Below are 71,775 nucleotides of genomic sequence, written 5' to 3' on the forward strand. Positions count from 1 at the left end.
ACGCACCCCTGCTCCCCCCCCCCCCCCCCCCCCCCTCCGCCCCACCCCATACCAACCCTGCACCCCGTGTGTTAACCCCACCTTACCAAACGCCTCAATAAGGTTTGCCATCGAGCTGAAGAATGGCGATGTTCGCTCATTGGAGGGAGGAGCTCAGCTTTAATGGCTTCAAGGCCGAGAACAAAACTGACCCTCGTTCAGGTTGACAAAATGAATAAAAAGGGGGAGAATTCTGTCCTGGCCGACCGAGGTTGAAATTGGAAATAGAAAGACAATGCCCAGAGTGGTAGATGGAAGAAATCTCTCCCGGAACGTTTTGAGTATTCAAAAACAAAGCAGGGAAAAATAATGCAATGCATATTTAAATAACTGACAACGAGATTGTCAAACATCAGCCTAACCCTCACCCAGGTAATCCCTGGCATCAACTGTTTTTTTATTGTCGTGTTTATTCTAACACCATGTGGGTTGATTTCATTTTAAGAGTCTCACGGAGAGAGATTCAACTGGATCCGAATTGTTGCTCCAGAAGATCTTTGGTGCATCCCGAGTAAGAAATAATTCGGCAGCTTTTATTGTTTGGACCAGTTTGTATCCCGCCCGCCCACCCATCTCCCACCACCACTTTATGCCTTTCGAGGCCGCTTGCTTCCTGTGTTTTCCTGTGTTTTCACTGTGGTTTCAGCCACTTTCTTAATCCAAGAGACAAATTTGGAGACTTTCGAGTAAACGCCGGGAGAGTCCTTTCTTCCACATCCGTAGCCCCATGAGGTGATCCCTAAAATGACCCAGCGCCCTCCGGTGCGTTGGCACATTAGAGGCCCTCCGCTGTCGCCCTGGCAACTATCTACCCGCTTGTGCTCCGACAGATTGCCCGCGCAAATCATGCGGGCAGTAAACTTGCCCACGTAACGGTTTTCACAGATCCTCCGTGGCAGTAAAGGTACAGCGCCTTGCAGTAGAGTTCTTGAGTAGGATTTTCCTGAAAAAGTGGGTCACAACAACAATTGGTCATTGCATTGCACTAGAGTGGCCGGTGTTGGCCATTTTGTTTCAATGTTTTAAGATGGAGCTTGCTACTGGCAAAGTTGACAACATTGTTTTGTTTTTAAAATTCAACCCATCGAGTCTGCACGTATCTTCAGAATGATGGTTCTATCTAGGCCCACCCACCCTCTCTATCTCCGAAAACCCCCTAACCTGCACACTGAGGGGCAATTTAGCATGGTCAATCCACCTAACCTGCACATTTTTGGACCGCGGGAGGAAACTGGAGCACCCGGAGGAAACCCACGCAGACAAGGGCAGAACGTGCAGACTCCACACAGTCACCCAATTCCGGAATTGAACCTGGGTCCCTGGTGCTGTGAGGCAGCGGTGCTAACCACTGTGCCGCCGTGCCACACAGAGGGAAACAAAGGGCAGCACGGTAGCGCAGTGGTTAGCACTGCTGCCTACGGCGCTGAGGACCCGGGTTCAAATCCCGGCCCTGGGTCACTGTCCGTGTGGCGTTTGCACATTCTCCCCATGTCTGCGTGGGTTTCACCCCCACAACCTAAAGATTTGCGGGGTAGGTGGATTGGCCACGCTACATTTCCCCTTAATTGGAAAAAAAAATTGGGTACTCTAAATGTATTTTTTAAAAAACAAAGGGAAACAAATAAATTATCGCATCCCAATTCCCTGCTCAATTGTTTGCGGGAGATTTTGCTACGTATGACTCTCAAATGAGTTTGAGCGAAACTTGAACCTCAACGTTGGAAAAACAGGACAGATTTTGTTTCCTGATTGTCCCCAAAGTGGAAGCTCTGGACCAAGATCCTCACTAATAAACGGAACAAAGAATTAAGAAGCCTAGTCTCTCAGCGAATGATTTGAATTTGGAACTAGTCACCAGAGGCCATTGTCCAGGTGAAACACCTGCAGGGAAGCGAGATAAAGACTTGATGGAGAAATGAACAGAATGATATCTTGATGGAGTTCAATGAAAGGAGGCTTGTATGGGGCACACGCTTCAGCATTGACCAGTTTTTGCCATGGATCCAGTGTATTGCTACAAATTGCAGGGGTTGAAAAAATAAGAAAATAAATGAAGAACAGGAGCAGAAGTAGGCCATTCAGCCCCTCGGGCCTGCTTCACCATTTAGTACTATTGATTATGGCCATAACTCCACTTCCCTCCCTCTCACCCTGTGACCCTGGACTCCCTTGCAGATCAAAGGTCAGTCAATCGGCTTACCTGTATCTCCCCAACCAGTGATATAGCAGGTTTGCCTGTTTATTCTGAGCTTCTCCTTCTTGCCTGGTAAACAGACTGGAGTGGTATATTGATTAAACGTCACGCAATGTCCTTCTTTGCCCTTCATTCTGACCAGCGCTATGTCATTATCATTGCTGTCCAACTTGTAGTTCTTGTGCGTGACGATCTTTTCAACGGGAATCTCTCGCTCGTACTCATCCTCCACAGCGGTGTGGTAGTCTCCGACCCGAATAAAGTAATGTCGAGTGTCGTTACCAAACCTGAAAAGTTCAACAGCTCGGTAAACACACAGACCTGTTTTTTTTTTCAATTGAAGGTTTTTAAATGGGTGGTTTCTCCTGCTTTCCATTTCATGTGCTCCATTTCCAAGGAGTCCTGGGCTACCCTGAGTGGCTTAGTAAGTGGTGACCTTATCTGCGTGTCAGGCCACTGCAGATTAAAGGCCTACGCAGAGGAAGTGAGCGTAACAATTTGAGCGAATGTTCCAGTGCCGTGCTGAGGCAGCTCTGCACTATTGCAACTGATGCCTTTGAGATGAAATGTTAGCCTGACGTCAACAACCCCCCCCCCCCCCCCCCCCGCCCTTTTATAAAGACAAGGAGAGGTCTCCTGCTATCCTAACCAATATTTATCATTCAACAAACACGATAAGCTGGTCATTATCACATTGCCGTCAGTGGTAGGGTTGCCAAATCTGGTTGGAGGTATTTCTGGAAATTCTAACACAGGGTCTGTCTCCTCCAATTCTCTCCCCAGGGTCTTGCCATTGGCTACCTAATGCATCTAACTGTGTGCCATCACACTTCCCCGCCCCAATGACCAAGCGATCAGACTCTTCAATATTCAAATCAATTATATGTGATGAGCGAACATGCCTTCTATTTACATAACCCAGAAATGAAAGCTTTAAAACAAAAGGAAAATATTACTTCCTTTAATGCGCCTATCATTTTTTCCACCTAAATGTTGCTTGCAGCAGTGTCCTGGAATTAATCTTGAATTCCTGGACACTCCCGGGCAATCCTGGAGAGTTGGCAACTGTAGTCCGTTGGTGCTTGCTGTGCAGAAGTAGACTGTCGCACTTCTTTATTGTGACAGCACTTAAAAAGTACTTTATTGCTTTGGGCCACCCTGGGGGTAATCTTAGGTTCTATATAAATGCAAGTCTTTCTTTCTACGAGTAGCTGTTCTTCCATTTTGTTCCCACTTCCGTTCCCCGGTGCGGAGAGTTTGATAAAGGCTGCTGTCCGTCAGCACAGGAAGGTGGGCAAAAGGAGGGATCAGTCTGCAATCAGGCACAGGAAACAACATTAGGAAATAAGAGCTGATTTTATTGTAAACTCCCAGCTTCCATGGCAGACCGCCTGGTGCTCACAGGATTGTGCAGTGCGTGTATTCCACCCAAGGGTATCAAGGAGGGTAACATGGCAGGACGTGGTGACCATCAATTCACTAGAGACACGATTGGAAGTAAACTGTGGTTTTAATAGTCTTACAACTGAGCCTGCCTGCGACCAGAGGAACTAAGAGCAGGCTCACGGCTGCAGCACTTTATACTTCCGGTAGTGGGAAGGGCCATGGGCGGAGCCAAGGGTGGAGCCCTGTACAAGCGCCTCATCTCCCCCTATGGGCAGAGCCGCGCAATGGCTCACAGACAGAGCCCACAAGGACATAATACAATGCAATGCAGTACAGTGTGAATTACAATACAGTATGAATTCACCACAGTAGCACAGTGATATTTTCACTGGACTAGTAATCCAGAGACCCAGGTGATCTGGGTTCAATCCCCACCAAGGCAGGTGGTGAGATTTGAATTCAATACAAATCTGGAATTAAGAGATGCAAATTGTTGTAAAAACCCATCTGGTTCACTAATGAAATGAAAATTGCTTATTGTCACAAGTAGGCTTCAAATGAAATTACTGTGAAAAGCCCCTAGTCGCCACATTCCGGTGCCTGTTCGGGGAGGCTGGTATGGGAATGTCCTTTAGGGAAGGAAATCTAATAATAATAATCTTTTCTTAGTGTCACAAGTAGGTTTACATGAACACTGCAATGAAGTTACTGTGAAAAGCCCCTAGTCGCCACACTCCAGCTCCTGTTCGGGTGCACAGAGGGAGAATTCAGAATGTCCAATTCACCTAACAAGCACGTCTTTCGGGACTTGTGGGAGGAAACCGGAGCACCTGGGAGCAGACACAGGAGACCATGCAGACTCGCACAGACAGTGAACTGCTGTCCTTACCTGGTCAGGCCTACATGTGACTCCAGACCCTAAGCAATGTGGTTGACTCTTAAATGCCCCTCTGAAATGGCCCAGCAGGGAAAACAGGACTGGGCAATAAATTTCCGTCTCGGCAGTGATGCCCACATCCCATGAATTTTTTAAAAAGAACAATTGTAACAACTTCTATTGACTCCAAAATATCATCTGACAGAACTATTTGAAGAATTTTCTCCCGTTACTGCAATGTCTTAGTATTAAAAATAATTCTCATTCTTGTTTTGAAATCGCTCCCTGGCCTCAACCCTTCCCTGTCTCCGTAAACCCCACCATCCCCGACAGCCCTCCAATTGTCTTTGCTCTGCCATCGAGGACCTAGGTGTTAGGCCCCGGAATTCACTTCCCGGCGTTCACTGTCTCGCCATCTTTTTTTTTCTCATAAATTTAGTGTGCCGAAATCCCGGCGAAATGATAACGCCGGCGTCAAAACCGTCGCGAGCAACACTGGCATCAACGGGCCTGCAGGCCCAGCCATTCACCCCTCCATAGGGGGCTAGAACGGCGCTGGAGTGCTGTCCGCTGCTCCGGCAGCAAAAGCCAGTGTGGAGGAACATAGCCCCCCCCCCCCGGCGCGGGTCAGTGCATGTGCGCCACGGCCGGCGTGGGACCACGCAGGTGCACCACGGCCATCCCCGCGCCGGCCCACGGGCAACATAGCGGAGCGCTACAGGGGCCCGGCCCGGTGGAACATAGGCCCCCCCAGGAATGAGCCCGCCCGCCGATCGGTTGCCCACCGATCATGGGCCTGGCCACCGTGGAGGCCCCCCCACCAGGACGCCCCCCCCCCCCCCCCCCCCCCCCCCCCCACCAGGACGCCCCCCCCCCCCCCCCCACCAGGACAGCCAGAACAGCAAGGTCCCGCCGGGTAGGACCATACGTAAACGAAGCCGGCGGGATTTGGTGGGCATTCGGTCCTTTGAGCGCGGAGAATCGCCGGGGGGGTGGGGGGGGATCGGAGAATCCTGGCCTGTGTCTTTTGGGACTTGTGAGAGGAAACTGGAGGAATCCCACGTAGAGAGTGACCCAAGCCGGGAATCAAACCTGAGACCCTGGAGCTGTGAAGCAACGGTGCTAACCATTGTGCTACCGTGCTGCTTCTCCCGGCATCCGGGAGTCATGGCCGTGTCTGAGAGTCCTTGCCAGGGCGCTGTTTAGTATTGGTTCACACAAACGTGGATCAGGCGTGATGGCACATCTGGGGGTCCCACCGGCCTTTAGAGACCCCAAGACGTCAGGGATGGGAGGGTGGTACACTGGCACTCCCGGGCACCTTGGCACTGCCAGGGTGCACAGGTGGCAGTGACAGGGTGCCTGGATGTCAGGTTGACAGTACCAGGGGTCGGGGCGGCGGCGTCTTGCCCACTGGAGGAGGGTGAAGAGGGGTTCCAGGGGTGGGCAGGGGGGTAGTCGATAAAGCAGGGGAGGGCCTGAAAGAGAGGGGGGGGGGGGCAGATCGGGGCTGCTGGTCAAAATAGGGCCCTAATCTGCGAGGCCGTTCCTACTGACGTGCTCAGCTCGCCGGCAGGGAAGCAACTCCCCCAGGCCAAAAAAAGGCAAAGCGCCGTTGAATGGCGGGGTGAATGACGGAGATGCAACCACCGGGAATCACCCCACCAAACGCACCCAAAAGTGGTCTTTAACATTCGTCCGCTGACCCACACCCAAGGAATTGATTTATATAAACCTTTCATGACCTGCAGATGCTCCAAACGGCTTTCTGTCCAATGAGGTATTTATTTGTGTCGGTGCTGTAACGTGGAGAATGCCACAGCCAATTGCAAGTTTCCACAAGAGTAATGTGGTCATGACCAGCTAATCTGTTCTTTGTGACGCTGATTGAGGGGAAAACATCAGCTTGAACAGCAGCGAAAACTCTTATTCCCCATCTCCGGCACGGCGCCCCTCGTTCACCCAGGGCGGCAGGGGAATGAAACTATCTCATCCGAGAGGCAGCAGCTCCGGCACTGGGGTAGCATATTCAGGTCACCGCCACAGCCTTTGGACTCGGTGGCATGACTGTGATCCAACGAGCCACGGCTGAGACTTAGGGGAGACCAGCCTTCGGGCAGACAAGTTACGTTCCTCACGGTTGCTTCCCAACTTTAAGGCTGGGGAATACCACTCAGGTGCAAAAACAAATATTAAACCTTGCCCACGCTAGCAAATCTAAATGAGATGAGGAAACAGGACCAAAGGTACTTTCTGAATGAGGACAAAGGGTTATTCTTTCTCCTTCACCAACCTCTTGAAGCAGTGAGCTGCAGTCAGAACCCAGCAGTTATTGATCAACGTGGCACCGCAAAGCAGCCGGCTCTCTCGGGAGAAGGTCTTCAGCCTCAGTGAGACTTGCCATGGCCACCCACCTCTGGAAACACAGGTCAGAAATCTCTTTACTGCAAAAACACCGACATGACAAGGGTTGACCAAAACAGAGAAAAGGGCAACCTACACATTTTGTTTGGTCGATGAGGGGAGCTGCTTAGGAGGAGCCCAGGTGCCGGAGAGGCGGTGGCGTAGTGGTATTCTCGCTGGATTAGTAATCCAGGGACCCCAGGGTATCGTGCTGGGGACCCAGGTTCCAATCCCGCCGCGGCGGAGGGTGAAATTTAAATTCAATAAAAACCTGGAATTAAATGATGACCGCGAAGCCATGGCCGTAAAAACCCGTCTGGCTTACGAATGGGGAAGGAAATCTGCCGTCCTTACCTGGTCTGGCCTACATGTGACTCCAGACCCACAGAAATTTGGTTGACTCTTAACTGCCCAATGAGTTCAAGGGACATCAGGGATCGGCAACAAGTGATGCCCACATCCCGGGAATGAATAGTAACTAAAATGTCATGTATGTTTTTCCCCATTATTTTTTATTTTTTTTCTAAAATTTAGAGTACCCAATTATTTTTTCCAATTAAGGGGCGATTTAGCGTGGCCAATCCACCTACTCTGCACATCTTTGGGTTGTGGGGGTGAAACCCACGCAAACACGGGGAGGATGTGTAAACTCCACACGGACAGTGACCCAGAGCCGGGATCGAACCTGGGACCTCAGCGCCGTGAGTCAGCAGTGCTAACCCACTGCGCCACCGTGCTGCCCTGTTTTTCCCCATTATAAAGGGATCCTTGGTTTCATAAATGGAAGCATAGGGTGGGATTTTCCAGCCCAGTTGCCAATCCGGCACGTGTTTTCCAGTGGCAGAGGTGGCTCACCATCGGCCCCAGGCAGGATCTTTTGACAGTGTCTAAAGCGTTTTGCGTGGCCCACCCCTGGCTTGCCACCTGTGGATCTATCACAGGAGAGAGGGGGGAGGTTACCTCCAGCGGGACTGAAAAATCCCACCGGCGGTAAGGGCTGGAAAATCCCGCCCATGGAGCACAAAATAACGGAAGCTAGGCTAAACCTTCATGAAGCGCTGGTTAGGCCTCAGCTGTCCAGATCTGAGCGCCTCACTTTCAGAAGTGTGTCACGGCTATGGACGGAGTGGGGAGATTCACTAGAACGGGAGCAGGGGTGAACGATTTCAGTATTTGGAGAGGCTGGGACTGTCGTTCACCTCTGGGAAGAGAAGGTGAAGGAGAGATTTAATGAGGAACTGGGGGAGGAGATCGATGAGGACACGTGGGCCTTGGGAAGAGTAAATTCTTCCTCCTCTTGTGCCAGGCTTAGCCTGATACAATTTAAGGTACTGTACGGGGCGCATATGACCGGGGCAAGGCTGAGCCGGTTCTTTGGGAGTGAGGATAGGTGTGTGAGATGTTCGGGGGGGGGTCCTGCAAACCATACCCACATGTTCTGGGCATGCCCAGCGTTAGAGGAGTTCTGGAGGGGTGTAGCAAGGACGGTGTCAAGGGTGGTGAACTCCAGGGTTAAGCCAAGCTGGGGGCTCGCAATATTTGGGGTGTCAGATGAGCCGGGAGTGCAGGAGGCGAAAGAGGCCGGTATTCTGGCCTTTGCTTCCCTGGTAGCCCGGCGAAGGATTCTGCTTCAGTGGAATGATGCGAGACCCCCAAGCGTGGAATCCTGGATTAATGACATGGCGGGGTTTATTAAATTGGAGAGGATGAAATTTGCCTTAAGGGGATCTGTGCAGGGGTTCTTCAGGCGGTGGCCAATTAAGGGGCAATTTGACGTGACCAATCCACCTACCCTGCACATCTTTGGGTTGTGGGGGCGAAACCCACGCAGACACGGGGAGAATGTGCAAACTCCACACGGACAGTGACCCGGAGCCGGGATCGAACCCAGGTCCTCAGCGCCATAGGCATTAGTGCTAACCACTGAGCCACACTGCCGCCCAGGCAATGAGATCTAAAAAGCACGTCACAAATAGTAGTTCTATCCATTTAAACCAGTTCCAATATCCATTTTTACAGGGTAAATTTAAGTATGCCCTGAATGTGGTTTTCTGTTATTTCATATAAACCATTTTCCAGGGCAAACATGTTCTTTACATGTTCTGTAGTTGAAAACTCATGTCTTTTCACACTCATCTTCCACAGATACAGTTGTGAACATGCAAAGACACATGACACAGTGGATAGCCTCCTGTATCCATGAGATACAAATGAGCCCTCCGGATAACACTGAATGTGTTCACATCTGAATTTCATCAATCTTGAGTGACTACCATTCAGGAGGCTCCAATGTGTGCATCAAACCTCTTCCTAATTAAACTTGGAAACTACAAATGCATACAGATGGGGAACACTCTCTAAGCCTCCCTCCCACCTCATTATTGAAAGAAATTTCTTTACTGTCACAAGTAGGCTTACATTAACACTGCAATGAAGTTACTGTGACAAACCCCGAGTCGCCACATTCCGGCACCTGTTCGGATACACAGAGGGAGAATTCAGAATGTCCAAATTACCTAACAGCATGTCTTTCGGGACTTGTGGGAGGAAATCGGAGCACCCGGAGGAAACCCACGCAGACACGGGGAGAACGTGCAGACTCCGCACAGACAGTGAGCCAAGCTGGGAATCGAATCTGGGACCCTGGAGTTGTGAAGCAACAGTGCTACCCATTGTGCTACCGTGCTGCCCATCTATTGAACATGATGCGGGTAGGTAGTGAAGAGTAATGGTTGTGGTTTATGAAACAGAGGCCAGCCAATATACCGGTATCTTCCTGTTCTTTCAGTTTGCCAGCTCACACTCCAGATTTTTTGTGAGGAAAGGTCTATGCTCTATCTCTTATCTCCTCTCACTAACCGATTGAAATTAGGAACTTTAGTCAATTGGGAATTGGAACTGGGATGCTCTGTGGCTCTTGATGCTCAAGAGCAAAACAGCTTTTGGGAGGGTGAATATTTGGATGGGCAGGAATATGTGAAGGTGATCCCAAGGAAATGGGATCAATCGTTCGAATACCTTGATGGAAATAACAGAAGAAAGCTTGGAATGCCAAAAGGTAATTAGATCCATCAAGACAGCACCTTACAGTCCATCAACAGTTATTAGCATTATGTGTTCCTCGAAGCCCAAAGAACCCTATAATCTCTTCCTAACTCTCATGTGAATCAACCTCATCTATTAATTATTCTATTAACCCAAACCCCTTTCTCCACATAAGGCTGATCCTCATTCATTTCCAAACACATCAACAGACCCAGAATTAACAACTTTCTTCGAGTGATCTAGCGGGTAAATCTTTGCAATTATTAATTTGCCCAGAGTAAAGTCAGACTTAGGCATACATGTGCTTTTAGACTCAGCTGACTATCAGATGACCATTGCCCGTTTCCTGATGGACAGAAAAATGTTGATTAAAATACCGTTTTCAGTTCCTACCTGATTGATTTATTCCCACCAATAATTCGCTTTCTACGACGATTCATTAAACGCTGGCCACACACTGAAGGTAACAAACCTAAACATCCAAACAAAACTGATCAACGTTTAAACGAAGATTCATCAGCGTCAAATCTCCACCTAAGTCAATCGTGTGACGACTGAAATATCGTTACCAGGAAATGCCGAAGGACACATCTTAAATAAGGGTTCACAGTGGGATCGGAATCTTCCCTGCGTCAAACAACGTTTTTGAAGGGATAGGTCTAATTCAGAGTCATGTAGCTTATCATGCTTTGTCTATAATTATGGGATAACATTTCACCAATCAATTAACGTGTAGTTTGAAACAAAATATCACTGGAAACAAGGGGCACAAATTGGTCACCCAGGCCACCAAACGCTCTCCTTTGATATAATGTGTCATCCCTATCACCTCCAGGTCCCTTCATAAGGAGATACTCATCCAGTTCCTTTCCAAAATGTGTTAATTAAAATGCTATGAACTTCTCCTTCAAGTTACTTCCTTGGTTCTCTCCTGTGTCTGGTGGCACATGAAGCATTTGCCTGTTTCCCCGGCGATTTATTCCTGGAGCAGGAATAAAAACAGGACATGCTGGGAAAACTCAGCAGGTCAGGCAGCGTCTGCGGAGCGAGAAACAGAGTAAATGGTTCGAGTCCGTACGACTCTTCCTCAGGGCCTCGAAACGCTAACCCTGTTTCTCTCTCCACAGACGCTGTCCGACCCGCTGGGCTTTTCCAGCATTTTTTGTTATTATTTCTGATTTCCAGCATCCGCAGTGATTCGTTTTTATTCCTGGGACTGGTCGCTTGCTTGTCACCAGAGTCGACAGTTCGAGGGGCGCCGCTCTGCACTGGTATAGCTGACCAGCCACATGGACACTGGAAGGATTGACGGATTGATAATCTACCTGTTTGGCTGTGGTGTGAACGCACCTCGCTTGACCGTCAGGTCCTGGGGGTAGGGTTCAAACCGGGAGCGTCCGGCTCAGAGGTAGGGACACCCCCGCACTGCGACACAACACCTTCCGACAAAAAAACCCAATTTCTTCCGAATATCAATCCTGCTTGAGGATTGTTAGTTCCTGAATAATTTATGCAAAGGCTGGCCAGGCTGGGGAATATTTGAATGAAAGATTATAAAAACATTTCTTTCTTTCCCAAATGAAGGAAGTAAGTTGGATTCTCCTGGCCAAATTTTGTGAAATTGAGGCTAAAAGAAGGAGTGATATGAAAGGTCGGGCAGCATCTAAAAAGAAACAAGGCAGAATCCTTTTTACTACAGGTATAACATAGTTGATAATTTATTTTGATGACAATAACTTGTACACCAGGGCCTGGATTTGTGATAAGCATGTTGACTGAGGTTTGGCACGCCTTCTCGCCAGAGGACATTCTGATCCGCCAATGGCGTGTACCCAGCACTGGAGGGTGCAGGTCACGCAAAGCCCCGTAGATATGGAAGCATACATAGAAAATAGGAGCCTGGAGAAGTCCATTCGGCCCTTCAAGCCTGCTCCGCCATCCATTACAATCATGGTTGATCATCAAGCTCAATACCCTGATCCCTTCTTTCCCTCTCCCAATCCCTTGATCCCTTTCACTCCGTGGGCAGGACTGGAAGATCCTATCTTGGCCAATGGCGGGCGGCCTCCCCACGGGAAAATATGCCGTGGCGGGGGAGGGAAATGATGGAAAATCCCACCCATAATGTTCACCGTTACACTGGGGCAAATTGGACAGGAACTTCCCGCGATCATTCTGGACAAGAATGTCCAATTGGGAGCTTATCCCGCTCGCCCATCAGTGTTAATCAGTACTCACTGCCGCTGCTAAGCTCCTCGAGTGGATCTTCCTTGTAATCACAGATGACACCCGCATCCTCACTGTGCCAGCAGTTATGGATTCCGAAGGCGGATGTGCCGCACTCATCCAGTGAATTCTCATGCCCGGTACATCTCACATTGTCCAGGTGGATAGCTCCATGACCCTCCCCAAAATAGGCCATTGTTCTTGCTTTGGATTGGCCACTGCAAGGGAAAGAGTCTTTCATTGTCAGTCTGATTCCCGTTTTGCCATTGCCTCAGAATTGGGGCAGGAAATTGACTTTGGCCATTATATTTACCAACACCCCAAACATACAGTAAGGGTGATTTGATCCAAATGTTTAGCATGGTGAACAGTGGGGTGAAGTAGAAAGAAGATGTCACCTGGAGAGAGCTGGAATCTCACGTTCGGCTGTTACAGCTTAAGCAGAAACTCTGGATGATCGCGAACAAGGGAATATAGACATCAAATAAAACGCAAGGAACTTTCCTTCCTATCCGTACTGTGGGAATGCATCTAAACCACATGGATCCCAACAGAAGGAGGCCATTAGGCCCATCAAGTCTGCACCGAGCCTCTGAAAGAGAATCCAACCCCACTCCCCCACCCTAACCCCATAACACCACCTAACCGGCACATCCCTGGACACTATGGGGCAATTATCTTATCACGGCCAATCTACCTAACCTGCACATCTTTGGACTATGGGAGGAAACCGGAGCACCCGGAGGAAACCCACGCAGAGACGGGAGAACGTGCACACAGGCAGTGACCCAAGACTGGAACTGAACCCGGGTCCCTGGCCCCGTGAGGCCGCAGTGCTAGCCACTGTGCCACCGTGCTGCCCATGGACTGTAATGGTCCAAGAAGGTGGCCCCCACCGCCACTTTCTCAGGAGCAATTAGGGATGGGCAACAAATGTTGGTCCAGCCAGTGATGCTGATATCCCATGAGTGAATAAAAAAACACATTTCAGGACAAAGAGCTAGAGAAACCTTATGAAGAAGGATTATGACGATCAGTTAGTGATTGAAGCAGAGTATGAGGGGTTAAGTAGAATGGGTTAAGAGATTAAGAGAATTAAGTAAATTCTCTGAAGTTTAGAATGAGAGATGATCCTGAAATATATAAAATTCTTCAAGGGCGTGAGAGTAGATGTTGAGAGGCTGTTTCCCCTGGCTGGAGGACCGACTACTAAGGAGTCATTATCCCAGGATAAGGGGTCGTATATTTTGGATTGAGATGAGGGGTGGAAGGTTATGGCCTCTCCCGTCGACGGGATCTCCCCCCCCCGCACCGCCCAAGTCAATGTGAACGGCTCGCCTCATTCTACGGCCCCGCCCCCACCATGACAGGTGGTAAGATTCCACCTGAGGAGAAATTTCTCCATTAATTCTGAATCTTTAGGATTCTCAAGTCCAGAGAGATGTGGGTGATGATAGCCAAGACTGAGATCAATAGAGTTTTGGACTCTAAAAAGGGAATTGAGGGATATGGGGATGGGGTTGGAAAATGGAGTTGAGGCCAGCCATTATTGGATGTCGAAGCAGACGCGAGGGACTGTTCGAATTATTCGTGCTCCTAGTTCTTTTGGAATAGGGCACCTACTTGAGGTTAGGGCTATGGCCCGTGTGGAGGATAAACACCAACAGTTGGGATGAGTGGCCGTATTGTAATTTCCAGATAATTCTCGGATGGGGCCTGTTGGTTTCCTGGGACCAATTGGGGTGCTTGTTTCCTGGGACCAATTGGGGTGCTTGTTTACAGCTTGGCTACTGACAGCCAGCAGAGGGAATCCTCCCCTATAGTTTCATAAACCAGGGGCTGGTTTAGCACACGGGGCTAAATCGCTGGCTTTTAAAGCAGACCAAGGCAGACCAGCAACACGGTTCGATTCCCGTACCAGCCTCCCCGAACAGGCGCCGGAATGTGGCGACTAGGGGCTTTTCACAGTAACTTCATTTGAAGCCTACTTGTGACAATAAGCGATTTTCATTTCATAGAATGGAACCTGCAAAGGACCTTCAACATTACTCTCAGTCCATCACAGATCTGAGACGTTCAGCCGAGCTTCACAAGGGGGTGGCTCCCCAGACGAGTCTTGCTCGCTCGCAAAGAACACAGAAGCCGTTGCAGAATATATTTCATGCAACTGAAATCTATTCCTTTGGGGGTCTATCCATTACAAAATGACTCTCAAATTGCTGGGGGAATAACGACAAATTAGCGTGCATGGTATTATTAGTGTAAGAAAGTTGCAATAACTTGTGGAAAGTGGTGGTGCGGCGTGAGAAGTGAATCGTCACAAATTCCAGTACCGTTATCACTGGTCCGTCATTAGCCTCCTGAAAGTATAGCTCGATGTCAATCACTTTTTTTATAACTTTAGAGTACCCAATTGATTTTTTCCAATTAAGGGGCAATTTAGCAAGGCCAATCCACCTACCCTGCACATCTTTGGGTTGTGGGGGTGAAACTCACGCAAACACGGGGAGAATGTGCAAACTCCACACAGAGAGTGACCCAGAGCCGGGATCGAACTTGGGACCTCTGCACCGTGAGGCTGCAGGGTTAACACTGCGCCACCGTGCTGCCCTACGCTGTCCATCTCCCCATTAGTTTCAAGGAATTGTTGTGCAAATACAAACGAGTCTCGCCAGAGACATTTCGGTCGCTTATTTCATGTCACAAGTACCCAGTCAAAGGGGGCAGCACGGCAGCGCAGTGGGTTAGCCCTGCTGCCTCATGCCGCCAAGGTCCCAGGTTCGATCCCGGCCCTGGGTCACTGCCCATGTGGAGCTTTCACATTCTCTTTTTTTTAATTTTTATAAATTTAGAGTACCCAATTCATTTTTCCAATTAAGGGGCAATTTAGCGTGGCCAATCCACCTAGCCTGCACATCTTTGGGTTGTGGGGGTGAAACCCACGCAGACACGGGGAGAATGTGCAAACTCCACACGGACAGTGACCCAGAGCCGGGATCGAACCTGGGACCTCGGCGCCGTGAGGCAGCAGCGCTAACCCACTGCGCCACCGTGCTGCCGGAGTTTGCACATTCTCCCCGTGTTTGCGTGGGTTTCACCCCCACAACTCAAAGATGTGCAGGGTAGGTGGATTGGCCATGCTAAATTGCCCCTTAATTGGAAAAAAATGAATTGGGTACTCTAAATTTATAAAAAGAAGAAAAATAAATAAATAAATAAATACCTGGTCAATTATTTGACTTGTGGTCTTATAAGTGAGACTTGGCCTTGAAGGCCAAAAAAGGGAATGACTGATGTTGTGGGGTCTCACTCCTACAGATAGTCAATTCTTAATGGAGGTTATTAAAAATGTAACTCAAATGATTTTTTCTTACTTTTCCTTTCTGTCGGTTATGCTCCCTCTCTCTTAATTCGATCTTTATTTCCCTTCTTGCATCTAATTTGATTCTAATTTATTTCAATTCCTTCTCTGATGAACCTCCATCCTTAAAGTTATAGTAGACGGAGAATTCACGGACTTCCCAGTTGTATTGTTGTTGTATTTCAAATCATTTGCAATGGTGAAAAAAAGACTCAGCTCAGGTGTGAAGATGTCCATTTGGATAATTTCTGGCTCACTGGAAGCGAAGCATAAAGGAATTCTCCTTCCAATATGTTTTTTTTAGCTTTCTGAACATTGCCATTAGTTTTATGATTTGGGTTGAAGCCTTCAGAGAGCTGATGGACTGTTGTAAGACGGCCATGCCCCCTGACTCACCTGTAACCCAACTGCCTGCAGACGACTCGCGCGTCCCGGTCTGTCCATCCATCATCGCAGACGCTTCCCCATTCCCCATTGAGGTATACCTCCACACGTCCCTCTTTGCTGTCCTCTCCATCCACAAGCCGGATAGCTGCTCCTGTAAACGCAGCACAACCAGTCACAGGGGAAGCGCTGCTGTGAGACACAAGAGAAAACCCCACCCACCAGTTCAGAGAAACCCCAGATTCAGAGTTCTTTTTTTATTTAAATAATTTTTATTGAAAAATTTTGAATTTATACAACAACCTCAAACCATACTAAAATACCAACAATAATGACAACAATCATGAACCTTCCCCCCTCCTCAATGAACAACCCAACGTATTAACAACAACTTAAATTAAGACAATGTTAAGTTACATAACCGTAGCGAAAAAATAAATAAATTAGAAACTATAATAAGGAGCACCCACCACCCCCCCCCCACCCCCCCCCCCCCCCCCCCCCCCTCTGGTTGCTGCTGCTATTGACCAAGATACCTATCTTTGAGCCAGGAAGTCCAGAAAAGGCTGCCACCGTTTATAGAACCCTTGTACTGATCCTCTCAGGGCAAATTTGACCCTTTCCAACTTTATAAATCCCGCCATGTCACTGACCCAGGTCTCCACACTTGGGGGCCTCGCATCCTTCCACTGCAGCAGAATCCTTCAACGGGCTACTGGGGACGCAAAGGCCAGGACACCGGCCTCTTTCGCCTCCTGCACTCCCGGCTCCACCGCAACTTGAAAATCGCGGGTTCCCACCCTGGTTTGACCCTGGATCCAACCACCCTTGACACCGTCCCCGCCACCCCTTCCAGAATTCTTCCAGTGCTGGGCATGCTCAGAACATATGGGCATGATTCGCTGGACTCCCCGAACATCTGGTGCACCTGTCCTCACCCCCAAAGAACCTACTCATCCTAGTCCCGGACATGTGGGCCTGGTGCAGCACCTTAAATTGGATGAGACTAAGCCTCGCACATGAAGAGGAAGAGTTGACTCTCTCCAAGGCATCCGCCCAAGTCCTGTCCTCTATCTGCTCCCCAAGTTCCCACTCCCATTTAGCCTTCAGCTCCTCCACTGACGACTACTCCACCTCCTGCATTACCTTGTAGATGTCAGACACCTTCCCCTCTCCGACCCACACCCCCGAAAGCACTCTGTCCATCGTCCCCCGCGAGGGCAGCAAAGGGAATCTCTCTACCTGTCGCCTAGCAAACGCCTTTAACTGCAAGTATCTGAACATGTTCCCTTGGGGAAGCCCAAATTTATCTTCCAGTTCCCCCAGGCCCGCAAACCTCCCGCCAATAAACAGGTTCCTCAATTTACTGATGCCCACCCTTTGCCACCCCCTAAATCCCCCATCCTTGTTCCCCGGGATGAACCGATGATTGCCACCCAATGGAGCCTCCATCGAGCCCCCTGTTTCCCCCCGATGCCGTCTCCACTGTCCCCAGATTCTTAGGGTTGCCGCCACCACCGGGCTCATGGTGTACCTCTTAGGGGAGAGCGGCAACGGCGCCGTTACCATGGCACACAGGCTCGTACCTCTACATGACGCCATCTCCATACTTTTCCACGCCGCCCCTCCCCCCTCCATCACCCATTTACACGCCATTGACACATTGGCCGCCCAATAGTACCCCAAAAGGTTGGGCAGCGCCAGCCCGCCTCTATCCCTCCCTCGCTCCAGGAAAACCCTCTTCACTCTCGGAGTCTCATGTGCCCACACAAAGCTCAAGATACTGCTAGTCACTCTCCTAAAGAAGGCCCTGGGGACAGATTCAGAGTTCTTTGCGTTGCTTTTTCATAGAATATACAGTGCAGAAGGAGGCCATTCGGCCCATTGAGTCTGCACCAGCTCTTGGAAAGCGCACCCTACCCAAGGTCAACACCTCCACCCTATCCCCATAACCCAGTAACCCCACCCAACACTAAGGGCAATTTTGGACACTAAGGGCAATTTATCATGGCCAATCCACCTAACCTGCACATCTTTGGACTGTGGGAGGAAACCGGAGCACCCGGAGGAAACCCACGCACACACGGGGAGGATGTGCAGACTCCGCACAGACAGTGACCCAAGCTGGAATTGAACCTGGGACCCTGGAGCTGTGAAGCAATTGTACTATCCACAATGCTACCGTCGCGTGTGCCATCTGATCATAATTCGGGGGCATCTCTGATTTTTCATCCTCGCTCTGCCCTGTTTTGTAACCCATCCCTCCCCAAATATGTCCTGCTCTTCCTGTTCCTCACACAATCTGCCCAAAATTATGAGGGATTTTGACACGGTGAATAAGGAGAGACAACCTCCAGTGGCAGCAAGGTCAGAAACCAGAGGGACGCGGACTGAAGGTGATTGGGGAAGAACCAGAGGTGACGCACGGAGAATTTGTTTTTTTCTTTTTTTAAATAAATTTAGAGTACCCGATTATTTTTTTTCCAATTAAGGGACAATTCACCTAACTGCACATTTGTGGACTGTGGGGACGAAACCCACGCAGACACGGGGAGAATGTGCAAACTCCACACGGACAGTGACCCAGAGCCAGGATCGAACCTGGGACCTCGGCGCCGTGAGGCAGCAGTGCTAACCCACTGCGCTACCGTGCCGCCTGAGAGAATTTGTTTTTTTAAACAGGGCGAATAGTTGTGATCTGAAATGCACCGCATCTCGAAAGGCAAGTGGAAGTAGGTTCAATAGTAACTTTCAAAACGGAACCCATTGGATCACCCAACCACAGGCATGATGGGCCAGATGGCCTCTTACCTAAATTCGACTCGCTTATTTTGTTGTCCTCTTCCTGCGCACACATCACACCCACATCCTCGTGATGCGAGCAATCATGTTGGCCCCAGTTGCTCCGAGCACATGCCAGAAGATCCGGTTCGCTCCCCGTGCACACAACCTCATCCAGGAGTATGAAGCCAAGTCCCAGGCCAAATTTGGCCTCAGGGGCCAAGATCCCAGGGCCACTGGTCAATGATAAGCATAAACACCTGATGCAGCAAGAACAATCTCGAAAAGGCAGCGGGGTTTTACTATATTCAGTAATCCCACTGCTTAAAAGCCATTCTGTGCTGAAGAAAATTACTCAAATGATCCAGCACAAATGAAGCAATTTAACTGATTTTATTTCACATGATTTCAATCTACATTAATTTGAAGAGAGCAACTTTGAATTAAGAGGTCTGGACTGTAATTCCCTTAAAGACACTCCCACCATGTGTTGTTAAACAAGTCATTTATTTAAAGCTCTGTATATTTCTGAACTGTTCATGTGATCTCAGTCAGATGCTTTAGAATCAATGTGTGTTTGTGTGTGGTTGAAGCTGTTGTCAAGGGTGGGGACTATCTACATATCAAATCTCTGGACAGAATTGATACATTTTGTAAAAATGTCCTCCTTTGTGCCCTTTGCCTATGGCATTTACTTTCACCAATGGTATTTGAGTGATGCAGAGAGTGTACATATTGTGATTCACACAGGGTATCGCAATTGTGTGGGGACAGGAACCAAAAGATTTCTTCCTGCCCATCATTATGTATTATCCTTTGTAAAAGACTTTCATTTATATAGCACCCTTCACAAGCTCCGGACATCGCAAAGCACTGCACAATCAATGACGTATGGTCATTGTTGCAATGCAAGGAACACGGCAATGCGACGTGTGCCAATTTGCACACAGCAAGATCACACAGACAGCAACGCGACGACGACCAAATAATCTGCTTTGAGTGATGTCAATTTGCCAGATAATTATTGGCTAGGGCAACAGGGATAACTCCTCCTGCTCATCTCCAAAATAGACCACGGATTTTTTTTTAATGTGCGCCTAAGAGAGCAGCTGGAGACTTGGTTTAACAGCTCACCCAGAAGGTGACACCTCTGACAGTGCAACTCTCCCTCAGTACAGCTCTGGAGTGTCAACTTACGCTCTTGCGCTCGCGTCCTGGACTGGGACTCGAACCCACAGCCGTCTGACTCAGGGGCAAGAGTGAGACTAACTGAGCCACTGACAGGGAAAGAGCAAGGGAATGGGACAAAGAGCTGGCATGAGCATCATTCGACGAAGGAAAGGATGCCGAAAGCATTTGAAGTTACCTGAATCAAGTTACCTGAATCCAAGCTGTCTGCAAACAACCTGAGTGTTTAGGTCAGTCCACTTGTCATCACACACTGTACCCCACACTCCGTTGCGATAGATTTCCAATCGCCCCTCACTGGAATCTCTGCCTCCTACCAGTCGTACCACGCCATCTGTAAGTAGGCATCCATTGAACACACATTTGTATCATTTATTTTGTATGGAAAGGTCAAAGATTAAGAGCGCTGGTGGAGAGGAGGAAAGAATCCTGGCATTTAGATAGCAACTCACCATGTTGAAATATCTTAAAGCACTTCATACATGAATTATTTTGATCCTGTGCTATGTGGGAACAGACAGCAGCTATCTAGGGAATATACTCAAAAATGAATAAGGTGAAACTTTTTCTCCATGATTTTTCTCCCGTTTGCAGTTTCCTGGAATTTAATCTTTAAACCCTGGAGGGTTGGCAAATCCAGTCAGCGCACCCAATTCTAAGTAAATATTAAAACTTTGCCAGGTGTAGTTGGGTCAGAGGGAATACCTACACCACATGGACTGAACCGGTTCAAGAAGTTAGATCACAACCACCTTCTCAAGGGCAACTAGGGATGGGCAATAAATGGCCAGTGTCACCCACATTCTGGAATGATTCAAACCAAATACAGGCCGAAGTGCTAAATTCTATGCTCAGTCTTGGTGATGAGCGATCAGCTAGTTTCTTTCCGCGGCACTCGCCCGTCTCAATTAAATCAACTTAAAACGTGTGAACTAGATACCTGTAAATGGGTCACAGGAGACTCCAGCATCTTCTGCATGCTCACAGTTGTGTTGTCCCCAATTGCTTTTCTTACACTCGTCCAAGTAAAGTTCGTTTCCCGTGCACTCAACCTCATCCAACATTATTGGACCTGTCCCGTGTCCGAAATGAGACCCCAGCCAAGACTTGGCAGTTCCACTATGGAAGGAAGAGATGGGAGAATCTTACGAATAATCTATTTGTGCCTCTCTGGACAGAATTCCATAGATTATATGAACATGCGTATTGTATACTCAGGAACAATCTAATCCCAAATATACGAAGCTCTTGTGAAGCATTATAGCATCAGTCCAGGTTCTGGATAATTTAAGAAACCGTCAAAGTTTGCTCAGGTGTTGAACCTTGTCCATCTGTCATGAACAACGCTGGTGAGGGGGAGGAGTTAAAATGGCAGCCAGGCAGAATCTATTTCCTTCCAGCATTCCTACCCGCCCGCCATTTTAACTCCCAAGGTTTTTGGGAATGTGGAGGTTTTTGAGATGCTGGGATCCAATGATGCTGTTTGGATAGACTGTTTCGCTTTGAGATAGGCCACATACGTACAGTCCCCAAGTGTCTTGCAAAGTGTCAGGAAAAGTCCTGGTAAGTAATGATTGAGTTTTTTTTTGGATGATTCCTCATTAGAGAGAGCATATCTGGAGTACCACATTGGGTTTTACTCTCCTTCTTTAAGGAGGGACATACTTGCACTTGAATTAGGTCAGAGAAGACTGATCCTGGGATGAAGAAGTTTGTCTTTTCAGGACAGGTTGGGCCTATGCTCATTGGCGTTTAGAAGAAAGAGAGGTGGTCTTACTGAAACATATTTGATTCTGAGGCAGCTTGACAGGGTGTATGCTGAAAGGATGTTTCACATGTGGGGAACACGAGATAGTGTTAGATTGTGAATCTCCTTCCTCATGTGCAGTCGCTCAGGATGTAGTGTGACTTGCTTCCATTCCGATTCAATGGGTTCTGAGGTAGATGATGAGTCCAATGTGCGACTCTGCCACGTGTGAGGCAGGTAATGCTTGAAGGGTTGGGTAGATGGGTTATTGGAAGTTTCTACGCTCCCCCTGACACCTCCACTTCGCTTCTGCACGCTATCCACAAAGTCGCTCGATGTATTTGGTGCTTCCCGAATCTACCTTTTTAAAAATTAATTTAGAGTACCCAATTCATTTTTTCCAATTAAGGGGCAATTTAGCGCGGCCAATCCACCTACCCTGCACATCTTTGGGTTGTGGGGGTGAAACCCACGCAAACACGGGAGAATGTGCAAACTCCACACGGACAGTGACCCAGAGCCGGGATCGAACCTGGGACCTCGGCGCCGTGAGACTGCAGTGCTAACCACTGCGCCACCGTGCTGCCCTCTACCTTCTTCTTTTTCATCAGTCACTAGCCAGGGTCTCCCATGAGTGGACGAGGGTGTTTGACCTCTTCATGGACGCTTTGAGGAAACCTCAAAAGCGTTTCCATTGTCCTCATTGGATTCTCTTGCCGAGACAGATAACAGATAGCCAGTGGTGAAGGATAACACTGGAGCCAATATTACTCAGTCTTATATTTACTTACAGAATGAAACAGTACAGACTCCGAACTCACCCACGCCACAGCTACATTAAGTGTCTTTTAAAGCCCTCCACCTCCGTTTAGTTAAACACATTTGATATACCATTAACAAGACAGAAATATACACCTTATAGGTGTTTACACAGACATGGCTTTGTGACAGGGAATCAGCGGGGTTCACTGCTGCTGAAGCCACTCTCAAGTTAAATCAATCATTATGAAACAGGAGCTGTTAATGTAGCTGGCAGGCTGGTTTCTGAATGATTTCATCACCTGAGATGTTAATTGTTAGTAACTCCACATTGACCATTATGGAAATGTTAGCCACCAACTATGCGTAATTAATTTCACTGCAAATCTTTAGAAGCTATTACGGCTTTTTTTTAAAAACAGATGAATGGGTTGCGGAAATGAATAATTGTTGGTTTTCATGCACCATAGAAATTCCATTAGTATCACAACAACCACAGTCTGCAGTCATTCTGCATTATATCACACAACTTCACAGTATATTAAATACTTGATGTTTAAAACATAATTACGTGTGACAAAACTCTGCTGATACTAGGTCAGCTGAACATATCAAAAATGAAACTGGTAAGATATTTGTAAATTAAAAGTATCACGGAGTACAGAACCAAGACGGGTAAGTGGAGTTTAAGATACGGACCAACCATGATCTGATTGAATGGGATACTCCAGGGGCTGACTGGTTGTCGCTTGTTCTTCGCAGGTTCTGAAACACTTGCACACTGACTTAGGGCAACACTGAGGGAAATGGCTGTGCTGTCCTGCCAAACCATATTTCATTCCATTTCTAATGATTTTTTATCAATTTATTTATGGGATGTGGGTGTCATTGGTTAGGCCTGCATTTATTGCCCATCCCTAATTGCCCTCGGGAAGGTGGTGGTGAGCTGCCTTCTTGCACCGCTGCAGTCCTTGTGTGTGGGTACACCCACTGTGATGTTAGGGAGGGAGTGCCAGGATTTTGACCCAGCGACAGTGAAGGAACGGGCAATATGTTTCCAAGTCAAGATGGTGAGTGACTTGGAAGGGAAATTGCAGATGGTGATGTTCCCTTGTATCTGCTGCCCCTATTCATAAGTAAGAGAGGCAATGGATTTGGAAGGTGCTGTCTAAAGCACCTTGCTGAGCTGCTGCAGTGCACCCTGGAGATGGTGCACACGGCTGCCACTGTGCGTTGGTGGTGGAGGGAACTAATGTTTGTGGATGGGGTGCCAATCAAGCGGGCACCTGGATGGTGTTGAGCTTCTTGAGTGGTGTTGGAGCTGCGCTGATCCAGGCAAGTGGAGGGTGTTCTATCACAATCCTGACTTGTAGATGGTGAACAGGCTTTGGTGAATCGGGAGATGAGTTACTCTCCACAGGATTCACAGCCTCTGACGTGCTCTTGATCTGAGTCTTCAACCTGCCCAGGTCATTTAAGGAGCTGGGAGCTGGGAGCTTTACACTGTTAAATTGAGAGGATGAATTGCAAAGATTCCTAATAAATTGATCTAATTACAGATATTCCCCACTCTCTCTGTCACAGCTAACCCCTTTACAGGGTCGGACTGGGTCAATTCATACCCCCAGCGTATTCCTGAGCTGCTGAGATGGGGAGTTTAGCCAGTCTGAATATTAACTCTGCAGAAAGGCAAAATAATTTCAAAGTTTTAAAACTGAAATGTTGGCAATACCCATCAGCACCTGGGTGGAGAGAAGTGAGTTCACATTCCAGAAGCAGTATCTTAGCCGAAGAGGAAATTTCACATGTTGGTCATTCCAACAAAGTCTCCGCGCTGGGCACATTTTCCCTTCAGACGCTGGCCGACCAGATTCGACCCCCACCCCAGTATTTGCAACTTTTAACACAAATCTCTACTTTCCTTTGAAATCAACTTTAAATAATCCTGTCAGTTGGTTAGTGAGGAACTGGATTCTCCGTTGTGAGAACGGCCCGCTAGCGCTGATAGCGAGGAAGAGAATTTGCCCGCGCCCTTCGCTGGATTCTGTACCTCCGCCGCTTGTCAATGGGATTTCCATTTGGGACCGCCCCATGCCGTCGGAAACCCGCGGGGGGGGGGGGGGGGGGGGGGGGGCTCTGCCAGTGGGCACAGAGAACCCCGTCCAAGGGCTGATTGGACACAAAATATCACATGATTTCATTTTTCCAGAATGATATTAATCCCAGGAGATTTAGAACAGGATAAGAATATGTTAAATGATGGGAATGAAAGAAGAAATTATATTTAAAAAACCTTACAATTTCAACACAAACTGCAGTGTGACACGCATGAAGGAATCTTTACTTGCTAACCAGCACTGGGGGTGCACCTACACCACATGGACTGCAGCGGTTCAAGAAAGCAGCGCACCACCACCTTCTCAAGGGGCATTTGGGGATGGGCAATGAAGTCGAGCATAGCCAGCGACATCCTTTGATCGAATTCAGAACAACTCAGTGGACAATTCTGATCCTTTGACCAGGAAGATGATACTTCCCATTCTGTGATTACCGTACCTTAAGCCCAACTGCCTGCAGACCACCTCGGCGTCCAGATCATCCCAATGGTCGTCACACACGGTCCCCCACTCTCCGCCGTGAAAGACCTCAACCCGACCTTCGTACTCTTCCTTCCCTCCAACCAGGCGAATGGGCATTGCTGAATCTGCACTTGAGAAAAGCAAGACAAGGACATGTGAAGTGATATTTTAGTATCGATCCATTCCTTAGCCAATGCCAATTCTGATTTTCACACTCAAATGCAATGATGATAACATAAGGGCAGCAGAGTGCCACGCTGGGTAGGAGAGTCTGTGGCACAGGGCAGCAGAGTGCCACGCAGGGTAGGAGAGTCTGTGGCACAGGGCAGCACAGGGCAGTACAGTGCCATGCTGTGTAGGAGAGTCTGTGGCACAGGGCAGCACAGGGCTGCACAGTGCCACGCTGGGTAGGAGAGTCTGTGGCACAGGGAGGTGGGTTTGGAATGTTCAATTCTCTACCCAACGAGCCTCCGAGGTTAGAGGGGCCAGCCCCAGGAAGTGGCAGAGCCTGATCATTTCCCACATGACGCATAGTCTGCCCAAACTTTGTCTACTCTCACTTATTTTTTCCAGGTCTTACAACATCGCTGCCTGATTCTGGGACAGTGCGATTGTCACAGAGAGAAAATGTCATATATCTTATCCTCCTTGTTTCCGAAGGAAAACATGCATATATTTGGGGAAACTGGTAGGCGTTACAATACTCAGGAAACCCAGTGACATTAAGCTGATTTCCAGTTCCTTGTCCAACATACATTATGCAATATTGTATTATCGGGAGAGAGTTTATTTTTTTTGCAGATTGGGTCCTGAGCCCCCATCCCGGTGGAGCCAGCCTTGTCAGCCCGATCGGGCCACGGGCCGCCACAGTGACAGTTTCTGGAGAGAAACACATGGGGCTGGATTCTCCGATTTTGAGGCTATGCCCCCACATTGACGTGGGAACGCTGGCGTTTTACGACAGAACAAATGGCGTAAAACGGCAAGGCAGCGTAGAGCACCCGGCTCTAGCTGCCAGTAACGCCCGGCGAAATGCCGGGTCCATGGCCGCGCATGTGCACAGCGGCGGCCACTCGCGGACCCGACCTACAAAATGGTGACCCCCCCCTTTGGCTGGCTCGTGCGCCCGGGACCACCCCTCAACAGTGCCCTCAGCCGCTGGCAAAGTCCCTCCTGCCCGCGGGTCAGCCCTCCCCTGATTGTGGCGGCACTGGACTGAGTCCACAGCCGCCGCACCGAATTCCCGACCGATGAGACCACACGCGACCGATGCCGTTGGGAAGTTGGCCGGTCGGGGGCGGAGAGTCGGGGGTGGGGGGCCTCAGGCAATATCCTGAGGCTGTCGATACGGCGCGCGGCTTCGAAGGGGGCGGAGCATCGGGAAAGTCCCCCCCCCCCCCCCCCGATTCGGTCGTGAACGGGGATTCCCCGGCCGATCGGCGAACTTCGCAAACCCACAAACTCCGGTTATAATTGCTGAGGGGCTTAGCCCTGGCCTTTACCTTCGGGCAGTCCACACACAACCCCGGCATCATTGTCATGTCCGCAAGCTCCACTCGCTGACGTGCTGTTGCTACATTGCAGCAAAGCAGCCTCGTCTCCACGGCAGTGAACCACAGCCATGTGGATGGGGCCGGATCCCGGGCCGAAGAACAAATTCTTCCTGCCGACGCCTATTTCACTGTGAATGCAAGTGACAGGCCAGAAAGCAGGGACGGGGAATGGAAGGAAGGGTTCAGAGGTCGCAGTGGGAAAAGGGGTTAACGGAGAGAATGGAAAGTGTGGGAAGGAGACAGGATAAGAAAGAAACGGAAAGGAAATAACAGCATGTTATTTCATGAGTAGTATTGTTCACACTGCATGGTTTGGAGATTAATTTCCTCTGAATTATTTTTAGTGTGCCAGCTAACAGATCTGTGCTATTTTCATGTGGTTGCTAACTTGTAAAAAAATAAATAGGCTAATGACTGTGTTAAATAATTCAGAGATTTCACAAGGATGTTAATCAACGAACTAAAAATAGCGTGCAACTCGTTTGATAAATAAATACACTGTTTCTCAATTCATTGGGTTACATTTCCGAGAATTATTTTTATCCTGCAGGAACTCACAGAGCTGCTGAAATAACTTGAGGCAGACCATAGCGCCCCTATGGGTCACTCCAGCATTTTGCCTTCCCTATCTCTGCGTTCCGTTAATGCTATCGTACCAGCACATAGTGCAACAGGTCGCTCCTGAAACAGTGTCAAACTTCTTCCAACACCGGTACTCACAGGAACAGGAAATCCCTCCCATCCCACTCCGAGCCTGTTCTGCTGATTCATGTTCCAATTTACCCACCTCCTTTTAATTCTTTCACGGGACATGAGCGTAACTGGCAAGGCCCAGCATTTGTTGCCCACCCCTATATGCCCTTTAACTGGGTGGCTTGCTGAGCCATTTCAGAGGGTAGTTAAGAGTCAACCACATTGACGTGGGTCTGGAGTCGCATGCAGGGCCAGACTAGGGAGGGATAGCAGATTTCCTTCACATTAGTGAACCAGATGGACTTATACAACAATCAATGATAGCTTCGTGCTCATTAATACTGACTTTATATTTCAGATTTTTTTATCCATTTAAGGGGCAATTTAGCGTGGCCAATCCACCTACCCTGCACATCTTTGGGTTGTGGGGGTGAGACCCACCCAGACACGGGGAGAATGTGCAAACTCCATAAAGACAGTGATGAGGGGGGGGGGGCACTATCGCACCCGGGTCCTGGGTGGCGTGAAGCAGCAGTGCCTCTCCGCTTTTAGGGCAGCATGGTGGCGCAGTGGTTAGCCCTGCTGCCCCACGGCGCCGAGGTCCCAGGTTCGATCCCGGCCCTGGGTCACTGTCCGTGTGGAGTTTGCACATTCTCCCCGTGTCTGCGTGGGTTTCTCCCCCCACAACCCAAAGATGTGCAGGGTAGGTGGATTGGCCAGGCTAAATTGCCACTTAATTGGAAAATAATGAATTGGGTACTCTAAATTTATAAAAAAATTAGAAAAAGAAAAAAAAAGCCTCTCCGCTTTTGTAATGTATGAACAGGTCTCTTCCTGAGCTCTCACTATCTAAGCTCGGCAAGATTGGACTTGCTCTCTGGCTAACGCAGTACAGGCCTAATCAGCTGAGCCACTTTGTACACCTAACATCAGAAAAAAATTGTCAATAAACTTTGTCATTTAAAGACAGTGAAGTGATCAGTGAGTCAAATCCAGCAATACCCTGACCAACCAACAATGAAATGGTTCAAAACCGATGTGAGCAAGTCCCGCTGTGGTACAGCAAAAATACTGTCTGTAAAATGATTAAACATTGAACAGTGTGATGCCAAGAACCATACGTCGCTCTGGAGGTTCAATATAACCTTGACAACAACTGTGATTACTATGCTCAGAATAATTGCTGGATGTATTGTTCCAACATTCATACCTCAAGCTTAGCTGCCGACAGACCACACTGGCATCTCTCTCATCCCAATTCTTGTCACAGACAGTGCCCCATTGTCCATTGTAAAGTAACTCCACCCTCCCCTCACGCTGACTGGCTCCTCCACTCAATCGGATGGCACCTTAAAAATCCAGGAAAACCATGAAGAGCCTTTTGTCCTTTGAGAAGTTGCAACTCCTTAATCAAAATAAATCGGTGCACATCACACAGACCAAAGAAACACTTCGAACTGGTTGTAAGGGTTGGAAACACTTAAGCAACCGCTAAAATTCTCCTAAAGCATCTTAACCCGCCACTAATTGCATTATAACAAGCGGATTTTTCCCGTGCGTTACTGGTGTTCCGATAACCCTGCATTCTTGGACACGCCCATCGAGCCATCGATGCATCATTGCTGTCACAACCTAAATGCAGCCAATACACCACCTGCCTGCCCGAGGTTCAGGCTGATTGGCATTTGTAGTGGCAATTTGGGCAATAAACCTGAGCTAAGCTTTTAAGAATACGCATGGGTTGGTGACACAGACTGGTCGAGACTGCATCGTGGTTCAGCCAGGCTGGACCGGTGGGTCCGATTCAACTTGAAATGTCTATTGTTCCATAAATCTCACTTTCAGTTCCCAAATGCTTTCGTGAACAACGTGTAAATATTCATGAAATCCGCTCGGGTCAAGAGAGGATTCTTTGAGGTGAGTGAGCTGGAAACATCTGTTGGCTTGGCTAATTAAGGGATTGAGTAGGTCCACTTTCGGAGGTGTGGGTCTATTCCGGTTTCCAGACCGGGGCAGCTGCTCTCAGCCAGCCAGCCAGGCAGCAAGAGGTGCTGCGATTGCCATCACTTGATTAGGGAGGGAGTGAATCATTCGATTGGTTTCCCGAAATGCCCAACGCGAAATACACGCAATCTGGGCATAGTCCTGAAAGGTAGGACAGTAAGGAGCAGAGAATGTTTAGCTTAAAGACCCTCAAGATGAGAAGGAGTGAAAATTAGCAGGGAGGTGAGAAAATGGTCAAAAACATATACTTCGATGTACGTCATAAACATTTGCCGAACGTTATCTGCGGCACCCCTTCCGTTGCTAAGATCGAGACAACCCTCACACCAGTTGCTGAGCAGCCTGACACATCTTTTTCCAGGGTAGTTAATGTTTGGTTATCCCTTGAATTTGATATTATCTCACCCCTCCCACGCCACACGTCATCCGCTTGGCAGCGACGGCAAGGAGGGCTTACTCATCGAACTTGCTCATACATTTAAATTCCTTCACCAAGGGAGAAAGTGTGGCTCCGCCCTCCTTTCAATTTCAGATCAGCTTGCTGGAGTCCGACAGAAATCATGGAATCCCTCCATCCATTCCTTTTTTTTTTCTTTTTTTTTAATTTAGAGTACCCAATTATTTTATCCAATTAAGGGGCAATTTAGCATGGCCAATCCAACCACCCTGCACATCATTTGGGTTGTGGGGGTAAGACCCACACAGACACGGGGAGAATGTGCAAACTCCATACGGACCGTGACCCGGGGCCGGGGACCGAACCCGGGTCCTCAGCGCCGTGAGGCAGCAGTGCTAACCACTGCGCCGCCGTGCCGCCCATCCTTCCGGCCATTCCAACGGCCGCGCTGAGTCTAAAGAAGAACAAACTGTTTACCGTGATTGCAGTCACATTCTGACCAGCTTATTGACCCCGATTTCTTCCGGTAGAAGCACCACGGAATTGTTTCCCCGTCGGGATTGCGGCAGAGGTTGTGATCGCCAAGGCCCTTGTTGGGATACTGCTGGACATAGTCTGGGAACTCTGACCACTTCAGACACTCTTCTCCGGTCACAGTGGACGTCGCTGACCCGGTATAATGACCCAGTTCGGCAAAGCTGCCTAAACACCGACCAACAGCTGTGGAGACAAACACGGGTCACAAAATTCGTTTTGTTCTACGCCTGTTTTACACCGTTAATGAGTGACGGCTCCCAGGAAGCTGCCAGTGCCACTTGTATTCCAACTCAGAGGTGTTTACGAATGTATCACTTTATTCTAAATTCCTTCCGATTCCTTGTGCAAAGTTTCTAAACTTGAACCATCACTGCTCTCTCATTGTACATAATGTCTGCTGGCATCACTATGTCAACTAATTAATGAAAGACTTGCATTTATAAAGCAACTTTCGCAACCACAGAATGTCTCAAAGCACCTCTACAGCCAATGACGTCCTTTTGCAGTATAGGTTCTGTTGTAATTTAGGAAACAAGGCAGCCAATTTGTCCACAGCAAGCTCCCACACGCAGTGATGTGCTAATCTGTTTTGCTGATAGCGATTCAAGGATAAATATCGGCTGGGACGTGAAGGGATAACTTCCCTGCTCTTCTTGAGAATAGTGCCCATGTGGTCCTTTACATCCATGCAGGCAAGGCCTCCATTTGCCATCCCGTCTGGAGACAACACTTCAGATAGCGCAGCTCTCCCTCAGTGCTGTAGTGTTCTAGCTCTTTACGCGTGAGTCTCTGAAGTGGGATCGGGACCCACATCCAGCTGACACAGAGGCATGGTTGCTGCCAAACGAGCCACCATTGACACAAATTGACACCATTGACAGGAAGGGACAGGAGTAAAACAAACCGTCTCTCTTCCAGAAAATAAAGTCTATTTCAGCCCTCATTGTTGAACTGTAAATGTGGGGAAGCGCAAACGTTAGCCGGCTGCTGATGCTCCCTTGGTTCAACATCTGTACCATCTGCATCCTCGGTAAACATGCTACTCAGAAAAACACCAGCAGAATTTTCATATACATATATGAAAAATGTTTTAAAAGTTACGGGAAGTACGAATCATCTTGCAAAGCTGAAATAGGTTGAATCCAAAAGGAGGACAGTTTCTACGGCAGATCACATAATCAGAGAATGGTTACAGCTGCTGACTCCAGGCTGGTTGTCTGAAGGAGCAACTCTGGAACTGCAAATGTATCCTTTTCAGATAATGATTCTGTAATCATCGAACGGGTACAGCACAGATGGAGGCCATTCAGCCCACCTTGTCCATGCCAATCCGGAGACACCCAGGTGCCCTTTCTAATCCCACCTTCCTGCACCTGGTCCACTGCCCTGTAACTTACAGCACAAGGTGGAGATCCAGGTACTTTTTTAAAGAGTTTAGGGTCTCTGCCTCCACCTACAATTCGGGCGGCAAATTCCAGACTCCCACTACCCTCTCCGTAAAAAGGTTCTTCCTGATAGCCCCTCAACACCTTCTGCCACTTCTCTTGAATCTATGTCCCCGGTTCTAGAACTCTCCACCAAGGAAAACAGTTTTACCCTGTCCAGGTGCAAAGGAGATTTACCAGGATGAAATGAAATGAAATGAAAATCGCTTATTGTCACAAGTAGGCTTCAAATGAAGTTACTGTGAAAAGCCCCTAGTCGCCACATTCTGGCGCCTGTTCGGGGAGGCTGGTACGGGAATTGAACCGAGCTGCTGGCCTGCCTTGGTCTGCTTTAAAAGCCAGCTATTTAGCCCAGTGTGCTAAACCAGCCCCTGGTTTGGAAGCTAGGTCTTATGAGGAAAGGTTGAGGGAGCTAGGGCTTTTCTCTTTGGAGCGGAGGAGAATGAGAGGTGACTTAATAGAGGTTTATAAGATGATGAGGGGGATAGATAGAGTGGACTTTCAGAGACTATTGCCATGGGTGGATGTAGCTGTTACAAGGGGGCATAACTATAAGATTCAGGGTGGGAGATATAGGAGGAATATCCGAGGTAGGTTCTTTACTCAGAGAGTGGTTAGGGTGTGGAATGGACTGCCTGCTGTAATAGTGGAGTCGGACACTTTAGGAACTTTCAAGCGGTTATTGGATAGGCACATGGAGCATACTGGAATGACAGGGAGTGTGATAGCTTGATCTTGGTTTCAGACAAGGCTCGGCAGAACATTGAGGGCCAAAGGGCCTGTTTTGTGCTGTACTGTTCTATGTCTCTTCCCCTCATAATTTGGTACACCTCGATTAAGTCACTCCTAAGCCGTCTTTGTTCCAAGGAAAATGTAATACCCTGCAGGAAACCTATGAGGCGGGAATATTGGCTTCCCTGTGCTCCTTGGAGAGTACGAGCTCTCCCGCTGGGGACAAGGTATCTCAATTAAACTCTGCATATAAGGTTGGCCAGTAAGGCACCGACATCAGCAGGCACCTGGTAGGGATCTACTGGGTAGTGTAGATATTGTTTGTGTAAATAAAGCTTTGTTTCCTATTTTACTCAGTGTGAACTCCCCATGTCCGTATTAAAGATTCAATTCTCTTTTGAAAGCCTCGATTGACCCTGCCTTCCACCACACTCGCAGGCAGCAAATCCTCACTGTGTGAAAAAGATTTTTCTTCATGTCCCCATTGCTTCGCTTGCCAATAAGCTGAAATCTGTGCCTTCAATGTTCTCGATCCTTCCTCCAATGGGAACCATTTCTCCCCATCTACTCTTCCCAGCCCTCGAACGATCTTACATAACTCAGTCAAATGTCCTCTCAGCTTTCTCTTCCTCAAGGAGAATAGTCCTTACTTCTCCAGCGTACTCAAGCAACGGAAGTTCCTCAACTCTGTAACCATTCTCGCCAATCTTTTTTCCGCCCTCTCCAAAGCCTTCACAACCTTGCTGAAGTGTGGCACGCAGAACTGTGACAATATTCCAGCTGAGACCGAATCAGAGGACAGATGCACACACGTTTCCCGCAGTGTAGATTAAATTATTCCATTCAGGGACAATACGGAACCACATTAAACAAGGCATAACATATTTTAAAAGATAAATATTTTCCATCTACATGGTTTTCTCACCTCCTACGAATGTTCCAGAGTGCTTTACAATGGAAACATTGCCTTTTGAAATGCAATCAATGTTTTCATTTACTCAGGTATTGCGGCCAACATTTGAACAGCAAAGCAAAACACTCAACAAAGGAATGAATGAATGACCAGGCAGTCAATCTTTAGTGGAGACGGTTGCGAGAGATCCACTGATCCAGGAAACTAGGGGATTTCCCTGGCTCTCTTTGAATGGAGCTGCCGGATCTATTCTGTCCACCTGCCAGGGCAGACAGACCCTCAATTCAACACTGAAAGACGGTAATCCAACGGTGCAACACTCCCCCAGTACAACCCCACGGTGTCAGGCCAGATTATGCGCTCAAGTCTATAGTGGGCTTTGAACCCATAGCCTTTAACTAAACTGCGAACATGATAGGTGAGATTCTCCGCTGCCCAACGCCAATATGGTAATCGGTGATCGGGCAGAGGTTGGGCTCCGACACCCAAAACGGGACCAGCGCCGATTTAACGTCGGTGAGCCGTGCACCGCCCCCACGAAGTGGCATAGTTGCATTGCGCGTGGCATAATTTAATTGCATGTCATCGGAAGGCCCACCGCCCCCGATAGGCCGAGTTCCCGACTGCAAGGTTGATGTGTGGTCTCAGCAGATGGGAACCTGACGTGGCCCCTGCGGAGTGTGTCCAGTGCCGCCACACTCGGCCAGGATCCGTGCCGCTGGCTGGAGGGTGGGGGCCTCCGTGAGGGCTGGGGGGACTGGTGGCGGTTGGCCAGGGGTTGGCCTGTGGGGCCACGGATTGCAGGTCGGGTCCACGCACAGCCGGCGCCAGGTTGTACGGTGCGACCGCTGCAGGTTGTCGCCGTACGCATGCGCAGCCAGGGACCCGGCCATTCTCTGGCCGTTTACGACGCAGGGGCCAGGAGTTTCACCCGGCACCGCTGCTCGCCCTTCACCAGTCCCGGAATTGGTGAGGGTTCACTGCCGATTTTGGGATCGTAAAACTCCCGCAAATTCTCCGTTTGAGCGGGCACTTAGCTACGGAAAAGGAGAATCCAGCCCGATGTATTTAGACTCTTATAAACAAAATTCCTTAATATGTGACAATATATGACAAATGCATTAACCCCAGAACATTGGAGAATTCCCACATCTAGCCACATCTGTTTGGAAGCCGATTCCCTGGATCCTGGGAACTTCAGCTTTCTAAGTTGTGTAGCATAGACAACCTCATTTTCCAATGGTGCTGTTCACAAACAACTTCCTCTGCTTTGATATTAAGGTACATTTGAGTCTGGGGAAGCACCTTGCCTCTATGGTGTTTTTTAAACTGATTCCCCAGTGGACAGGAGGGGTTTGGAACTTTGTCATTGGGAAGCACACAAGGTACTTCCTCCTCCAGACATGAAGCTCCTCTCCCGTAGTTACGAATAACACCATTCACCTCTACTGGATATCTTAGTTCCAATACCCAGCAGATGCTGCTCACTGTGACTTAGTGGGTAGCACTCGCAGTGCAAAGTCAGAAGGCTGGTGGTTCAAGCTCCACTCCAAAGACTTAAGTGCAAACGTCCAGCAGACACTCCGGTGTAGTACTGAGGGAGTGCTGCACTGTCAGGGGTGCTGCCTTTTTGATTAAATATTAAATCTAGATTCATAGGCATTTACAGCACAGAATGAGGCCATTCAGCCCATCGCCATGCTGGTCAACAAAGATCTGTCGACACTAATCTCATTTTCCAGCGCTTGGGCCATAGCCCTGGTGTTACGGCAGAGCAGATGAATATCTAAATGCTTCTTTAATGTTATGAGGGTCTCTGCCTCCACCCCCCTTTCAGGCAGCGAGTTCCAGACTCCCACCACCCTCTGGGTGAAAAGCTCAATTGCCTCAACTCCCCTTTAGCCTACGACCTCTTACCTTAAATCTATGCCCCTTGGTTATTCACCCCTCCACTAATTTAAAAAGTGCCTTCCTATCCTTGCCCCTCATAGTCTTACCCACCTCTATTAGGCCCAGAGAATACAAAGGATTTCAGAAGAATAGCTGGGGATTTATTCCCTTGCCCTGACCAATATTTATTCCTTAATCAACATGACTAAAAAAAAGTTTATCTCGTCATTATCAGAGTGTTGTTTCTGGGACCTTGCTGCCCACCAAGTGACTCATGTGTTCCCTACATTACAATGGTGACTATACTTCAATCAGTAATTCACTTGCTGTATAGGCCTTTGAGGCATCCCAAGATGATGCAAGGTGATATATACATGCAAGTCTTTCTTTTATTTTTAAACCCTTTGACAGACTCTGGCACGGTGGTTAGCACTGCTGCCTCTGTAGCCACCTGGGGCGGCCACGTCCTGATTTCAAAATGGACACTCGCAAGGAGTGTAGGGAAAATTGGACAACTCCAGAGAACACAAGCAGGTGCAAGGTTTCCTGCGTATTAAGATTTGCAGAACCCAGACAGAACTGAAACCAATAGCCATTAACATATTAATGAGCCATCTCCAGGGACAAAAAGAGACATTGAAACAATCGGGACCAAGACAGACTCCCCGGCGCCAGTGGGAGCTAGAACAAAGGCAGGCCACCGAACACCTAAGGCCCGCCCAACAATCAGGGAACAACTCCAGTATTGGAGAAAATCGATGAGAACGATTGAGACATGGTCCAATTAATTGGGACCGAGTCCAGGGTCCGGACAAAAGGGCGCGAAACCCCTGGGGACTATAAGATAGCGTCCCCAAGTTCAGTTTGTTCTTCTTAGCCTTGGCTCTCAATGAGGAGAGACCTGCCTAGCAGCTGCATCAACCAAGTAAGTCTCAGATCAACGCACGCTACGGGATAGACGCTCCTAGCTACTATTTCATACCAGTTCGAAGCCAGCAGAATCAGAATCGGACAAAGACCATTGTTCCTCTGACCAGGTGGGCCATTCGAAGCTAAGTATAGGCTTTTAGTAGTAGTGATAGTTTAGTAAGTAGAGTTTATGCATGAGTAGTGATTGACTGTGCGTATAATAAATGTGTATTGATTTCAAACTTACTAACTGGTGTATTGAGTTATTGATCAGTACTTGGCTTTGAACCTCGTGGTGGTATCAGAAAGATACCTGGCGACTCTAGAGCAAAGGTTATTAAAACAGAGCAAATTAAGAAAACACATAACGAGCAACACCTCACAGTGCTAGGAACCTGGGTTCAATTCCAGCAGCCTTGGTGGGCTGTCAGTACGGAGTTTGCACATTCTCCCCGTGTCTGCGTGGGTTTCCTTCGGGTGCTCCGGTTTCCTCCCACAGTCCAAGGATATGCAGGGTTAGATGGATTTGCCGTGCTAAATTGCTCTCTTAGTGTCCAGGGTTGTGCCGGTTAGGTGGGGTTACGGGTTTGCAGGGATGGGGGGGGGGGGGGGGGGGGGGGAGAGGAGCCTGATTAACGTGCTCTTCAGAGGGTCGGTACAGACTCGATAGGCCAAACGGCCTTCTGAATATTAGTGAATATTACGAAGGGATTATGTGTGTGCATTTGGGTGTGTGTGGGGGGGGGGGGGGCGATGTTTGTGTGGGGGCTTTGTATGTATGTTCATGCATGTGTGTATGTGTTTTTGTATGTTTTGTATGTAGATGTGTGTGTTTGTGTATGTTTATGCACATGTGTGTGTACATGTGTGCTTGTGTATGAGTGTACACATGTGTGTACATAGATCATAGAATTTACAGTGCAGGAGGCCATTCGGCCCATCGAGTCTGCACCGGCTCCTGGAAAGAGCACCCTACCCAAGGTTAACACCTCCACCCTATCCCCATAACCCAGAAACCCCACCCAACACTAAGGGCAATTTTGGACACTAAGGGCAATTTAGCATGGCCAATCCACCTAACCTGCACATCTTTGGACTGTGGGAGGAAACCGGAGCACCCGGAGGAAACCCACGCACACACGGGGAGGATGTGCAGACTCCGCACAGACAGTGACTCGACCCGGAATCGAACCTGGGACCCTGGAGCTGTGAAGCGATTGTGCTATCCACAATGCTACCGTGCTGCCCACACATGTGTGTGTATATGTGTACAAGGAGATATAGAAACACAAATGAACCGTTTAATCCCTTGAGTTTATGCTGCCTGTCCGCACAATCTCCCCCAGAATAATATTATTTGAACCGATTAGAACCATTTTGTCACTGAACCTGTTTGAACTTCCAATTAGAGGAATGATAATATTGCTGGCAGCGAGTAACCGCCCTTGCACCAACCCAGATCCAGGTGATGTAGGAACATGTCAGATTGCACAAAAAACCCTATTTATCATTCCAGCCAGTTTAACTGTAATGACAGGAATGGATAGCCAGGCTGCCAACTCACATTTGCAAACCAAACACTTAACCAGGCACCCACCTTTCACTTGAACAGTGTTATTTTCAACGATAAATTATTTTGTAGCAAATTAATTCAAACAGACCTCCACGTGGGTAACATTTACAATGTAATCTTTCTCTCTTTCACACAGGGAAGGAAGGGCTTGGAGATCTGATGAGGTGTGATAAATAAGTATTTGTCATCTGTTTTCTATTTTCTATCATGTTTTGATGTTGAAGGCTATTCCCGCATCACAGCAGTCACCACACTTCAACAGGCTGGAAAGCACTTTGGGGACATCCCGGGTCGGCGCTACATAAATGCAAGTCTTCTTACTAAACCCGGACAAAGGATGTCTTTAGCATCGTCTGACAGTGCTCAGCTAGCATACGTTTGAAACATGTTACCTGATAGATGGTTGTCTTTTGCTTGATGGGTCCCTGCAACCTGGAAATAAAGAAAACATCAGGAAAAACATGAGTTGACATCCGTGCAAAGTGCCTGCTCTGGTGTGCAGACTGGTGAATTCCTCCCGGTGGCGTTTAAACCCCATCTCTGCTCCACTATGCCAGACCAGGCTGAATAAACTGGAGGGAGGGGGGCAAAGAGGCAGACGGAATGCGATGATATCCCACGTTTGCTCTCGGTTTGCATTTGGGAAAGCGTGCAGATCTGTGATCTGCTTTCTCCAAGTCAGCTGCTATCTTACCTGGGCTCCCAGGACGCAGTAACACAGGATTGTGGAGAGTGCAGAAGCCAATACCATTCTGAAGTCACATCCTAGTCCGGAGTCCCCCCACACTCAGGTATCTGTACTGAGGAAGAAGAAATTCCCAGGCCAGCTTCCTCCAGGGATTTCCACACCTTTTTTTTTTCTTGTCCCGGGGAAGCAAAAGTGTGTTTGCAGAGACAGGTCTGCAGAAAATGACTGTGCACACACACACACACACACAGCACAGACAGAGCTGCTGTACAGAGTGTGTGGAACCTCAGTGAATGGGTGGGACCAGACCAAGAGAACAAAACCCCATCAGACTGCAGATTATCTCAGCCCATCGGCACATTTCTGCTCCCTTTCGGGCACCACCGAATTACTGACACACACACACAACAAAAAAAGGTTCCCCCACCCCCGCTATTGCCTCACCTTAATCCTATTCCAGAATGCTGGCCAAATCTCCTTCTCCTCCTCCCAATCGCCCAGGCTCGGGTTTAAAGTGGCCTGCAGGCAACCTTTACTTGGCCAAACATTCAATGGGATTTACAGCACAGGATCAGGCCATTCGGCCCAGCCAACTGGTGCTGTTCATTCCTCCAACTTGCTCCCCCCCCCCCCCCCCCCCATTCTTCCTCACCCACCGAACCATCTAAATTCCCATTCTCTTCCAGCACACACTAGCCGTGCACTAAGGCAGACTTTCATCTGTTTCCATAGCTAGTAATTCCCGGAGCAGGTCGCGAGACTGTCGCCCACCGAACCGTCAGTATGACCAACTATTCATGTGTTTCCCCAATCTCCCCTTCAATGCATCCATACTGTTCACCTGAACCTGCGAGTTCCACATTTTCACCACTCTCTGGGTAAAGCTGAAGTTCCTCAGAAATCCCTCCTCGATTTCTTGTTTTCCCTTTGGGGCAGAGCTGTCCATTATTCTGGCCTTTGCACTCACTCTCGACAAATGCTTTGTCTTTTTACTGCAAACATTGCCGCTCCTGCTGCCTCTTGTACCATGATGTCTTTGTCATTTAATATCTCCCACCCCCAAACGTAGCTCAGAACTTCAATTTTGTTCTCCCAGTCATGTTAATTGGGCTGTGTATCAGTCCGTGACTCAGTTGTGTCATGTGAGAGTACCTTTAAGAAATAGATGCGTATAGAAATATCTGTAGTGAGAGTAGCTTTAAGAAATGGGTGTTTATTACTGCAGTGATGTCAGAGAGGGGGTGGAGCTTGGCTGTCTCAGCTTTTTACTTTCGTTTTAGGCCGTTTGCTGCAGGGTTGTTTTAGTTTTGTTTTCAGTGTTGGAGCTGAAGCCAGACCAAGCAGGTGTACTGCTGTTCTCTCTGCCATCAAAAGACTATCTCTTGATCATTTGGTGAATTCAGAATTATAAATGTTTTCAGTAGTGAATGTAAACCTAATGTGCTTCTGTTAAAAGGTGTTCTGTCTTCTGGATGTTGTTTGGGAAGTTATTAAGGATTACTTAGTGTTGTACTCTTTGGGGGTTGTATTTGAATTGATGGTTGCTAAGATGTTCACTGTATGTTTCAAAAAGGTTAATTTGAGTTCATAGAAAAAACATTGTTTTGCTTTAAAAATTACTTTTCCATTTCTGCTGTATCACACCTGTAGAGGGGGTCGTGTGCTCCCCATACCTCAATCTATTAAAAGTTGTGGGTCAGGTGAACTCCATGATACACTTTGGGGTTCTCTGAACCCTGGCACATAACAGTTGGTATCATGCTTGGTAGGGTGCTCTTTCCAAGAGCCGGTGCAGACTCGATGGGCCGAATGGCCTCCTTCTGCACTGTAAATTCTATGTACTCCGTTGGCGATGTACTCCCCCTTTCACACGGCATAAAGCCCATCACATTTCTACCATCCAGATTTGAAGAAGAGTCATTTGATTTGATACGTGAACTCTGCTTCTCTCTCCATGGATGCTGCTGGACCTGCTGAGTTTTTCCAGAAGTTTCTGCTTTTATTTCAGATTTCCAGCAGGTGCAGTATTTTATTTTTATTGATTTTGCGTGGACTGTTTTAGATTGCTGGTCTCTGGTTATGCTGTTTCTCATTACAGGCTCACAGAATTGTTACAATGCAGAAGGAGGCCATTCGGTCCATCGCATCTGCACTGGCTCTCCAAATGAGCATCATGACGTAGTGCCATCCCCCTGCCTTTTCCCCCCGTGCTCCTGCACATTGTTTCTATTCAAGTAATCACCCAATACCCGCTTGAATTTCTCCCTTGCACCCGCCTCCACCACACCTTCAGGCAGGGCATTCCAGACCCCAACTACTCGCTGTGTGAAAAAGTATTTTCTCACATCACACTTGCTTCTTTTGCAAATCACTTTCAATCTGGGCCCTCTTGGCCTTGATTCTTTAACGAGCGGGAACAGTTTCTCCCTGTCTACTCTGTCCAGCCCTACCATGATTTTAAACATCTCTATCAAATCTCCTCTTAGCCTTCTTCTCTCCAAAGTAGACCAGACCCAACTTCTCCAATCTTCATGACTGAAGTTCCTCATCACCGGAGCCATTCTTGGAAACCTCTTCTTCACTCTCTCCAATGCTTTCACATCCTTCCTATAGTGTGGCATCCAAAACTGTCTGCAATACTCCAGCTGAGCTCCAATTCGTGTTGTGTATAAGTTCAGCATAACCTCCTTGCTCTTGTTCTCTATGCTCCTATTAATCAATCCCAGATTGCTATATGCTTTATTAACTCTATCTCCACCTGTCCTGCTATCTTCGATTATCTATGTACATATCCACCCACGTCCTTCTACTCCTGCACCTCCTTAAGAATTTCACCCGTCCTGTTAGTGTTTCTCCATGTTTTTCCTACTAATATGCATTGCATCATACCTCTCCGAATTGAACTTCATCTGCTGCCTATCTGCCCACTCCGCAAACTTGTCCATGCCCTTTGACGTTCTACACTGTGTCTCTCACAATGTTTTCAAGTCTTGTGTCATCTGCAAACTTTGAAATTGTCCCCTGCACACCAAGATCTCAATTATTACTTATATATCAGGAAAAACAAAGGTCCCAACACCGACCGCTGGGAAACTCCACTATAAATCTTCCTCCAGCCTGAGAAATATCCGTTGATCATTGCTCTCTGTCTCCTATTTTTCAGCCAATTTTGTATCTATGTGTTTTGTATCTGCTGTCCTTTTTATTCCATGGGGTATAACATTTCAGATTAGTGGGGACAATCTCTCTGTCTACTCTTGTCGTATAAAATTTTAAAGGCTTCTACTTCGTCACTCTCGATCTTCTCCTTCCAATTGTTAATGAACATATGACAAAAAATAAGGGACTCCCACAGGAGAGCAAAGGCCAGTCCACAGTAGAAAGTGGCTGACAGTTTACCAAGTCTGCACTCCGGGATGTTTCATAAGGCTGGTTGGCTTCACCACAAGATGCAAGGAAGACAAAACAACCCTCGAGCCTTTAATCTAAAGTATGGCACCTATTCTTAAAATAAGAATTAAATACAATTAAGAGTGCTCCAAGCATTCAGATGGTCGCAGGAAATCCATCCTTTTGAACAGGCCCAAGTGGATATTTCCACCCTCCTCCCTATATATAGTGTAGATTCTCACTAAACATCCTGATTTTTTTCCAGTGCATCCTTGCTAATTACATTCCTTAATTTAATTACTAAAGTAACCCTGCACAGGAAACTAGATGGGATAAAGTCGAATACTGCTGAACAACTCACTGCCACATATAGCTTTGTTCAGATAAAGCATTCTGAATCACGTATCCCTGCTAATTCAAATATAAACTCAGTGCTATCTGACACAGAAGCCAGAGTGCTACCCACTGAGTTGCCTGACACAGGTAAACATTAACAAGGCAGTGAAAAAAATGAGTAAACAATTAAGACATTTCTAAAAAGTTTCCAGCAACATTTAAGAGAATCCTCATATTTGAGAATCCTCCTTGTCTCACAGTTGGACATCTATTGCTGTTCAGTTGGTACCACACTTGCCCCTGAATCTCTGGGTTCGAGTGCCATGTCAGAGCTTGAGCCCAGCCATCAAGGCTGACAGTCCACTGCAGTACTGAGGACAGTGCTGCGCCGTTGGGTGTGTCAGCTTCCGGATGAGATGTTAAACTGAGGACCCAGCTGCTTGCTCAAGTGGATGCAAAAATGCTATGGTGCTATTTTGAAGAAGAGTTTTTTCCTAGTGTCCTGGCCAATATTGTCCTCACCAACAACCTGTCCTGGTCCCCCCATGCCGACACGACAGTTAAGAAAGCACACCAACGACTTTACTTTCTCAGAAGACTAAGGAAATTTGGCATGTCAGCTATGACCCTCACCAACTTCTACAGATGCACCATGGAAAGCATTCTTTCTGGTTGTATCGCAGCTTGGTATGGAGCCTGCTCTGCCCAAGACCGCAGGAAACTACAAAAGGTCGTGAATGTAGCCCAGTCCATCACGCAAACCAGCCTCCCATCCATTGGCTCTATCTATAATTCCCGCTGCCTCAGAAAGGCAACCAGCATAATTAAGGACCCCACGCACCCCGGACATACTCTCTTCCATCAGGAAAAATATACCAAAGTTTGAGGTCACGTACCAGTGGATGGCTGGAATTCACTCCCTGGATTAGTGGTTGAGCCAGAAACCCTCAACTCATTAAGTTACCTGGATCTGCACCTGAGGTTCTGTAACCTGCAAGGCTATGGACCTGGTGCTGGAAGGTAAGATTAGAATAGGCATCATATTTTTTCAGCCAACACAGATGTGATGGACTGAATGGCCTCTTTCTGTGCCATAACCATTGTGTGGTTCTAAGTGGACAGATCAAATGCTCAGAAATTCCCTGAAACTTTCATATTATCCATGAAATTCTGATGAAAGGTCAGCGATGTCAAACGTTACTTCTTCCTCCACAGGGGCATAAGTCCATAGAATCCCTACGCTGCAGAAGGCCATTCGGCCCATCAGGTCTGCACCGAGCCTCCGAAAGAGAAATCAACCTAGGCCCACATCCCCACCCTATCCCATTAACCACGCGCATTAATTACGGCCAATCCACCTAACCTGCACGTTTGTGGACACTATTTAGAATGGAACTCAGAAGTCTTCTAATGTAAATAGTTCTCCAAAATTTTTAAGGTTTTTTTTCCAATTCACTTATCCAATATTACCCATCCCTAATTGCCCTCGAGATTGTGATGGTGAGATGCCTTTTCTACCTTGTCTCAAGGGGAGCAAAAGTGCTGATGTAAGCCAACATGGTCCTGGGCAGAAGGGCAAGTATTTATTGTGCTCTGAGCCACTGAAGACAGACCAGAAAGATTTCCATACTGAAACAGAAAACACTGGACAAACTCATCAGGTCTGACAGCTAACGTTTCGAGTCTGGATGACTCTTTACCAAAGCAGGAAGGTTCCCGCTCTGGCTGAATATGATCTCAATGCACCGTTAAAACCAACACCTCGCCTTCCCCCACCTATGGGGTCATCTACTTGAAATTAGAATTATACAAGAGACACAGCGTAGCATTTATATACTAATGGGGAGGGAAGGGAAAAGCTGCTGCTACAACCATCTCCCTCGTTTATATTTTACAGTCAAACAATTTCTCATTGTTCAACAAGGCAAAAATTAATTAAGATTCTACTACATCAGTGAACAGAAACTGGCCCTAGAATGTAATTTTATTGCAAAACATGCATAAAACACTTCCCCACTGTGTAACAAAATCACTGCTGGTTTATAAGTAAAGGTTGTAAGTACAGAAAGTATTGGAATTCATTTATTGGACAATCAAATAGGGCACGGTAATACAAGATGCTTTCTCCAGTGATTACAGAATGTTTGGTATGGTTTTATACAACTCTGTGACAATATTGAGCAACATTTCAGGAAGGGTTATTTCAATGCCACCTTCCCTGCCGGCTTAATATCTGACTATTTGCAAAACAATTGAAAATATAAATCACAACTCCCAAAACATGATCTTTCATGTCTAAAGTGATGGATCTTTCTGCTTGACCTTCCCAAAGGTGAGTGGAGTGAGTGATTTTGACTCTGCTGTTTGACACTGTTGAAAGGACAGCTGGCTGAGTCACTGAAGATCGTTGTCGGCTGGAGAGGTGCAAGATGGATTTGAGGTGGAAAATTCCACAACGGGATTTCTGATCTCACACACTGCCGCCACTAGGGAAGTGGTGGAGGGGGCAGGGTGTTGGCACACCAGAGGCAAGGAATCAGAATCAGCCCAACTGGGGCAGTACGGCAACACAGTGGTTAGCACGGTTGCTTCACAGCTCCAGGGTCCCAGGTTCAATTCCCGGCTGGGTCACTGTCAGTGTGGAGTCTGCACGTTCTCCCCGTGTCTGCGTGGGTTTCCTCCGGGTGCTCCGGTTTCCTCCCACAGTCCAAAGATGTGCAGGTTAGGTGGATTGGCCATGATAAATTGCCCTTAGTGAACAAAAACATTAGGTTACTGGGTTACAGGGAAAGAGTGAAGGCATGGGCTTAAGTGGGATGCTCTTTCCAAGGGCTGGTACAGACTCAATGGGCCAAATGGCCTCCTTCTGCACTGTAAATTCTATGATCTTATGAACTTGCACCACTGCACCTCCTCATATCTCATTCAAGAAAGGCACAGATAAGAGACTTGGGATCTTCACAAATAGGAATTATATGTGGTGTGGCAAGCCCAAGGAGAATAAAATGCAACACAGCCCACAGCTAAGATAAATTAAAAATTCAGCACAACTGCCAGGTATGAAATATTTTGACATGTATTTCACAAAGATACAGCAAATCACCATTTTCTTTTAATTCAGGGAGACGCGCTGTCTTGAATCCTTGTGCACAGTAGCTGAGGAGTTTGTCTTAGTTCTATCATTGATGAACATTACATTCATACAATTCCCACAGCAGTCATATTCGCCAGAAACAAGTCCTTCAGATAGGCAGAAGAGGTAGACAGCAGCCATTCGAATCCCAATAGCTCTTCTGCATGCTTCGGAACAGGATCTTACGTCACTTGCTTTTTGTTAGGATATCGCTGGAGCAACTTTGTGGCTTGTTTGGGAGTCAAAGTGCTGGTTTGGCCCACACTGTCCGACCTTGCTTTCCGCTCAGCCTGCAAGATACGAATTCCCATTCAGACATCGGGACAACTACATTTATTTTCCAGAAGATACACTTTATTCGTGATGTACATTACAGTACAGTTCAAAGTTGGCTCTCGATAAAATGGAAATAAGATCAGTTCCTTTCAACGGTATGTTTACAATTACAGCTTAGATTTACTATATTCAAAGCCCAACAAGTTTTACAGTTTCCAGTCCCTCAGTAAACTGTGGTTGAAGGTCCTTAGACAGTGGCCTTTGTGACAGCTGCTTTAGTCCAGCACGCAGTCCTGGATTTGGGAATGTTCCAGTCCGCAAGACTCCGTAATGGGCGGTTCTTTGCACTGCAGGAACAAGTTTCAGGGAAGCCAAAGATCATCTTTGATGATGATCCACCATAAGACATAGGAGCAGAATTAGGCAATTCGGCCCATCGAGTCTGCTCCGACATTCAATCATGGTTGACATGTTTCTCATCCCCATTCACCTGCCTTCTCCCCATAATCCCTGATTCCCTTATCAATCAAGAACTTACCTATCTCTATCTTAAAGACACTCAAGTGACTTGGTCTCCACAGCCTTCTGTGGCAAAGAGTTCCACAGATTCACCACCCTCTGGCTGAAGAAATTCCTCCTCATCTCAGTTTTAAAGGAAAGTCCCTTCAGTCTGAGGCTGTGCCCTCGGGTTCTAGATTTTCCAACTAGTGGAAAGAATCTCTCCACGTCCACTCTACCTAGGCCTCTCAGTATTCTTTAAGTTTCAATAAGAACCTGTTGCCTCATGGCACCGAGGTCCCAGGTTCAATCCCGGCTCTGGGTCACTGTCCGTGTGGAGTTTGCACATTTTCCCCGTGTTTGCGTGGGTTTATCCCCCACAACCCAAAGATGTGCAGGGTAGGTGGATTGGCCACGCTAAAATTGCCCCTTAATTGGAAAAAATGAATTGGGTACTCTAAATTTTTTTTAAAAGTTTCAATAAGAGCCCCCCTCATCCTTCTAAACTCCAATGAGTACAGACCCAGAGTCCTCAACCACTCCTTATATGACAAGTTCTTCATTCCATGGATCATTCTTCTGAAACTTTCCAAGGCCAACACATTCTTCCTTAGATACGGGGCTCAAAACTGCTCACAATACTCCAAATGGGGTCTGACCAGATCCTGATACAGCCACAGAAGTACATCCCTGCTCTTGTATTCTAACCCTCTCGACATGAATGCGAACATTGCATTTGCCTCAACTGCTGACTGAACCTGCACTTAATCCTTAATAGAATCTTGAACTAGGACTCCCAAGTCCCTTTGTGGTTCTGATTTCCTAAGCATTTCCCCATTTTAGGAATTCAGGAGCAGCTGATGTGTGGTATGCATCCCTTGGAACAGCCCGTAGATTTAACTCGGCAGTGTAGTTATTATGTATTTATAATCCAGAGGCCCAGGCTAATCCTCTGGGTTCACAGGTTCAAATCCCGCCACAGCAGCTGGTGGAATTTAATTCCAAATAAGTCAAACAAAATCTGGAATTGAAAGCTAGTCTCAGTAGTGACAACCATGACAACTATCATCGACTGTCACGAAAACCTACCTGGCTCACTAATGCTCTTTAGGGAAGGAAATCTGCCACCCTTACCTGGTCTGGCCTACATTTGATTTCAGACCCACAGCAATGTGGCTGACCCTTAACTGCCCTCAAAAAAGGGGCAATTTGCGATGGGTAAAAAATGCAATGTCCCAATCCCATGAATAAATTTTTTTTTACCTCTGCCTTGGCTGTGCATGTATAGAATGCTTGGATCTCTTGGGCACAGGCGCTCTCACTGAACTCATTCTGTTTCCAGCAAGCCATCATCACTGACATCTCCGTGATACATGTGGCCTCTGCCAATCATTAAAACATTGGTAAGGTCATTGGTAGACAAACAAAATTAACAATGCACAAGTAGATGAGATTTTGTCCATTTTAGATGGTTAAACACAGACAGTGGGCTGACAGCCACAAGCCAGTCTCAGCTTGAGAACAGAAAATGAAAACACGAGATCAGAAGTTCAAAATTTCAAAAGTGTGTTTACAGAAGCAATGGAAGACTGCCAGAGACTTTTTAAAAGAGTTTGCATTAAGGCCTCCACCAACACCCCCCTCCCTACCCGAGTGAACTGCTTTACAGCCAAGCAAACACAAGATAGAAAAGCACACACAGCAAGATCCCATAAATGGCAATAAAGTGACCAGATAGTCTGATTGTTCGATTTAAAACTGATGTTGGTGGAGAGGCTAACATTAGCCCCAGGATGTTGGAGGGAGAGGGGAGAAAGAGAAAGAGGTCCCGTGCCCTTTGCGAGATAGTATTCGAAGATATGGGCCGCAGCAACAGGCCATTCGGTCCATCCCAACCCATGCCAGCATTTATGCTCCAACCGGGCTTCGCCTCATCCTTCCGCATCCAAATCTACCACCTTCGCTCTCAGATTCTTGACCCAATGCATCTGCACTAATAGCCTCAACCACCTCCTGCGGTGGGGGGGATCTTTTGCATCCACCTGGGCGGGCAGATGAGGGTCCAGGTTAACGTCTCGCGATGGGGAGAGACAGAGGGCATCTCCCTCAGGTGTGCCAACCTGGAGCTCCAGAGGAGGGAGTGCCAACCACTGAGCCACAGCCAGGCCCTCAGGAAGGACAGAGGAGAGCGGAGAGGTCTTGGTGCAGATGTAAGGAGATGGGCTAGTATGGGGCTGCCGGGCCGAATGGCCTGCCCTCGCGGTCCTGGGGGGGTTGCCCGCACCTCCCAGCCGGCTCTTCCTATTGGCCACCCTGTCGGCCAGCGCCAGCGCCTTGGTGGGCCTCAGCACCGGCCTCCCGTGCTGCTTGCTGAGCAGCCAGGCCACCCGGGCCTGGACACCGCCGCCGGACACCGCCATCACCCTCCGACCGACCGCGCCGCCCCGCTGCCGGAAAGGAGGCGCCAGCGCCGGGGACGCTGACCCGCTCCCGTAAAGCCGGAGCAACTGTCGTGAAGTTACTGTTGCAAAGAACCCCAGCTGCAGCAAGTTCAGGTTCAGGACAAGTTTTGTCCGGATGCTCTTTAGTCAGGACAACAATTGCACTTCCTATTGAAAGCCCTTCTTAAGTATTGCAACGTTTCCTTTATATTCTATTCCCTTGATTCTTTAATTCTTACTTAATCCCTGCATTAGGCGCGACAAAGCCTCAAAAGAACACAGTAAAGTGCCTTGGCTGGTCCACAGGTGTGGAAGGCATTAAATGATTTTTAAAAAAATATAAATTTAGAGTACCCAATTACTTTTTTTCTTAATTGGGCAGCACGGTAGCACAGTGGTTAGCACTGTTGCTTCACAGCTCCAGGGTCCCAGGTTCGATTCCCGGCTTGGGTCACTGTCTGTGCGGAGTCTGCACGTTCTCCCAGTGTCTGCGTGGGTTTCCTCCGGGTGCTCCGGTTTCCTCCCACAGTCCAAAGATGTGCAGGTTAGGTGGATTGGCCACGACCCGGGTCCTCTGCGCCGTGAGGCAGCAGTGCTAGCCACTGTGCTGCCTGGCATTAAATAAATGAAACTGCATTTTATGAATAGCTCAAGTGTGACAAACTAGCAATTATAGTTTATTCCTACAAATGTCCAATTGATGTACTACGATGTAAGATTCCCATAATCATAGAATCAGAGAATTTACAGGGCAGAAGGAGGCCATTCGGCCCATCAAGTCTTAGAAAGAGCACCTGACCTAGGCCCACACTTCTACCCTTTCCCCGTAACCCCACCCCACCTTTTTGGACACTAAGGGCAATTTAGCATAGCCAATCCACCTAACCTGCATATCTTTGGACTGTAGGAAGAAACTGGAGCACCAGGAGGAAACCCACGCAGACACAGGGAGAACGTGCAGACTCCACACAGATAGTGACCCAAGCCAGGAATCGAACCTGGGACCCTGGAGCTGTGAAACAGCTGTGCTAAACCACTGTGCTGCCGTGCTACCACTAATCTGCAGTTGAAAAAATGGAAAGGGCAAACGTTCCAATAACTCCTTGTTCCATGGAATACAGTGTTGTATATGTGTGGGATTGGATTTGGGCAGCACGATAGCATAATGGTTAGCACAATTGCTTCACAGCTCCAGGGTCCCAGGTTCGATTCCCGGCTTGGGTCACTGTGCGGAGTCTGCACGTTCTCCCCGCGTCTGCGTAATGGGGATAGGGTGGAGGTGTGGACTTGGGTAGGGTGCTCTTTCCAAGAGCTGGAGCAGACTCGATGGGCTGAATGGCCTTCTTCTGCACTGTAAATTCTATGATATGTGAGGTGCCGTTTCGCACAGATAGGTTTAGGAAAGTCATAAAAAACAGATTGAGTAGCCAAAGCAAGACCCTAATGTAAAGTACTCAACAGATGAAATTCTGACTGATCAGGGTTAGAGGGAGGTCCACTGGTTGTGGTTGGGGATGCAAACTGGCTGAAAATGTGACTCCACAGAAGGCTGTTCACAGCCATCGAGTACATGCAAGCTCTCTGTGGAGAAATCCAGCCAGTCCCATTCCCCCAGCTCGGTCCCCTGAAAGGTTATTTCCCTCGAGTGCCTTTCCAATTTCCTTTTGAAATCATTGATCACCTCTGCTTCCATGGGCCTTGTATGTAGCTCGCTGAGTAAAATAGATCCTTCTCACATCCCACTGAGCAACAACCTGGAACTTGACAAAAAGTTTCAAAAGCACCAAACAACCTCTGATCATTGATAAAAATTAAATCACAGATAGAGTCGTAGAGTTTTACAGCATTGTGTCCATCGTGTCTGTGCTGGCTACCAAACACCTATCTATTCTAATCCCATTTTCCAGCACAGTGCACAGAGTGACAGTGAGGGCGCTTTTAAAAAAACAAAACTGTACATTTCCAAGACTGTTTCCCAGTAAGAGTTAGTGAAGCAAATGCTATTGGTCATTCCTCTCCTGGTGTGAGGTGACTGCACCAACCTCATGGGTTGAGCATCACAAGCTAATTGGAGGCTTGTTTGCTGTACTTTCTGGAGGACAGAAATTCAATAAAATTGATCTTTCACAGGAATATCTGCAGATGAAAGTAGCTGCCGAATCATAGCCATTACTCACCACCATGAATCGCAAATGTCTGTTTCATACATGACCCTGGTGAGACCACATTTGGAGTATTGTGTGCAGTTCTGGTCGCCTCACTATAGGAAGGATGTGGAAGCATTGGAAAGGGTGCAAAGGAGATTTACCAGGATGCTGCCTGGTTTGCAGGATAGGTATTATGAGGAGAAGATTGAGGGAGCTAGGGCTTTTCTCTTTGGAGCGGAGGAGGATGAGAGATGACTTAATAGAGGTTTATAAGACGATGAGGGGGATAGGTAGAGTGGACGTTCAGAGACTATTTCCTCGGGTGGATGTAGCTGTTACAAGGGGGCATAGCTATAAGATTCAGGGTGGGAGATATAGGAGGAATATCCGAGGTAGGTTCTTTACTCAGAGAGTGGTTAGGGTGTGGAATGGACTGCCTGCTGTGATAGTGGAGTTGGACACTTTAGGAACTTTCAAGCGGTTATTGGATAGGCACATGGAGCCCACCAGAATGATAGGGAGTGGGATAGCTTGATCTTGGTTTCGGACAATGCTCAGCACAACATTGAGGGCCGAAGGGCCTATTCTGTGATGTACTGTTCTATGTTCTATGTTAATTGCCATTTCATTGTTGGATTATAATGAATCAACAGCTCTGATTTGGGTGAAGCTTCTTTCCCTTCAGTTGTATGAATTTTCACATCCTTCTGATCAGTGACATGCCCGTTTGACACATATCCACGAGTGCAAAGGCTTCAATCGCATTGGTAAATTCGGCACAACTTAGCATAATAATCAATCAATCCTAAAAATGACCGTGATTGTGTCACATTTTGAGGATGTGGTGCTTCTAAGATTGCTGAACTTTTCTATGGTTCTTAGTGTAAACCGCCTTTGTTGATGATATTCAAGATAATTTATGGATGACTTGAAAAGTCACACTTTTCCTTCATAATGCTCAGATTGTGGCTCTGTAACTGCTTCGGAGTAGCTTCCAAATTCTCCAAGTGTTCCTGTTCACTTGCACTGTTGATGAGCATGTCATCTAAATAACATTGCACCCTTTTCATCCCACTTAGAATTTGATCCATGGATCTTTGAAAAAGGGCATGTGGAGATGTTATTCCAAAAGGTTCTGTAACGAAACAGACATTTGCGCGTCGTGGTGGTGAGTAGTGGCTGTGATTCGGCAGCTACTTTCATCTACAGATATGTCTGTAAAAGATCAATTTTATTGAATTTCTGTACCTCCAGAAAGTACAGCAAACAAGTCTCCAATCAGCTGTACTGGGTAATGATCAATGCAAAATCTGGGTTAATAGTAGTTTTAAAATCTCCACAAATTCTTACTGACCCATCCCATTTTAATACAGGAACGATTGGTGTTGCCCAGTCACTAGTAGCAACAGGTTCAAAGATTCCTCTCCTTATATATCTTCAAGTTCTTCTTCAACTTTAGGCTTGCTGACATACGGTATATTTCTAGCTTTCAGGAATTTGGGTGTACTGTTTGGTTGATTTTTAAGTGTAGCTCAACTCCAGTCATAGAGCTGAATGAATCTTCAACCACCTTCTCCTATTTATTCAGTGTTGTTGCACCTTTTCTGAATCCGCTAATTGATTGACTGTTTCCCAGTTAAGCCTAATTTTAGTCACCCATGCTCTTCTAAATAGAGCAGGAAAATTTCCACGGACTATGTGAAGAGACAACTTCATCGCTTGTCCATTTGCTCCTTCTTCCACTGTAATGTATCCTTTTAATGGTACGGCCTCTTCAGTGTAAGTCCTTAGAATCACAGTTGATGGTTTTAAAGGCAGATGCTTCAACTTTTGATGATAAATTTCCTTAAGAATTAGCGATACTCCTGAGCCCTTATCCACTTGCATTTTAAATTTGTGTTTTGAATATGCACAAAAATGTTGTTGATTGCCCCGCATTGACAAGACATCTAGCTTAAGCTCTGGCAGTAGCTCAGTTTCGCTGTCTTTTGAGTGACTATAAGTTTAATGCACTACTTTGTACACATGACTCGATTGTTTACTTATGTTGTTCTTCTTGCACCGTGTTGGTGTAGGAGAAGTTTCCTGAGCCCAACACGCATGTAATTTACTCCAGCATTCCTCCACTGAGGGCCAACCTGTGTGCAACAGTGACATGGTTGCACCTTTGCAGCCCTGTTCCTTGAATAATTCATTTTGAGGATCTTTGCTTCAATATCTGTGAAGCTGCTCTTGTTGCTAGCTCCATCGATGTAGTAACTTCCACAGCAGCTTTCAAAGTTGAATCACTTACAGCCAGCAGCTTCCTCCGAATTGCTTCCACAAACCAGCCTGTCTCGAAGAGTATCATCAAGTGTTGTACCAAATTCACAAGATTTAGGTCATCTTCTTAAAGGTGCTACAAACAGTAAAATTGTTTCACCTTCCTGATTATGGTGATGGAATCGGGACCTTTCTGCAATCAATAACGGTTTATTTATTTTTGAAATTTAGATTATTGAATTATTGTTTTCCAATTAAGAGCCAATTTAGCATGGCCAATCCACCTAACCTGCACATCTTTGGGTTAGCTATCCCATCCAGACCCATCCAGGCACGGGGAGAATGTACAAACTCCACACGACGGTGATCCGGTGCCGGGATCAAACCCGGGTCCTCGGCGCCATGAGTCAGCACCACCACGTTGCCATAATCAATAACGGTTGAGGAGAGTGGTAAGAAAATAATGAGTAAAACAGAGAGGAATGAAAAAGGAGCGAGGATTGAAGGTGAAAACTTGAGAATAAGAAAAGGAGAGAGATGAGTAAGAAACTGGAGGGAGTGGGATAGGATGAGGAAGCTGAGTAGGAGACGAGGGAGAGAAAAATAAACATGCGTTGACGGAACTCGTTATGGCACAGAAGGGGGCCATTCGGCCCATTGAGTCCATTCTGGCTCTCTCTGAAGCAATGCAGTCAGGTAAATATACGAGGAAGAATTGAGATGCTGATGGAGTGAGAAGAAGTGTAAAAGGAGGATTTTGCAGAGGAGGGTTGATGAGCCATCAATTGCACGTGAGACGAGTTGCTGTACAAAAGTTAGGCTTTAATAAGCTAGAACTTAGCCCTGCGGTCGACTACAATAAATGGACGACCGCCGGGCGTTCTGACTATTTATACCTCGGTATGGAGGCGGGGTTAACTCAGCCTCTCGACCAATCGGAGAGTCGTCACATGACTGGTCTCAACCAATCGGTCGAGAGGCACATGACCGACCAGGGCCAATGGTAAGCCGGTGTTCTGCACCAATGGCAGACAGCTATGCAAATCATACCACCACAAGGGTGAAAGGTGGATTGGTGCCTAAGCACCAGTATGAACCAGTTGCTTCTCTGCTGTACACTCAATGTAATTCTTTGAGTGGCCCATTTTCCTCACGCCTCCAGAAAACATCTCAAGAGATGCCATTGCTGTCATTGCTTTAAATTAAATATTAAAGTGCCTCGCTTGACCTTTGTATAGGCTGCACCAAATGGGGAAGAGTTCCATTCTCCAACAGTGAAATCCCTCACCCTGACAACAACAAAAAATTCAGCAGCAGGAATCAACTCTTAACTTGTCACTTCTGGCTGGAGACTTGTTAAGATTTTTTTTAAAAGCTGCTTCTCACAATAATCATCCCTAAAGCTATGACAGCTCGTTATTGAGTGTGAATTACAGATTTTATCTGACTAGCTTTAGCTAATTATACCAACTGCGGCTGAATGTGGAAGATACCAGACATATATGTCAGCGCAAAGCTTTAATTCAATCTGTATTCTGACATGTTCAAACTCCTGTTAATTATTAACGGTTTCACTTAGAGTAAAATCTGGAGAGCCAGTAATCCTTGACAGTGTAAATAAAAAATGAACTGCTACTTGACTTCTGGTGAACACATTCGTATTCAATTATAACTTTGACAGGCAAGATGACAAGCCCGTTTCCTCCATCCTCACTCAAGGACATGTCTGGGCCATTGTGTGGCTTGCATGAGAAGTCACCCGCTACGCTGAATCTCATACTTATGGATGAAAATGGAAACTTTGGGACACTTCCCCACATTGAAGACGCCATGCCGATGCAAGTTGTTGTTTCAAAATGGAGTCAGAAGAGCTTTGAGCTGCATAAGAATAATTAGGACCAGTAGTAGGCCATTCAGCCCCTCGAGCCTGTTGAGCCATTCATTAGACCATAAGACAAAGGAGCAGAATTTGGCCACTCGGCCCATTGAGTCTGCTCTGCCATTCAATCATGGCTGATATTTTCTCATCCCCATTCTCCTGCCTTCTCCCCATAACCCCTGATCCCCTTATTAATCAAGAATCTATCTATCTCTGTCTTAAAGACACTCAGTGATTTGGCCTCCACAGCCTTCTGCGGCAAAGAGTTCCACAGATTCACCACCTTCTGGCTGAAGAAATTCCTCCTCATCTCTGTTTTAGTCTGAGACGGTGTCCTCTAGTTCTAGTTTTTCCTACAAGTGGAAGCATCCTCTCCATGTCCATTATATCCAGGCCTCGCAGTATCCTTGCCTTCCTTCCCCAGTTGGGAAACAAATAGACTCTTTGATGATTCTTGACTGCCTGTCAGATTGTTGGGTATGGTTGCTGTTTCCCGCTTCCTTAAAAGTCCCATTCACCCTTTCACCTGCTGACCTGCCTAGTGCCCGATGACATCTTCTTCACAGCCTTCAACACGTCATTGATGAAGACGAACATCCTGCCAAGATCATCCCCACACCCCCACTACTTGCCTTCAAACAACCGAGCAACCTCAAACAAACCATTGTTTGCAGCAAACTACCCAGCCTTCAGAACAACGACCACAACACCACGTAACCCTGCCAGGGCAATCTCTGCAAGACGTGCCAGATCATCGACATGGGTACCACCATTACACATGAGAACACCACCCGGTACATACGCGGTACATACTCATGCGACTCGGCCAACGTTGTCTACCTCATGCTGCAGGAAAGGATGTCCTGAAGAATGGTACATTGGTGAGATGCTGCGACAATGGATGAACGGACATCGCGCGACAATCGCCAGGCAGGAATGTTCCCTTATAGTTGGGGAACTTCAGCAGTCAACGGCATTCAGCCTCTGATCTTCGGGTAAGCAGTTCTCCAAGCCAGCCTTCAGGACACGCAACAGCGCAGAATCGCCGAGCAGAAACTTATAGCCAAGTTCCGTACACATGAGTATGGCCTCAACCGGGACCTTGGATTCATGTTGCATTATATTCACCCCCCACCATCTGGCCTGGGCTTGCGAAATCCCACCAACTGTCCTAGTTTGAGATAATTCACACCTCTTTAACCTGGGATTACCCCTATCTCTGGATTTGTAAAGACTTAATTACGCAGAACATAGAACAGTACAGTACAGAACAGGCCCTTCGGCCCTCGGTGTTGTGCCGAGCATTGTCCGAAACAAAGATCAAGCTATCCCACTCCCTGTCATTCTGGTGTGCTCCATGTGCCTGTCCAATAACTGCTTGAAAGTTCCTAAAGTGTCCGACTCCACTATCACAGCAGGCAGTCCATTCCACACCCTAACCACTCTCTGAGTAAAGAACCTACCTCGGACATCCCTCCTATATCTCCCACCCTGAATCTTATAGTTATGCCCCCTTGTAACAGCTACATCCACCCAAGGAAATAGTCTCTGAACGTCCACTCTATCTATCCCCCTCATCATCTTATAAACCTCTATTAAGTCGCCTCTCATCCTCCTTCGCTCAAAAGAGAAAAGCCCTAGCTCCCTCAACCATTCCTGATAAGACCAATCCTGCAAACCAGGCAGTATCCTGGTAAATCTCCTTTGCACCCTTTCCAATGCTTACACATCCTTCCTATAGTGAGGTGACCAGAACTTCACACAATACTCCAAATGTGGTCTCACCAGGGTCATGTATAGTTGCAGCATAACCCCGCGGCTCTTAAACTCAAGCCCCCTGTTAATAAACGCTAACACACTATAGGCCTTCTTCATGGCTCTATCCACTTGAGTAGCGACCTTCAGAGATCTGTGCACATGAACCCCAAGATCTCTCTGTTCCTCCACATTCCTCAGAACACTGCTGTTGACCCTGTAATCTGCATTCAAATTGTTTCTACCAAAATTAATCACCTCGCACTTATTAGTTTAAACTCCACCTGCAATTTTCTGGCCCAGCTCTGCATCCTATCAATGTCTCTTTGCAGCCTACAACAGCCCTCTACCTCATCTACTATTCCACCAATCTTGGTGTCATCAGCAAATTTACTGACCCACCCTTCAGCCCCCTCCTCCAAGTCATTGATAAAAATCACAAATAACAGAGGACCCAGCACTGATCCCTGTGGTACACCGCTGGTAACTGGTCTCCAGTCTGAAAATTTTCCATCCACCACCACCCTCTGTCTTCTATGTGATAGCCAGTTACTTATCCAGTTGGCCAAATTTCCCTCTATCCCACACCTTACTTTCTTCATAAGCCGACCATAGGGAACCTTATCAAACACCTTACTAAAATCCATGTGTACAACATCAACTGCTCTACCTTCATCTACACACTTAGTTACCTCCTCAAAGAATTCAATCAAATTTGTGAGGCAAGACTTACCCTTCACAAATCCATGTTGACTATCCCAGATTAAGCTGCATCTTTCCAAATGGTCATAAATCCTATCCTTCAGGACCTTTTCCATGAACTTACCGACCACTGAAGTAAGACTAACCGGCCTATAATTACCAGGGTCATTCCTATTCCCTTTGTTGAACAGAGGACCAACATTCGCCACTCTCCATCCTCTGGCACTATCCCCGTGGACAGTGAGGACCCAAAGATCAAAGCCAAAGGCTCTGCAATCTCATTCCTTGCCTCCCAAAGAATCCTTGGATATTTCCCATCTGGCCCAGGGGACCTGTCGACCCTAAGGTTATTCAAAATTGCTAATACATCCTTCCTCAGAACATCTACCTCCTCCAGCCTACCCGCCTGTATCACACACTCATCCTCAAAAACATGGCCCCTCTCCTTGGTGAACACTGAAGAAAAGTATTCATTCAACGCCTCTCCTATTTCTTCTGACCCCATGCACAAGTTCCCACTACTGTCCTTGACCGGCCCTAACCTCACCCTGGTCATTCTTTTATTTCTCACATAAGAGTAAAAAGCCTTGGGGTTTTCCTTGATCCGACCCGCCAAGGACTTCTCATGCCCCCTCCTAGCTCTCCTAAGCCCTTTTTTTAGCAGAAGCAGAAGTGAGCTCAGCTCCCCCTCCCCCTCCCCCCCCCCCCCCCCCCCCCTCCCCCCTTGTCGGCCTATCCACATATTGTGTCAGGAAACCCTCCTGCAGACACTGTACAAAAACTGCCCCATCCGAACTGTTCGACCTATCGAGTTTCCAATCAATATTTGGAAAGTTAAAGTCACCCATGACAACTACCCTGAGACCTCCACACCTATCCATAATCTGTTTTGCAATTTCTTCCTCCACATCTCTATTACTATTTGGGGGCCTATAGAAAACTCCTAACAACATGACCGCTCCTTTCCTATTTCTAACTTCGGCCCATATTACCTCAGTAGACAGATCCCCTTCGAACTGCCTTTCTGCAGCCGTTAAACTATCCTCGATTAACAATTAACAATTGCTCGCATTCAAAGTATCGTCTTGCATCTTTGACTTTGTCTGTATATATGTTTCTGGAACCTACCTCTTCATTCATCTGAGGAAGGAGCAGTGCTCCGAAAGCTAGTGATTGGAAACAAACCTGTTGGACTTTAACCTGGTGTAAGACTTCTTACTGTGCTCACCCCAGTCCAACGCCGGCATCTCCACATCAAGGATATCAAAGGTAAGGCAGGTAGGGGGAGTTTATCAGTTATGATCTAATTGAGTGAAGAGGTTTGAGATGCTGAATGGCCTCCTCTTGTTTCCACGTTCCCATGGAGCACTGGGTGTAGTCACTGTATTCTCCCTCTACCACACCATTATTCAACTTAAAAATGCTTTTATTGATAGTAGACTGATCTTTAGACAAACTCAAAATGAATACATTTAGTGTGTGACTCAGGATAACTGGCGAGCACACCAGGCAAGATCCAACATTACATCAATGTTTGGCAATTGGCCTGTTATAAGATATTAAAGAATTAATGCCTTGAAAATTATTTATTGTTGGAAGGATTAGTCATATGTACTCAGAGCCAAGTTTTACTTGCTGCTACAATACACTAATGGAGATTATTAACCTCCATTGTGCTTGAGGACATAAGAAATAGGAAGAGGAGTAGGCCATTCAGCCCCTTGAGTCAATTCCTCCATTCAATAAGATCATGGCTGATCTGATTGTGGCTTTAACTACACTTTTCTGTCTATACCCCCCTCTCCCCCCACATAACTCTTGACTCCCTCGTAGATCTTCAGAACTCTGCCTCAAATATATTTAATGACCCATCCTCCACTGCTCTTTCTAGAAGAGATTGCGAGGTGACATATTCCCTCAGAATCTTAAATAAGATCACCATCCAGTCTTCTAAACTCCAGCGAGGAAGGGCCCAATCTTTGTGGGTGGAAGAAAGATCCTGTCTTTTTTAAGTGTCTATTTTGACCTCATGGGGGTCTCAGTGTACCTTACAGTCAATGGGGTGCACTTGAAGTGTAGTCACTGTTGAAGTCGACAGAAATGGAGCACCCAATTTGTGGGCAGCAAGCTCTGCAATGTAATAATGACTGCAGTATGCGTTCCAGTCTTCTTGATTGAGAGGTAGACGTTGTCCAGGACATCTGGGATAACCCCTTCCAACGTTGCCTTCGGATTTTTATATCCACCTGAGGGAGCAATTGGAGTCTTCAACAATCTAGCACTGGAGTACCAGCCTAGAGTCTGTGCTCAAATACCTGGAGTGTGACTTGAACCCACAACCTTCAAACTGTGCAGTGGGACTGCCACCCATTGAACCACAGCTGATGCTTTTGCCTGAGACCCATTTTTATCAACCAACCATCCTTCAGGACCCACGCTGGACAACCTTTGCGACCCCACGCTGTCAACTTCACAACTCACCATTTTTACTTACCTTTAATGTGACAGGTGAGCCTGCTTGGTCCTCACTTGCTTTGCCATTCAATGTTACATTTCTGCTAAGGACTTCAGCTGATGATTTAAGATCTCCATCGCAAAAAATGAAGAGGTTTGTCCTCGAACTCGCCATGTTTAATCTTCAAATGCCCTTTGAAGTTTTGAGGGTTTAATCTTTCATTTGCCAGTACTTCCCTGCATATAACACACATGGGCTTTGCATCCTGATTTACATTAGGATAATTAATAAACCCAGACTTCAAGAAAACTTCTTCATATTGCTTTGTTCCTGTTTTCAGCTTCAAAATGGAGGAATCTCTCTTGTGCCCTGAGCACGTGATGTCAGTGTACAGGGCCCGTGAGCTGCTCTCTGCCACCGCTTCAGGAGAGACGATTCCATCGATTTTCAAAAAGAATCTGCCTTTGGGCCAGGGCGCTGATGTCAAGAGGAGGCGGTCTGCCTCGTTGGTCTCCAGGCCTGCGTGGTGCTGAGGGGGGCACCCATAGAACATAGAACATAGAACAGTACAGCACAGAACAGGCCCTTCGGCCCTCAATGTTGTGCCGAGCCATGATCACCCTACTCAAACCCACGTATCCACCCTATACCCGTAACCCAACAACCCCCCCTTAACCTTACTTTTATTAGCACACTACGGGCAATTTAGCATGGCCAATCCACCTAACCCGCACATCTTTGGACTGTGGGAGGAAACCGGAGCACCCGGAGGAAACCCACGCATACAGGGGGAGGACGTGCAGACTCCACACAGACAGTGACCCAGCCGGGAATCGAACCTGGGACCCTGGAGCTGTGAAGCATTTATGCTAACCACTGTGCTACCCTGCTGCCCCTGCTGTGTAGGACGGCCAGAATACTGAAAGCTGTCGCAGCCGGCATTTTTAAAAGCCGGTTGCGGCCATTGAGAATTTCATCCTGCAATCGGGAACGCCACGCCCAATGGCCCCGCGACTCGACCCTCCACTCGCGGGTCGCGACACTGAGCTTGAAAATGACTGTGCGAAGGGATGTGTCAGGCAGCTAGCGCCACCACAGGATCATTTGTCCAATCGCATTTGTCTGCACTGTGGTGGGATGTCCCAATTGGCTCAGGTAGTCCCTGTTGCTGTGGCAACATGCACTTTTACATGTATGTTGTAGTCTGGAGTCTCCAACATCACACGGCTGACCAGGAATCTCCCCCAACATTACTGCCTGCCATTGGGGTGTGTTGTAAGAATTTGCAGGTAGCCACTCACCGTCCTGGGCCAGGACTTGAGCCCGGAGTGCCTGGCTCAGTGGTAGGGATGCTGTCCACTGCACCACAAGCTCTGTGCAAACTTCTTCCATTGACCTGAGGCAAAACAAAGTCAGTCATTGACCTGGAGATAACAGCAAATGACGGCGGACACTGGAATCCGAAACACAAACAGGAAATGCTGGACAATCTCAGCAGACCTGACAGCATCTGTGGAGAGAGAAGGGAGCAAACATTTCAAATCTGAATGTCTAATCATTGACCTGGGTTGATCAAGGGGTAACTGTGTCACCTTTTGGATTCCAGGATTGTGATTAGCAAAAAACAAACAAAATGATCTTTGGATTTTGTTTTCAGTTTGGCTGTCAGTTCCAAAACAGTTGGCATAAAAACAAGTGTGTTTTCCCTTTGACACTGTTATCAGTAAGTGACTCATGGTGAGATAGGGTTCCATCTTTCTTTTATGTGTGAACCTGATAATGCTAGCAGCCTACTCTGTGGATGAATCAGGCCTTATTTCACCTCTGTGCCCAACCCAGCCCCTAACCGCATACAATAAACTCCCAATAAGAGTATTAGGAATGGGAAGCCTGGCTGTTGCTTCCTGTTTTCCTATCCACAGCTCACTGAGAGCAATTATTGTAACACACTGTCCTCTCCATTCACTGGTGAGTTAGTAAATTGTTATGGTGCAGTAGGGTAACTGGAGTACCTTTCCACAGGCCTTTTGATCCAGGATCGTGGGTGTCACTGCAAGGCCCAGATTTGATGCCCATCCCTAACTGCCCCTGAATTGAATGTCTCGCTGGTCCATTCCAGAGGGGCAGTTAAGAGTCATCCACATTGCTGCGGATATGAAGTCACATGTAGGCCAGACCGGGTAAGGACAACAGATTTCCTTCCCTAAGGGGCATTAGTGAACCAGGTGGGTTTTTACGACAATCAACAATAGTTGTCATTGTTTTTTCTAAAAAAAAGATAGCGAAGCAAAGTTCAGTAACAGTGTCCAAGAAGCTGTTGGATTGGTATTAGAAGCCCAACTTGTTCTTTAATGCCCCATTAGAGAAGAAAACCCCTGATCTTTACCTGGCCTTGGCTGTATTGAACTGAAAGGTCATCACCATCTGGAAAGATAAAAGAGACTGGGATTCCTCGCCCTAGAGAGGCGGAGATAGCAGAGTGATGAAATAAAGGTTTTTAAGAATGTGACAGGGTAGATCTAGAAAAGATCTTTCCCTTTACACGGAAGACCAAAATTAGGTGCCATATATAAGAGAGTTGTTAATAAATCCAACAAGGGTGAAACTTTTGCCCACAGAGTGTTGAGGATCTGGAACTCACTACCATATGGAGTAGTTGATGGGACTCGCTTGGATGTATTTAAGGGAAAGCTGGAATGAGAAAGAAGCTCTAAATTGTGTGATGTGTCACAGCGAGTCCACGTTTCTGGCGCAACATGCACACATTGTCAGGAGCTATGGAGAGTGACGGTCGAGGTTCCGACTTTCTTTCCATCACACGGCTGGCCGGAGATCACTCCTACTTTTACCGCCTGCCATGGGTGTTCGTTGGCAGGTTGATAAAATTAAGGGCGACCCTTTTAGGACAGAGATGAGGAGAAATCTTGCCTGTCAGAGGGTTTGTCCTCCTTTGGAACTCTGCCTCAGAAAGCGGGGTCACTGAATATTTTTACGGCAGAGGTCGATTGATTCTTGTTAGGCAAGGGGTACGAAAGGTGAGCCGGGGCAGATGGGAATGTGGAATTTGAAACACAAAGAGATCAGCCATGATCCTAATGAATGGTGGAGCAGACTCAAGGGGCCGAATGGCCTACTTCTGCTCCTAGTTCATATGTATAATCAACCTGTTTAACTATATAATGAACGCACCTTCCTTGGCCATCAAGTCCTGGGGCGGGATTTGAACTCAGCTTCACGGCTCAGAAGCAGGAGTGCTACTCACTCACCGCAAGACCTCCAAAGCTTTACATCGCACTGTTCAATAGCTGTGACTTCAGTCCCACGTTAATATAATTGTTTCCAAACTGGTCTCTGGAAGTTGCACAAGCAGGTAAGTGACTGGTATCCAGGGCAACTAGGGATGGGCAATAAATGCCAACAATGGCCATATCTTGGGAATGGATGAAAGACTTTGGGCTTTATATTTACTGTTTACCACCTGATCCTTGTGTCAATATGTTGTGGCTTCGTAACACAATCCAGACTGTATCTGAATCACTTTCGGGGAGTCACGCTTGTAATATCTGATTATATTCTGCCATTGTTATTAGAAATCTGTGTTGTTATATTGAAATGTATAAACCCAAGGATCGTTCACAACCAAAGTCATATTTCATAAAATAATAAATTATTTTTTGCTTCGTTGTCAGTGGTTGCAGATAGATAACCACTCCATTCCTCCTTCCCCTGATTGTTCAAGGTGAACCATGTCCACTAGAATCATGTACTTAAGATGGTTGGCAAAAGAACCAGAGCGAAGATGAGGAGAATTTGTTATTTAAAGTCACTGAATTGTTACCATCTGGAATGCATTGCCTCAAGGATCCGAGAGAAGCAGATTCAACACAAATAGAATTTTCCAGCCCTTCCTGTTGCTGGGATTTTCCAGAGCCGCCAATGGTGTCTCCCCCTGTGGCGGGTTCCTTGGTGGTGGGACGGACGAGCCATGCAGAGCGAGGTAGGCCCTGGCGGGATCGAAGGTCCCACTGGTTGCCAATGGCGATCCCCCTCCGCTACCAGAAAACACATCACGCGGGGGGGGGGGGGGGGGGGGGGGATCTTGCCCCGTGCCTTTCACGAGCTCGCGATATCCTGAAGCATTTCAGTCAACGAAGGACGTTTTGAAGTGCAGGTCACTGTTGCAATGTAGGAAATGTGGCAGCCCAATTTGCATGAAGCCAGCGCCCACAGACAGCACTGCGATAATGACTGGATAATCTGCTTTTGTTTAATAAAAGCAAAATACCGGGGATACTGGAAATGTGAAATAAAAACAGAAAGTGCTGAAAAACGCTCAGCAGGTCTGGCAGCATCCATGGAGAAACAGAGTTCACAGGCGGGATTCTACTGCCGCGCCCGCCCGGCGACTGGAGAATCCCGCCTGAGGTCACTGGACTACTCCCTTGTCCGCGTCTCGCTCGTGGCAATCTTGCAGCGGCGGGTAGAAGAATCCAGCCCAATGTTTTGAGTCCAATATGACGTTTCTTTTCGGAATTAAATCTGTTTTGGTGATGTTGATTGTTAACGTGTACTAGATGCTGTGGTATGAAGAGGCAAGAGCTCAGCTCCTTTTTCACCAACACACCTTTAATGGTTCAAACTCACTCTGCACAGAACTCTACAGATCATCACAAGCTCCAGAGTCCACCTGAAGCTCCTTTACATATCAGTGTCAATCATTGAACACTTAACATAAATGAGACAATCATTGAACACTTAACATAAATGAGACAATCATTGAACACTTAACATAAATGAGACAACTAATTGCAATGTCTCTTAACCCATTACTTAACATTGATTGAGGGGTGAATACTGATCAGGACACTGCTGATGAAGAACAACCCTCCTCTTCAAAATGGTGTCAAGGGATCGTTTATAAATTGAATATTTCATTCAAAAGGTGGGACTTCCAAAAATACAGCACCCTCTCAGAGCATTAGCCTGGACTTTCCTGCTCAAACCCACAGAGTGGGGACCTAAATGCTCCGACTTCCAGATAAGAGTCATCAAGCCACAGCTGACACTTATAGTTCATCATTTAAAAGGCAGCTGGATATATATCTGAAAAGGAAACATTTTCAAAGTTTTGGGGGAAGAGCAGGAAGTGGGGCTAATTGATTTGTGCTTTCAAAGAGCTGTATAACGGGCTGAATGGCCTTTTTCTGCAATGTATCGTTCTATGATTCAATAAGTAGTGCAAGAGAAAGAAATCAAGTCCACATTCTAAATATACTCTATTCAAGTATGTTGTTTGCTGGGTTATGGACGTAAAGTGGGGATATTGGACTAAATACCACTCCCCATTTTGAAAGCCAGCACAAGACACTATGAGCTGATGCCCCCCTGTGCTGTGGGTGTCTATGATTCGATACATATTTAAAGGATTTTGTTTGCTCAATTTTCCTTGGCTGACTTGATAAAACATAGTTTTGCACCTTTTCCTTTCCTCTCCTGAAGTTGTTGGGTGACTTTTGATGCAGCTGGAGGCTGTGCGTGACCCCTAAGGAGACATCTTCAGTTCATGATAAGCTTTAGATTCACGGCTTGGGAGAGGTTTGACAGGCGTCAGCTTTATCCTCTGACTGATTGGGCATCTGGACAGATTCACATCCCGCAGTTCATCAACTGAACTGATGTGCTGTCGTCAACACCAGCCAATCCTGCCAGTGGCCTTGGCTCGGGATCAATAGTCTCATCATGAAAACCATTGAAAAATGCCATTGAGCATATTGACAGCTTCTAAGTGGACAATTACCAAAGGCACTTGTGCAATTCCAGAAACCTTTGGAGCTTATGTCCCCTCTATTTCTCCCCATGTTGGTGTCTCACCTCCTGCTGTCTCCTGGGTCCTGCTCCATGTTGCATCTCTGCGCTAGGTATGCGCCTGTTGTTTTAATCAGCTTTGGAAGCAGCTACCACCACAATCCATCACATCATTATATCCAACTAGCAAATGGAACCTGAAGTTTGTCCTCTTGATATTTCTTCACTTTGGGGCACAAGAGAGGAAGATGATGGATCGCAGGGGCGGCATGGTGGTGCAGTGGTCAGCAGAGTTGCCTTTAGCGCTGAGATCCCGGGTTCGATCCCGGCCCCGGGTCACTGCCCATGTGGAGTTTGCACATTCTCCCCATATCTGCGTGGGTCTCACCCCCACACCCCAAAGATGTGCAGGGTAGGTGGATTGGCCACGCTAAATTGCCTCTGTGGTGAATGTATTCAGCATAATGCATGCATGATACCATAACCTTTAACCTGTGACCTGGAAGTGGTGATATGGACTGCTTCCAGGTACTGTACTGTAACCCCGGTATGGCTCCGCCTCACCGGGGCCATATGTAAACCGGCTTCTTGTGGGCGGCATTCATCTGTACTACTGACTCTGGCTAGGCAAGTTCATGACTAATAAAGCCTACTGTTCACTTGCTTTCTCTGCCTCACTGTGAATTGAAGGTATATCAGCCTCTTAATTGGAAAAAATGAATTGGGTACTCTAATTTCAGCGAGAAGTAACAGAAAGAAACTTTAATGAGAGGGATGGTCCCACACGTGATTGACACTCCTGAGGGCCAGGAAGGGGACAATGGGAAACGGCATCAATAGATGACTGTCACCCCCAAGAAACCAATTAGAAACTGATCATGTCCACCGAGATCAATCGCAGATTGATCACCTACCCCTTAAACAAATGAAGAATTAGCCTCGCCTCATTTAGGCCAAGTAGAATGTGATAATAACATTTCTCACACTGTGGGTTGTGGCTTGGAATCAGTTAAGCAGAAGCTTTCATTGAACAAGTTTTTAAAACATTTTTTAAATTTAGAGTACCCAATAGTTTTTTCAATTAAGGGGCAATTTAGCGTGGCCAATCCACCTACCTCGCACATCTTTGGTTTGTTTCACTGAACAAGTTACGCATCAAGTTTGGAACTGAGGTCCGTTTGTGGAGCTTGCTGTTCAGAGTGAAGCAGAAGTCAAGGAGAGAGACGAGAGGCCAAGAGGCAACTTGCGCCCAAAGTTGAACCAGAAATCAAGAGCCACAGTACGCTAGTCAAGTCCCGCCCTGGCTTTGATAAGTATACATATAAGTATAAATCTACGATGTACTGAAGATTTCCTGAGTTACTTCATCAAACTGTTTCCTGTTGCCTAAATGGCTAAAGTCTCAAATGAACATGATTCGAATTTAAGTTCAGATAATACCAAGAACTTACACTTGGCACCATCCAGGACAAAGCAGCCCCGCGTGATTGGCACCCCATCCACAAACATTTACTCCTTCCTCAACTGGTACAGAGTGCCAGCCGTGTGTACCATCTACAGGAAGCACTGCAGCAACTCACCGAGGCTCCTTGGACAGCACCTTCCAAATCCATTATCTGTGCCGCCTAGATTGGCAGGGGGAGCAGATGCATGAGACCAAACAGATACATTGGGCAGCATGGTAGCATAGTGGTTAGCACAGTTGCTTCACAGCTCCAGGGTCCCACGTTCAATTCCCAGCTTGGGTCACTGTCAGTGTGGAGTCTGCATGTTCTCCCCGTGTGTGCGTGGATTTCCTCCGGGTGCTCCGGGTTCCTCCCGCAGTCCAAAGATGTGCGGGTTATGTGGATTGGACATGATCAATTGCCCTTAGTGTCCAAAAACAGGTTTGGTGAGTTACAGGGATAAAGGGGATAGGGTGGAGGCGTGGGGCTTGGGTGGGGTACTCTTTCCAAGGGCTGGTGTAGACTCAATGGGCTTCACCTTCACCCCCACAACCTTGTACATTGCCTCGGAGAAGGCTGTCCAGAACCCAGCAAGCTTGGGACAAGCCCAAAACATGTGGGTGTGGTTGGCCGGGCCGCTCTGGCACCGCTCACATTTGTCCCCCACCTCCGGGAAGAACCTGCTCATTCGGGTTCTGGTCAGGTGCGCTCTGTGCACCACTTTGAGCTGCATTAGGCTGAGCCTCGCGCAGGAGGAGGTGGAGTTCACCCTGCTCAGTGCTTCGCTCCAGAGTCCCCATCCTACCTCTGTCTCCAGTTCGGACCCCATCTTTGTCTGGTCCTGTCCTGTGGTATTCGGGCTCTGTCCAGTAGCTGTCCGTATATTCTCCCACATAGCCCCCCCTTCTCGCTGCTTGTGCCTATCAGGTCCTCTAGTAGTGTGCTTTCTGAGTCCCTGGGGCACCCTACTGTCTCTTTGCGGAGGAAGTGCTTTATTTGGAGGTGTCTCAATTCCTGTCCTCTTGATTGTTTCCACTTCCTTGTCAGTTCGTCGAGTGTTTCCAGTCTGCGCCCTATGTAGAAATCCCCGACCGTCAGTGTGCTCCCGTCCCGCCTCCATCTTTTGAAGGTGGTATCTAGCATGGCTGGGGGGAATCTGTGATTGCTGCAGATGGGGGCCGTAAGGGACATTTTGGTTATCCCGAAGTGCTGTCTCAACTGGGTCCACGTTCTCAGCGTGGCTGCTACCACTGGCCTCGTTGTGTACCTTGTTGAGGAGGATGGGAGTGCTGCTGTGGCCAGGGCCCGGAGGGTTGTTCCTGTACAGGATGCCTCCTCCATTTGTACCCAATCTGTGTCGGGTTCTTGTACCTATCCCCTCACTTTTTCTGCCATTGCTGCCCAGTGATAGTATTGTAGGTTCGGTAGAGCCAGCCCCCTCTGACTTTCCCTCTTTGCAGTGTTGGTTTGGGAATTCTCAGGTTCTTGCCCCCCACACAAATGCCATGATTAGCCTGTCTATATTTTGGAAAAAGGCCGTGAGGATGAAGATCGGGATGGATCTAAACAGGAAGAGGAATCTTGGCAGTACGTTCATCTTGATCGCACTCTTCCCGCCAGGGAGTGTGGGAGTGAGCCCCACTGTTGAAGGTCCTTCCTTACTTCCTCCACCAGCTGGTCAGGTTCCACTTGTGGATCTGTGTCCCGTCTCTGGCTATCTGAATCCCCAGGTAACGGAATCTGTTCTGGGCCGTTTTGAACGGGAGCCCCTTCAGCTCTGTTCCTCCCCCCTTTTGGGTTCACTGGGAATGTCTCACTTTTGCTCAGGTTACGTTTGTAGCCCGAGGAGGTTCCAAACTATTTCAGTATTTGCAGTATTGCCTTCAGTCCCTCCCGTGGCTTTGAGACATAGAGAAGCAGGTCATCTGCATAGAGTGAAACTCTGTGCTCTCTGTCTCCTCTCCGGATTCCCTTCCAGCTTTTTGCATCCCGCAGGGCTATCGCCAGTGGTTCGATCGCTAGCACGAACAAGAGTGGGGACAGGAGGCAGCCCTGCCTTGTTCCTCTCTGTAACTGGAAGTATTCAGAGCTGGTGGTGTTAGTTCGGACGCTCACTTTGGGAGCGTTGTACAGGAGTCTCACCCAGGCGGTGAATCCTGCTCCGAGCCCAAACCGTTCCAGTACCTCGAGGAGGTAGCTCCATTCGGCTCTGTCAAAGGGCTTTTCTGCGACCAGGGAGACAATTAGGGGCTGGTTTAGCTCACTCAGAATCGAACCGTGCTCCTGGCTTTTAAAGCAGACCAAGCAGGCCAGCAGCACGGTTCGATTCCCGTACCAGCCTCCCTGGACAGGCGCCGGAATGTGGCGACTAGGGGCTTTTCACAGTAACTTCATTGAAGCCTACTCATGACAATAAGCGATTTTCATTTCATTTCAGGGGAGCACGGTAGCATTGTGGATAGCACAATCGCTTCACAGCTCCAGGGTCCTAGGTTCGAATCCGACTTGGGTCACTGTCTGTGCGGAGTCTGCACATCCTCCCCGTGTGTGCGTGGGTTTCCTCCGGGTGCTCCGGTTTCCTCCCACAGTCCAAAGATGTGCAGGTTAGGTGGATTGGCCGTGCTAAATTGCCCTTAGTGTCCAAAATTACCCTTAGTGTTGGGTGGGGTTACTGGGTTATGGGGATAGGGTGGAGTTCTGTAGGGTGCTCTTTCCAAGAGCCGGTGCAGACTCGATGGGCTGAATGGCCTCCTTCTGCACTGTAAATTCTATGAATTCTATCACCTCTGGTGTTCTCTCCCCGGTTGGGGGGGGGGGTCATTATCACATTCAGCAGCCGCCTGATGTTCGCTGTGAGCCGCCTGCCCTTGACAAAGCCCGTTTGGTTCTCTCCCAGGGCTCTGCACTTTTTCCCCATTAGTTGGGGTTTACGTGCTACCCACCGGGCCTGTCAGTAGACTGCGAGGGTTTGGCCCTTCAAAGGGCCCACACTGCCACACCCCTTCCCCTTGTAAGTCCTTCAGTAACATAATAACAGCATGGGCTACATACAGTTACTTTATTCAAGAAAAAGGTTGAGAAAGACAAGGGGAGAGAGTCCATAACAGTTCTTCAAAGTGTCAGTCTGTCAGGAGACTTTCTGGGCCTCGTAGACCACCCTAGTCCCCCAAATGGCTCCTCCAACTCTGAGGTAGCAACGTTGTCATCTGTGAAAGTTTGCCCCTGAGATTCGGCCACTACAGCAGGGGCATTCCGCTCTCCAGCTTCCTCTGTGGTCGTCAACGGGGCCTCCATGGATTCCCTCTGTTCTGACTCTGCCATGGGAGCACTGGTGCAGCCTGCAGCCTCCAACTGTTCCGAAATTGGGGTTGTGGTCCCTCCGGCTCCTTAAGTGATCAACACGCTTCCGCGCTGTCCTGCCTTTGAAATGCACCATGTACCAGACCAGACTTTGATACTATTCTGCTAAATAGCCTCAGTGGGCCTGAGGCAAAGTTCCTGACGAGGATCTGGTCGCCTGCTTGAAATGACCGCTCTCCTTTGTGCGAACCGTGCTGCTTCCTCTGGGAGGCTTGCTGTGCCTCCACCACCCTCACCAAATTTGGGAAAACTAAGTCCAATCAGGTCCGGAGGCGACGGCCCAAGAGGAACTTGGCTGGCATGATTCCCGTGGAGTAATATTACAACAAAGGTGGCCAACCTGAGGCATAGTGGTCTGTAGGATTGCTTCTTCATTACTGTTTTGCACGTCTGAACTGCTCTAAGCTGTTTGAGGTTGGGTGAAGGGGGCTTAAAAATCTGTCTATCTCAGCCTTGAACATAGACCCCATGGCATTATTCAAAGAAAGGGCAGGGGAATTATCCCTAGTGTTATGACCAATATCTATCGGCCAATCACAAAAACAGATTATCTGCTCATTATCGCAAAACCACATTGGGTAACAGATGTTAGTCTGTGATCCCAACACACGAGAATAAGCAAGGACGTGCATTCATACAGAGAGTCTGGTGATCACAGGACCTCCCAAATACAGCCAATAAAGTACTTTTGAAGTCAAAATTAATGAGGGAAAAAAGCTGTGCCTCAGACACAAAGAACAAACAAAGAACAAAGAAAAGTACAGCACAGGAACAGGCCCTTCGGCCCTCCAAGCCTGTGCCGACCATGCTGCCTATCTAAACTAAAATCTTCTACACTTCCTGGGTCCGTATCCCTCTATTCCCATCCTATTCATGTATTTGTCAAGATGCCCCTTAAACGTCACTATCGTCCCTGTTTCCACCCCCTCCGGCAGCGAGTTCCAGCCACCCACTACCCTTTGTGTAAAAAAACTTGCCTTGTACATCTCCTCTAAACCTTGCCCCTCTCACCTTAAACCTATGACCCCTAGTAATTGACCCTCTACCCTGGGAAAAAGCCTCTGACTATCCACTCTGTCTATGCCCCTCATAATTTTGTAGACCTCTATCTCAATATAATGATAGACACATTGCCTCTCTTGCTGCTTGCATGGCCCCAGTAGCTCTGAATTCACACAGCCCACGCTCCCAATGGAATGCATTACCATAATAACTTCATAAATTGGAGTCACGCACAGTGGAACTGTTACAAAAGCAGAACAGTTCCAGAAATCTGAACTTGGTTTTGTTTGAAATGAATGCCCTGCAGGCAAAAGCGTTCACTGGGGTGAGGGGAAAAAGCCCTGTTGTATTGTCTTGTACATAGTGCATTCAAACAATACCTTCCCCGTGAGTAGTAACATTTTCATCAAGGTCAATATGGATCTGCTTCCTTTAGATAATGGTTCTGAATCGATTAGTTGGGAGTTTCTCTGTGGATGTAAATGTACTCCCTGAGTTATTAATTCATTACTGGAAGGGAGGATGATGGTTCGCACAGATGTCATTGAATGGATACACCCAAACCCAACCTCGTACGGGTTCTCAC

At 47.5% G+C, this 71,775-nt stretch overlaps 2 protein-coding genes across 3 annotated transcripts; both read right to left on the reverse strand.

Annotated features, from left to right (window-relative positions):
* Positions 1-592: 592 nt before the first annotated feature.
* On the reverse strand, positions 593-38,675 carry si:ch211-51a6.2 (neurotrypsin). Of its 2 annotated transcripts, XM_038783099.1 has the most exons (15): positions 38,310-38,675; positions 38,008-38,047; positions 30,094-30,336; positions 28,426-28,564; positions 26,472-26,650; positions 24,947-25,094; positions 20,825-21,003; positions 20,077-20,218; positions 18,727-18,932; positions 15,928-16,069; positions 12,183-12,388; positions 10,338-10,416; positions 6,790-6,912; positions 2,240-2,520; positions 593-982 (listed from the first exon to the last, which is right to left on the reverse strand). In XM_038783099.1, the coding sequence occupies exons 1-15, from the start codon at positions 38,364-38,366 to the stop codon at positions 627-629; spliced, it is 2,520 nt and encodes an 839-aa protein (XP_038639027.1). In that variant the 5' UTR covers positions 38,367-38,675; the 3' UTR covers positions 593-626. The 2 variants fall into 2 exon arrangements, with proteins under 2 accessions (XP_038639027.1, XP_038639028.1); XM_038783100.1 differs by lacking the exons at positions 26,472-26,650; positions 28,426-28,564 and having other exon boundaries at positions 38,310-38,674.
* A 6,412-nt stretch (positions 38,676-45,087) lies between these two features.
* On the reverse strand, positions 45,088-48,392 carry chchd1 (coiled-coil-helix-coiled-coil-helix domain containing 1). Its single transcript, XM_038783064.1, has 3 exons — positions 48,221-48,392; positions 47,200-47,318; positions 45,088-45,452 (listed from the first exon to the last, which is right to left on the reverse strand). The coding sequence occupies exons 1-3, from the start codon at positions 48,354-48,356 to the stop codon at positions 45,345-45,347; spliced, it is 363 nt and encodes a 120-aa protein (XP_038638992.1). The 5' UTR covers positions 48,357-48,392; the 3' UTR covers positions 45,088-45,344.
* Between the last annotated feature and the right edge of the window lie 23,383 nt (positions 48,393-71,775).

This window comes from Scyliorhinus canicula, chromosome 22 (assembly GCF_902713615.1).
Source record: "Scyliorhinus canicula chromosome 22, sScyCan1.1, whole genome shotgun sequence".
NCBI lineage: Eukaryota > Metazoa > Chordata > Chondrichthyes > Carcharhiniformes > Scyliorhinidae > Scyliorhinus > Scyliorhinus canicula.

Excerpts from the sequence above, each read along its gene's own strand:
- chchd1 (XM_038783064.1), bottom strand. The coding sequence starts at position 48,356 with ATGGCGGTGTCCGGCGGCGGTGTCCAGGCCCGGGTGGCCTGGCTGCTC. Across the intron at positions 47,319-48,220 it reads TAGGAAGAGCCGGCTGGGAG|AGGCCACATGTATCACGGAG; the intron begins GTGCGGGCAACC and ends AATGATTGGCAG. Across the intron at positions 45,453-47,199 it reads CATGCACAGCCAAGGCAGAG|GCTGAGCGGAAAGCAAGGTC; the intron begins GTAAAAAAAAAT and ends CGTATCTTGCAG.
- si:ch211-51a6.2 (XM_038783099.1), bottom strand. The coding sequence starts at position 38,366 with ATGGTATTGGCTTCTGCACTCTCCACAATCCTGTGTTACTGCGTCCTG. Across the intron at positions 25,095-26,471 it reads TGTGTGTGGACTGCCCGAAG|ATTCAGCAATGCCCATTCGC; the intron begins GTAAAGGCCAGG and ends TCTCAAGTGCAG. Across the intron at positions 21,004-24,946 it reads TGCAGGCAGTTGGGCTTAAG|TGGAACTGCCAAGTCTTGGC; the intron begins GTACGGTAATCA and ends TTCCTTCCATAG.